At 32.2% G+C, this 60,948-nt stretch overlaps 2 protein-coding genes, 1 long non-coding RNA gene and 1 pseudogene across 3 annotated transcripts; 3 read left to right on the forward strand and 1 right to left on the reverse strand.

The window, feature by feature from the left end:
* Nucleotides 1-5,996: 5,996 nt before the first annotated feature.
* Nucleotides 5,997-28,618, forward strand: LOC143047244 (WW domain-containing oxidoreductase-like). The gene is made up of 8 exons (XM_076220259.1): nt 5,997-6,254; nt 17,565-17,650; nt 20,277-20,484; nt 21,577-21,611; nt 21,969-22,166; nt 22,744-22,894; nt 26,020-26,152; nt 27,492-28,618. Exons 1-8 carry the CDS (start codon nt 6,179-6,181, stop codon nt 27,610-27,612), a joined length of 1,008 nt encoding a protein of 335 aa, XP_076076374.1. The 5' UTR covers nt 5,997-6,178; the 3' UTR covers nt 27,613-28,618.
* A 4,656-nt stretch (nt 28,619-33,274) lies between these two features.
* Nucleotides 33,275-45,944, reverse strand: LOC143047245 (retinol dehydrogenase 12-like). Its single transcript, XM_076220260.1, has 8 exons — nt 45,773-45,944; nt 42,244-42,329; nt 41,572-41,779; nt 38,995-39,029; nt 37,054-37,257; nt 35,860-36,010; nt 34,240-34,366; nt 33,275-33,639 (listed from the first exon to the last, which is right to left on the reverse strand). The coding sequence occupies exons 1-8, from the start codon at nt 45,846-45,848 to the stop codon at nt 33,534-33,536; spliced, it is 993 nt and encodes a 330-aa protein (XP_076076375.1). The 5' UTR covers nt 45,849-45,944; the 3' UTR covers nt 33,275-33,533.
* Nucleotides 45,945-45,957: 13 nt separating this feature from the next.
* On the forward strand, nt 45,958-57,823 carry LOC143047246 (uncharacterized). Its single transcript, XR_012969463.1, has 3 exons — nt 45,958-46,092; nt 57,079-57,192; nt 57,628-57,823. It is a non-coding gene; the product is annotated as an uncharacterized LOC143047246 (long non-coding RNA).
* On the forward strand, nt 54,112-57,005 carry LOC143049055 (uncharacterized; annotated as a pseudogene).
* Nucleotides 57,824-60,948: the final 3,125 nt, after the last annotated feature.

Here is a 60,948-nt window from a genome sequence, read left to right on the forward strand (position 1 = left end):
TAAAATATATATTTTGATCTAAACTGTATTCAAAAACCTTGTCATTCTGGATTTAGAGGTAGAACTTTGTTCTTTAATCGATGATTGTTTAATTTTCATAGCCAACGACCATGGGAACACAAAAGTTTTTCACTTTTAATACTGGTATCAGTGCTTTGTCCGATTTGAAAAATTTACAAATCCCGATCTCCAAAAACTGTTGAAAATAGTTTTCACTTATAATCATTTAGTCCTGGTATCTATGATGAGTTTATTATTCAACTAATTTGTACCTTATAAATGTCTACACCTTGGTATTGCATTGTCTTAATGTAAGTTAAATGAAACACAACAAAAATCGAAATCCTAAAATACTGGAAAGTTGTGTTAAATGCGGCTAGGGCTATCGATGATTGAAAAACATTAAAATCGTATTATATGTTTGATGTAACAGCATTTAGGAAACAGTAAATTGACATAAAATGAATATCCACACATAAACTTATCGATCCTTCGAATCAGTTTATTCTAAAAGTTTATACACTTATATAATATGTTTTACAATTGGTTTTGTAGCTTAGGTAGATTAGTTTTTATTGGGCTTGGCGTGTTTAGGTTCGTTCTTGTAAACCATATTGTTTTTCATTTGCTGTTTGAACACAGGTTCTAGCTGTTTATTTTCTTGTCGGAAGTGATTTGTGTATTTTTTTCATTGTTTTTTGTTTTTTGTGTGTAGATAATTATGTGGTTCTGCTTGTTGATGAAGGCCGTCGGACGATAAATAGTTCCTTACATCTGCATCGTTAAGTCTCAGGTGGATAGTTGTCTCATTTGCCATCATACCACATATTTATATTGATATGCATCAATGCTATCACTGATTATTTGTTTTGTGGAAACCTCGATAATTTATAGTCTATTACCAATGCTGTGGAACTAGTTGTTGTAAAAACTTATTAAATAATCATAAATATTGTTTCCACTATGGAAAATTGTTTTTTAAAAACATAAAACCAACTAATTTGGAAAAACGTAAAACGTCCTTTACTCCAAAGCCGTCTCAAACACAGTTACTAAATCTTGAATACATAGTTCAATATTAATTTTCATTTTTTTTTTTTTTTTTTTTTTGAAAAGCAATTACTAGTAGGACAAATGGAACACAATTCTGAATTCTTTTTCAAAATACATTTTTCTAAATTATATTAATCAATTTATCCTATATGATAGCCGGGTGTCATTGCTATTGTGAAACTATATATTCTAAGGACTGCGTGAATAATGTATGGATACTCTGAAATTCGAAAGACCTGTTAGAGTAAATACAATCAAAGTCTCTTTCCTCATGCAATATTATAAACTTAGTTTACTTTTCTACCCTTTACACAAGTATCCCCCATTCAAAACTAAAATACAAATAAAAAAGAATTTGTGACTATGTTGAACGTACTTGAAATAAAGGATATAACAGATGAACAGATACAGTTACGTCTGCCTTATTTATTGACTAAAATCTGTTAATAGACAATGTGAATCGATTGAGAACAAAATTTCACGAAAAAAGAGATGATTTCTGCTTCCCAATTGTGAACTTTCCTTTTTATGTAGCAACAGTCCAACAGTACCTTATATTGCTTATATATATTGAAACGATTTAAGAACTTGCATTTCCTATCATGATTTTCAAGATAGAAGGTTGATGTTTACCATATATCAATGGAATCATGGGTTGAAAGTGGGAGAGTTGAAAACATCCCTTAGAAAATTTCACAGACGCCACTCCGTGTTGGAATATCTGTTTCACTAATAAAAATAACTATTTTCACGTTGTTGTAACGCCTTTTTTTTTTCTTTTTTTTTTTTTCCAATGTTATCTACCGAATTAGACTTTGCATTGGGTTGTACTTATATGAGTGACCCGACAGGTAAATAATATATATCAGTGGAAATTGATTATTATGATTTTGAATAACAATATAATATGGAAGGTTTCTCTCAACAATAACCACTCCACAAAGAAAAAAGAGAAAAAAATCATTCGTCTGTAAAACACTTGTTGTCAAATAAATTGTACTGTAATTGTATTAACATTTAAAAAAAAAAAAGGATGTCTGAAAAACTACTGTCAGATTATCAGTCATAGTGAGCTGCTATGATCACTGTTGAAAATTCATGGTAACAATTTCAATTTTGGTTCACCATATAAACACGACGGATAAATATGTTTTCACGTACTAGTAACTAAATCACACATTAGGTGTATGACGTACTAGAGAGTTTTTAAGGGGAAGTTGATTTGTAAACGATTATCAACGAACGACGTCAGTCACACGTTGACTCTTGCTTCCAAATCACTATATTTTATAAAGTTTCATACTTCAACAACCGTGGAGATGTGATTTGATGGTAAACAACTTGCTCGCTTTGAGTGTGTTTTCTGCATTTATTACAATCGTTCATCATGGTATGTCATATAATCATATCAAAAGATTTAATGTCTGACGAATGTGATCCATTGTTTTGTTGCTCATTTACCTACTTCAAATTTTAATTGAATTTGTTATCTACTTTGCATATTTCTCACTAGATATGAAAAAGATCGATCTGCAAATTTAATGCATGATAGCTTATAGTTGTCTCATTGGAAATTATACCACATCTCTTTATTTTCATATTAATAAATATTCATATAATCTTAATTATTGATCTAATAAGTACATACACTATTCATACATAGATTCAATCAAATAAAACGAAGATTTCGTTATTCATGTTCTTCCTAAAGAACATGTTTTAACACAAGCGAATGCTGCATTCGAATAGAAACTGATCTATTCATTCTCAGAAATTTTGCAATCTTTTGACACAGAAATCACCCTTTTCTATTTAAAATAGATTTACATTATAAGGTGTCGACAGTTAGTTTGTAACGGAACTTATATAACTTTAAAAAAGTTTAATATGTTTTCTGCCTTAAACAAAAGGTTGCCACATATGTAATATGATGGACACACCAACCGTTAATGACAGGCCCCTTCTAGGTTGCCCTATCCTTGAAAATCTTTAATATCTTCGCATTACCTCTTGCTTTCCGTTAAATAGCTTCAAAATTCAAAAATATCGGTCTGCTTTAAAAATTCATCTATTCTTCTTGTTATTTAAACTGATTAAACTTTTAAGGTTTAGCTTTTTCATGTCCAGCGGCACATATATTATAGTATTATCCGAATGCATCGTTATACGATGCGGGAACATTGCTATTTTCAAATTCAATTTCAAATAAATAGATTTGTGTTTAACAAAACAATTATCTGTGTAGGGAAACGTCTAAGATATACAATGATTGATGTATTTATTGTTTGTCTTTAACGCCACTTTTATCAGTATTTGCTTTTTCATGGCGCAACCTTGATTTGTGTGTACAAAGCTGGGACGCTTATTTCTTTCTTTTCGGGCGGAGACTCCAAGCAGACAAACATGCATGTAACGGCACTGTAGATTTTCTAATTAAATAAAGAAAGTTACCGGTCCGTTACATGAATAGACTTGTTAGAAAGCAAGGTTTTGATTTTGATAAGATTGGAGAGCTTAATTTGAGGGTTTAGTATATACGCCAAGACGAGCATTAGATTTTCAACTTTTGTTTCATTTTGTAGACTGTGTATCTCAATTTTTTTAAATAAAAAAATGTCTTCACTGGGATTGCTCGAGCTGAAACCTACACCTTCAAGTTAGCAGGGGGCAATACTCTGTTTTAATGTTTGTCATTTTTGCGCATGGGATCGTTAAAGACACTGACAGAGTGGTTCAAATCATTGCTTGTCAAAGACATGTTTACTTAAGTTGTTTAAAACAAGGAGAAATTAACATGTTATTCAGATTTTATTTTTTTTTACTTCATAGCTTGTTGCATTAGCATTCATAGATTTTTACCGTCTGCATTTAACATAAAATTCTTTAAACTTTTCTTTTCTGATGCTGCGCTTCCTCCGTGGTTATTATGTGTGACGTCATGACATCCTAAGAGTTTTTCTCAAATCTTGTCGTTCGTCGTCTGTCTTCCGTCGTCCGTCGTTCGTAAACTTTTATAAAAATACAAATCTCTGAAACTACTGGGTCAATCTAACCATACTTAGCAACAATCATCATTATTGTTGTAAAACGTGTCCGATATCCCGACTACCAACCAACATGGCCACCAAGATTTAAAAGAGTAAAATGCTAGCTTTGTCTATCATCTTGAAAACTACTATAGATAGAAACAAAAATGTGTCCATAGTACACGGATGCCCAACTCGCAATATCATTTTCTATGTTAAGTGGACCGTGAAAGTGGGGTCACAGCTCTTATTTTCATTAAAATCTGAAAGATCATTTTATATGGAACATGTGTACAAAGTGTCAAGTTTATTGAACCTTCAACTTCATCAAAAACTTCCTCGACTTAAGCGGGACGAACGAACGAACGGACGGACGGACGGACGCACAGTCCGAAAAACATAATGCCCCTAGGTTGGGCATAAAAATCTGACAGTCAGAAATGTTCACAAGGTTGAGATCTACCTACGGTCTTATACGTCAAAACAGTCACTACTTCTTATAGGAATTATTGTCCTTAAATAACGAATTTTATTTTGTTTTCATTAAAAAAAAGATAAAAAGAAACTTGTAAAGCAAAAGTGATAAGCAAGATAAGAGCTATAAATGATTCAAACAGCTGAAATTGCATCTCGATTCTGTATTGGATGTATTGCCCTTTAAATTGCTTTGATAAATAAAAGATCGTTTGCAATATTTAGCAATTTTGCATAATATTAAGTAAATACGAAAGAAAATGAAAGGCAAAAAAGGTCAGCAAGACAATTTTTATAATTCAGTTTAATATTGGAAATCGTCAATTAACTCCTAATTTGACTGTTTGCTTTTTAATGAAGATGTAATTAAAACGTTGAGTTGATTTTACAGAGTTATCTCCCTGTAGTGTTAGGTACCACCTTAAGTTCTTTCTTTTTAATGAAAATTTTACTATTATTTTTACGTGTTGCCTAATAGTATTTTTATTTTCGAAACAAGATATTATAAGATTATGTGCCAAAACCTGTAATTTTATTCTTAAACGACGCCGAGAAGTTTTATATTGTAAATAATAATTAAATACTTTTGTTTTTTAATTTTACCATTTAGGTTTAACATTTATTATGTACATATACATATTCTTTTAAGTGATTGTCGTTTCTCATAAACCTGTACAGATTGGCCTATGTATACAAAATGTATCTTTTATAAATGTATTGTGTAATTTTATACATAAGGTGAGACGTAAATAAAATATTGAATTGAATTCAATTCAATTGCCTATTATCTTGAAAAATTTCAAGGATAGTTAAATATAGGAATTGGATAAACGCTAGGTCTATATAAATCTTTACCTATACAATAAATGTTTCATACTAATTCACTAGTGAAGTTGTACATCATTCAAGTTGTATGTCACAGTGGTTCAAGGGAGGCAATCATAGCCACTCTAATCTATCAGGATGAGTAGATTGTTTTTGATAATAGGACCCTTAGCCGATACAACAATACATTGAATGCTATGAATAGAATGTTAACTTCCTTAGACATGTTAGAGTAAAAGGTTTCAATCTTATAGACACCTATAATTTAATTCCGTTGAAAAGGTGTATCGGCGTAGTTTCCGTTTAAACGTTACACCCCCAGACAGTATTGAATTCTGTTAACTAAGACATCATAGTTTTAGCTTCATACTATATACTACACCTAATAGATTATAAAAGACATTCTGTGAAATATTCGTAATACGGAAACAATACATAATCAATATAACATATTAATTAAAATCTCAAAGATATTTATCAGAATCTGTCCAGCATGTCAGTCAAACTTGCTCGAACAACAGTCAAAGGAATTTAAAATCTATATACATACTTGTAATCATATTTGCTATTGAAAATAGGCATTCAGGCGGTTAGCTATTTAAAGCTAATTATAGCATTTTTATTCTGGTGTTCAGATCGATTGTGATGTTTAGACAGAATGTTTTTCTCTTAATGAAGTGATAGGTTTATTCGGAATTGTTTATAGAACTTGGAAACTTGTAGTAATATCGAATGGATTAAAATCAAGTGCACTTAGTTTATTTTATTAATGTTGTTGTGAGACTAAATTATCTTCTAATATGGGAACATCGAAGAGTATTCCAATGGTTAGCCAACCACGCGACAAAATTGTTGTCGTCACAGGTGCAAATACAGGTAAGTTCTAATGCGATGTAGATAAAAGTTAAGGAAACTAATATATTTCCATTGTTTTGAGAAATAGGTCGAAATATTTATTCAATGCTTAAAATTATATATTCTATGAATATCTGCTTTCATTCAACTTTAGTCAAATGCATAAATATATACCCCATGGCATACTTAGAATATCAAGCCGTTAAAATTTCTTTGAAGTGGCGTAATTGTAGGATTTTCTTTCTAAAGATACGGAGGTCAACATAAATAATTACCTGTACACATGAAAACTTAAAACACGAAACTATAACTACGATGAGAGATCGAATATCAAAATGTTCATCTTTAATATGCATTTATTTCATATAAACATGTTTCCGTCTCTTCGTCAGAGATTTAATTTTACTAGTATACCACGCTTATTTAAAAGTTTTGAATTTTAAAGTAACTATTGACATAAATAACTCTATTGAGACCACAGTCTGAAATATTAAACAAGCTATGAAACAATTTAAATAAGACTCTCAAACTCTATATAAACACGCACACACATTAGCATATATATTTATCAATTAAAAAATGTACTGTACTTATTCCTATTATTACTAAGCCTTTTGTGTTATTAGAAAAGGTACATCATATATGTACCTGCTTTAATTCGTGTTTTGTCGTTTGGTTACTACCTGACTGGAGAAAAACCAACATCTTATTTTCATCATAACAATTATAATAATACTTACACTTTGTAATAGTAAACCTTCATGCAACGTATTCTTGAATTACGGCGGTGCTTTACTTGAGATTCACACTTTGTAACAGTAAAACTTCATGCAACGTAATTTCATGAATTACGGTGGTGCTTTACTTGGGATTCACACTTTGTAACAGAAGAACTTCATGTAACGTATTTATGAATTACGGTGGTCATTACTTGGGATTCACATTATGTAACAGAAACACTTCATGCAACGTATTCATGAATTACGGCGGTGCTTTACTTGGTATTTAGGGGTCATATATTCAAGTCTATGAAGCTTGGAGTCCGAATAAGTTGTCCGTATAGATGAGTGATAGAACTAAAAAAACATTGTTTTATATTCATTTTTAGTACTTTTAACTGATTATAAGTCAATTTAATGTGTGACTTTTTTAACTTTAAAGTTTATATTTATGACACTAATCATTCTCAGTGGTAAATGTTAACGATTAGATTCCATGATTTTGCAAAATCTTTTATTAGAGTTGACAATAAGTGTGATAATACATTATCTAATTGGAAAAGGAATTTAATCTTATTTTAAGTGATCGAAGATTATCGGATTTTAACACAAATTAAAACTAACCACCACGATATTTCAAAGAGTCATCATTGTGGCGTTTAACACCAACAATCAAATATTAAAAATAAAGCAGCACATACGCATTTTATATAAAAAAGCAGAACTAAGTAGAATTAACTCAAGGGGACATAAAAAAAAACCTTGCCGCGATTGTTTACCTCCATACGTCAACACTAGGTGTTGAGTTGACCTTGTTGTAAAGTCAACTCCTTAGTTGATCGTTGAAGATGAAAGATTGCATAGCGAAAGATACAAAACGTATAATCAATCTCATACGTCACGGCAAAAATATTCGAATTCAATTGCAAAAAAACGAAAAACAACTAAAACACAAACAATTGTAATTATTCAAAACACGATATAGAAAACTAAAGACTGAGTAACACAAATTTCACCCATAAACAGGGGATCTCAGATGCTTCGGAAGGGTTAACAGATCCTGTACTACATGTAGAAATGAACAATTCATCCTTTTGATGTCTTCTTTTGCTTGGTATAGTTAAGACAAGACAAGAACTTTATCATTTGTGATATTGTTGTTTTGTGTAACGTACACAAATTCAACACACTTGTTTCCTATTCTCAATGAAATTTAAGACTATAGGTTTTGTTTGTCTTATCTTGTTATTGAAGATTTTAACGAGATGACAGCAGCATGTTTTTCCCCTGAAAAAAATGCCACAAAATGTATATAGTAGTGAGTAATGAATCATCTTCAAGATTTTTTTTGAATTTTTTTTTTTGCCATTATTTTTTTTTAATTCTAATACATTTACATAGACTTCTTCATTTATTCTTCGAACTTGACTAAGCTAAATCATCGATGGTTAAACACAAAAATATAGTAACGCAGTTCTAAAATCTGAAAATTGTTGAGTTTGCTTTCTGAAAAGCTTATTATCCTAGATTGATATAAAATATATAGTGTACTTAGAATTATACTTTCTAATGTTGACGCTAGTTTACTCTACACGGTATGCATATTTGATATCAATCTCAGACAAAAGACTCCCGTGTTTGAAGTCTGTTTAGAGCAAGTAACGTTGAAAGACCATTGCTGAATCGATGAAATAGGAATTTTTATAGCGTTGTAACGAAGATTATTCATAAATATTATTACTTCAAAATCGGATAAAATATATATTGAAGAAATCGAAAATGTCTTTTATACTTATATTGAAAAGGTACATTACAAAGTCACGTATTGGTACAATATTAAAGTTACAGCAAACACAAATCAATCTATCTTCCGTTTATAAATATTATATTATTCTAATATGACGATTTTTTAGCCTAGTAAACAGAGCCAAGTTTAATTGCAATAGTAATTTTGGTACACGCAAATTTTCGTTCCATTTAAAAATTGAAACATCAGTTGTATTTAAATGATACGGGAAATCATATCAGTGATGGGGTGGGTGTCGTTTGTTGCTCAATAGTTTCAATAATACCTTTTAAAAAAGTTAAACTTCGGCTTCTTCGAATTAAATTAACTACCTTTCAAAAGTGTCTTAAAGAGCTTCCACGAAAGCGTTTTATAGAGCCGTTTCGAAAGCACATGCCTAGGCTACTACGAAAGTGTTATAAAGGGCCACTTCGAATGTGTCTTAGAAGAACGCGTCTTATAGGGTCGCTATGAATTTGCCTTATATGACCACATCAAAAGAAGAACTTTTAAATTTTTACTATTAGAAACGAAAAAAAATATTGTATTATACATGTATACCGACTAATGTCAAAATGTATAGCATAACATGAAAGGATTAGTTCTTTATTGTATACACAAATATATATTTAAAACTTTTGAATGCTTTATACAATGATACTTCTTTTTCCAAATTAAATTAGATATATGAAAAACTTGTCACTTGTGATGTTTCCTTTAACTGACCAGATTCTCCTAAATTTATAAATTCAATAGGTTCAGATTCAGTAGTTATCAAAGTCTCGTTTATACAACAAGATACGCAGATTTACAGCAATCACATATGAAATATGTAAAATATTTGTATGTGCCATTCTTAAAAGAATTACGAAAGAGTCACTATGAGTACACATTTAAAAATAAAGAGATGTGGTACTATTGCCAAATGGACAACTATCCACCTGAGTTCAAATGAATGTATATTGGAAAACTTACGACCTTCAACAATAAGAATATATATCAATCATAAGACATATAAAACATGACAATGAGCAATTTATGGTATGCAATACTGTTTCTTCTTATTAAAATAGTCTGGCAGGTTTCGGCAACAATATTATAAATATTGCTATGCTTAAAACATATAAATTTTTCACTGGACAAGGTTGTTTATTTTCTGCTCTTTGCTCGGGTTGTTGTCTCTTTCCAATTTCCATTCTCAATTTTAAGCTTAAAACTGATCATTAAAATACAATATATCAATAAATATGGCATGCCTTAGATCTTCATACGTCTTAGTGTCTTACGCGTTAAAACCCTTCAAGTAGGATTGAATGGATTTTGTTAATCTTCGTTTCTTATATTGACTTCAAAATACCAATCAAAGATTTCAACTACATATATTGGGTTAGCAACTAGATCATTGTCCGACTAAAGCATACAATGTTAATGACGTCACACATTTTTAAATATTTTTTCTTTACTTATAGGATTAATTTATTCAACAGATATTGATCTATAGTATATTTTTAAGATGGCTATCAAATAAATCGTACATGATTATTTATAATTAAGATCAGAGATAGCCGCGACTAATTAAAAACCAGAACTCCAGAACATTATTGCAGTAAAAACAACAAAAAAAAACAAAAAATAATATCGCATCTAAATTTTTTGCAGGAATTTAAAATAAAGTCAAATATATTAGCCATCAATACAATTAATCAAATGACAAAAAGCTTATGTTTATTTCGAGAAACACAAGAAAGTTGAATTAATGCTTTTATTAGCCATGTACGTGTGCTTGTGAAGGTTTCTATAAGAGGATCGACACTAAGCATCTTAGGAATTTAAACGATTGTATATCCTATTAAAATAATTATTTAATGCCCCTCAACCTTTGAAATTAATACAGTAGACTACTAGCATTAGTCTTAGCATGTTTGTCTTGTGTGCACGCCGAATTCTCTATTCAAGCGCCAGTGGTGATGCATTTGTACACGGAACTCGCATTAGACGAATTTCACACTTGCGGTCTCTGGTTCGGTGTCATTGTTGTTTGATTGTTTTACCCAACTCGAGAGCATCTCCCTTCTAGTAGGAAGTGTTTCAGCAATGTGATGTTTTGATTGTTTTACCAAACTCGAGAGCATCTCCCTTCTAGTAGGATGTGTTTCAGTAATGTGATGTTTTGATTGTTTTACCCAACTCGAGAGCATCTCCCTTCTAGTAGGAAGTGTTTCAGTAATGTGATGTTTTGATTGTTTTACCCAACTCGAGAGCATCTCCCTACTAGTAGGATGCGTTTCAGTAATGTGATGTTTTGATTGTTTTACCCAACTCGAGAGCATCTCACTTCTAGTAGGAAGTGTTTCAGTAGTGTGATGTTTTGATTGTTTTACCCAACTCGAGAGCATCTCCCTTCGAGTAGGATGTGTTTCAGTAATGTGATGTTTTGATTGTTTTACCCAACTCGAGAGCATCTCCCTTCGAGTAGGATGTGTTTCAGTAATGTGATGTTTTGATTGTTTTACCCAACTCGAGAGCATCTCCCTCCTAGTAGGAAGTGTTTCAGTAATGTGATGTTTTGCTTGTATTACCCAACTCGAGAGCATCTCCCTTCAAGTAGGATGTGTTTCAGAAATGTGATGTTTTGATTGTTTTACCCAACTCGAGAGCATCTCCCTTCTAGTCGGAAGTGTTTCAGTAATGTGATGTTTTGATTGTTTTACCCAACTCGCGAGCATCTCCCTTCGAGTAGGATGTGTTTCAGTAATGTGATGTTTTGATTGTTTTACCCAACTCGAGAGCATCTCCCTTCTAGTAGAAAGTGTTTCAGTAATGTGATGTTTTGATTGTTTAACCCAACTCGAGAGCATCTCCCTTCTAGTAGGAAGTGTTTCAGTAATGTGATGTTTTGATTGTTTTACCCAACTCGAGAGCATCTCCCTTCTAGTAGGAAGTGTTTCAGTAATGTGATGTTTTGGTTGTTTTACCCAACTCGCGAGCATCTCCCTTCTAGTAGGATGTGTTTCAGTAATGTGATGTTTTGATTGTTTTACCCAACTCGAGAGCATCTCCCTTCTAGTAGGAAGTGTTTCAGTAATGTGATGTTTTGATTGTTTTACCCAACTCGAGAGCATCTCCCTTCTAGTAGGAAGTGTTTCAGTGATGTGATGTTTTGATTGTTTTACCCAACTCTAGAGCATCTCCCTTCTAGTAGGATGTGTTTCAGTAATATATTGTTTTGATTGTTTTACCCAACTCGAGAGCATCTCCCTTCTAGTAGGATGTGTTTCAGCAATGTGATGTTTTGATTGTTTTACCCAACTCGAGGGCATCTCCCCTTTAGTAGGAAGTGTTTCAGTAATGTGATGTTTTGATTGTTGTACCCAACTCGAGAGCATCTCCCTTCTAGTAGGAAGTTTTTCAGTAATGTGATGTTTTGATTGTTTTACCCAACTCGAGAGCATCTCCCTTCTAGTAGGATGTGTTTCAGTAGTGTGATGTTTTGATTGTTTTACCCAACTCGAGAGCATCTCCCTTCTAGTAGGAAGTGTTTCAGTAATGTGATGTTTTGATTGTTTTACCCAACTCGAGAGCATCTCCCTCCTAGTAGGAAGTGTTTCAGTAATGTGATGTTTTGCTTGTATTACCCAACTCGAGAGCATCTCCCTTCAAGTAGGATGTGTTTCAGAAATGTGATGTTTTGATTGTTTTACCCAAATCGAGAGCATCTCCCTTCTAGTAGGAAGTGTTTTAGTGATGCGATGTTTTGATTGTTTTACCCAACTCGCGAGCATCTCCCTTCGAGTAGGATGTGTTTCAGTAATGTGATGTTTTGATTGTTTTACCCAACTCGAGAGCATCTCCCTTCTAGTAGGAAGTGTTTCAGTAGTGTGATGTTTTGATTGTTTTACCCAACTCGAGAGCATCTCCCTTCTAGTAGGAAGTGTTTCAGTAATGTGATGATTTGATTGTTTTACCCAACTCGAGGGCATCTCCTTTCTAGTAGGAAGTGTTTCAGTAATATATTGTTTTGATTGTTTTACCCAAATCGAGAGCATCTCCCTTCTAGTAGGAAGTGTTTCAGTGATGTGATGTTTTGATTGTAAATTTTCTTATCATCAAAAATTTAATTGCGTTTAAACTAAGCTTGAAACTTTCGCTTTTAGACATAGGTGTCGATTTCATATTCTGTCTTAGCATTTTTTGGTTTGATTGTATTTAACGTGGTAGCTCCCTCAAATGAGTTGTCCATTAACACTAATAAATCTATTTTAAATATGTAATCGGTATCATAAACGCTTGGTTTGCTGTTGCTGGCGAACTGTCTGTATCGGATTGTTCAAACTTAGGACTTTGATATATTTTCTAACTGTATACATAATACATAGGAGAGGCAGAAAATACGGCAAAACAAAAAACACCTTATAGAAGCAAAACGAAACTTATCAAAAACCAGAGAATGAACAAAACTATAATTTTTCATTTAAGGAACTGTGCAACTGTAATATAGAAAATAGATAATGTATGATTGCCAATGGGACAACTCTCCACCAGAGACCAAATGAAAAAGAAGATGAAAACTATAACAATTATTATATATACATCTATTGAAAAGTTTAAGTGACTCGTTTGTTTTCCTCGTAAAAAGGGGTCGAAAATGCCAAGGAGTATTCATTACTCATAAGTCGGAAAAAACTGAAAACATCATTGCAAACAATGAAAAACGAGGAAAAGATAACACATTCCCAAAACATTACAATATGACTTTGGAAAACTATAGATTTAGCCCCACAAACCCCACCAAGAGCATATTGTAGATTCGTTTATTGTATTCAGTTGACTTCTTTTGTACCGAGTTTTATATATATACATGCGATTGAATTACGTCTTTCTACTATCAAATCAGATTTAAAGTTGAATGAAAGTTATATCCATCTAAAAATATTTTGTTTATACAAATAAAATGGTAGTTAACCTTTACGTCAATGTAGACATTTAAAAATCTTTCAATTATTCATCCCACTTTTGAACCTGTAATAGTATAAATATTAAAATGTTTTAACTACTGATTGTTAACGACGGATCACAGAAGGGTCATTAAAGATCACACCAATAATAGAATTGAATTTGGTTCAACGTATTGGAGGTGTTACAATGTACATAAACCCAAGGCCCTTGGCAATGGTTCATTTTCTGGAAAAAGTTCTAATGGAATTCTTTTTCATTCTCAAAAGTTCCGAAAGAACCTTTTTCTTTTTATTATATGACCTATCTTCTTAGTATATTATTATTGTTAATTTGTTCTCGTCCTGAACATACATAAAATATTTGCCACTGGACGTTAAGCATTCACCAACCAATCAATATCATGTTTTGCATGATACTAGGGTTCTATACTATCCATTACGATGAGAAGTTTCAGTGGCTATAAAATATTTAATTATCACTCATAAATGTAATGAATGCTAAATCCATAACAGTTGTTAAGTTTGCTTCTGGATTTTAAATACTAAATAATGGTAATTAAATATCTTGTAGATAAGAAATCTCATATTAACATTAAAAAGTACACGACTCTGACCTATTTTTCTGACCTATTTTCTCTTGGTCTAATGACAAAAAGAAAACAAGACATAAAAATACATTTTAAATAGAGTTTTACAGTTTTTTCTTATGATGTGCTGTTACATGTATATTTCTGTCCCAGATTTGATATATCATGTCTATATACATGTAGTTTCTATATTCTATAACCAAAAAAGTAATCTGCTTGCAGTATTAATTCATTGGTCCAGTCTAACATATCTGATCACTCTTAATGTGTTATAATAATTACCAGCCTTTGTTTTTACTTTTCCACTCTTATGATTGATCGTCTTACCTACAATAAGATGTTTCGTAATAGGTTGTGCTTATATTGTAATACGTACAAATCAGTTCCTTCTCAACTGGTATTATGTAAAAAGTAACTTCATTTCTCCATTGATGAGGATGTGGATGGGGATATCGATAAGATATGATGCAAGGTAAAGAGTAGGGGGAAATGGGCACAAAGTAACAAATTACAGAATAATGGGGTACTAAAATATAATGAATAGAGGGTTTGCGAGCATTGCCATAAAGTAGATAATAGACAAAAATGGCTTTAGTGTCTGAGGTAAGTGAAGTTACAACATTTAAACCCTCTGCATTGTTTGTGTACCTGTTTTAAGGGCATACGATACAGTTTTGAACCTGTATTTACAAGTTGATGAAAATTTGCATATAGGCTATTTTTTACCTGATTAAATCAAATATGTCATAAAAAATATACCTTTATGTGCTACTTTTTGAGTAAAATGAGGTCGAAATTTTGTATATTTGCTCAAAATTCAGATTTGTGTCCGTATTTTCTTTTTCGAAAGAACGACGTAACTTTTTTGCTTTAAAAGATAAACGCAAATTGTTTTTTGTTAAATAATCGGTAATTTCTGTATTTTATAAGTATCATTAAAAATTATGCAATTTTTATTCCGAAATAACTCTATATTTATCAAATGTTCATGAATAGAGGGAAAAACGTCATTTTTTGCTGCATGTTTATTAAAATTAAAAAAATTGCGCTATTTACAGTTTTATAAAATTTGGGTCACATAATCTCCTTGCAAAATTAAACAAATTGCTGTTTTAAAAAATAGGGGTCCATGCACTCGTTTTCAAATTAAATCAGTTTGAATGATAAAAATCAGTCGAAAAATGCATCTTTTCCCGATATGTCATAGTTTGACGTCGCGAAAATAACATTCTAATGCAATTATTTTGTAACAATTGTTCTGATTGGATGACAGCGAGCGTAAAATTCTCTATCTCCTTGTCTGTAACTAAGGAAGCCGACATTTTGAATTTCGGAATGTGTTGACATGTTATTTCTACAATAATAAACAAAAAACTCACTTGTTGCGCCTAAAAATCTTCTTTTTATCAAATTTTATTACATTTTGAAGCGGCACAGAAGCCAGAAAACGCCCGGTGTTTATGTTTGACGCCGGAAGCATACCTATGACGTCACCTAGAGTAGGGACCAAAGAAGATAACATCTTTTCGCGGAATTTTCTTTAATGAAGATTTTACACTGAAATAATGATTGAAATTTAATTATGAACTTGTTTTACATTAGAATAGAGATAACTGTATTGTATTTGAAGCTTTGCGGACGTCCATCGGTAGTTTTACTGTCGCAAATACCCGTTTACCTGTCTCCGCTCCGCGTCGCCAGGTAAACTAAATTTGCGACAGTAAAACTACCGATGGACGTCCTTAAAGCTTCAAATACAATACAGTTATCTCTTAATTTTACGTTAGCAACGTCATTACCTTCCCTGTAACTGTATCGTATGCCCTTAAGGGCATACGATACAGTTACTTAAGGGCATACGATACAGTTACAGGGAAGGTACTGACGTTGCTAACGTAAAATGTTATTTTCGCGACGTCAAACTGTGACATATCGGGAAAAGATGCATTTTTCGACTGATTTTTATCATTCAAACTGATTTAATTTGAAAACTAGTTCATGGACCCCTATTTTTTAAAACAGCAATTTGTTTCATTTTGCAAGGAGATTATGTGACCCAAATTTTATAAAACTGTAAATAGCGCATTTTTTTCAATTTTGATAAACATGCAGCAAAAAATGACGTTTTTTCCTCTATCCATGAACATTTGATAAATATAGAGTTATTTCGGAATAAAAATTGCATAATTTTTAATGATACTTATAAAATACAGAAATTACCGATTATTTAACAAAAACCATTTTGTGTTTATCTTTTAAAACAAAAAAGTTATGTCTTTCTTTCGAAAAAGAAAATACGGACACAAATCTTAATTTTGAGCAAATATACAAAATTTCAAACTCATTTTACTCAAAAAGTAGCTCATGAAGGTATATTTTTTATTACATATTTGATTTAAGGAGGTAAAAAATAGCCTATATGCAAATTTTCATTTGTTGGTGTAGTTCATAAAGTGTCTTTTGTTTGTTTTCTTTTTAGCTTAGACCGTTGGTATTTCTGTTTGATTAGTTAAAACTCGCCATTTTGGGGCCCTTTATAGCTTGCTGTTCGTTGTGATGCAAAGCTCTGTAATGGAGGCCTTACTTTGACCTATAATTTTTAACTTTTTATACATTGTGTCTTGGATAGAGAGTTATCTTATTGGCACTCATACTACGAGTATTCATCTTATTAATATATACAATTTTAAAAACACCGGAGTGAAATCCTTTCTTTAAGACCCTCCTGTATCGATATGCTTTCTCTGTGTCAACTTAACATATAACACTATTGATATCCATTCGGTTTTTATTGATCCTTCATTGTTTTATAAGGATTTCCCGGTTCTTATGCATTTCATGTTGATAAGATACATACCTGAAACGAATTCATTATAGATTAAGGTAATTGTAAATTCTTGTTAAATCAATTATCCGTTTGCTAATTTTCTCGAAGTTCAGCAAAGGTCTATTTCATTTTTTAGTACTCCGGCTGAGTTTATTTGAAAATCTGGGATAAAAAATATCAAATTCTTGGGAAAAAAAACTTTTTAAAATATTGATTGATTGGTTGTCGGTGTTTGATCCCACTTTCATCTCGCTATTTAATGCTTGGGTTTTTGATTAAATTTTGAAGCAAACATGTGCCTGCTCTATTTCAAACTTTCGAGTTGATAGTTTGTGCTGTTGATAACTGTTTTGTTCGTCTATAATTCTTTCCTCTCATTTATGTAGGCTCCATCTACATAAATTATTTTTGTGCACGTATTGTATTTTTCAAAATACATTGTCATTTTTAATTTTAGGTGTTGGATATGAAACTGCCAAATTTATAGCAATGATGGGAGCACATGTTGTCCTAGCATGTAGATCAGAAGAAAAGGCCAGAGATGTAAGTGCATATTAGGCTTGGTTCAAATCGATATTATTCCGCCTAAACAATAATGAGATAACCTACATAAAAAAATAGTACTAATTTTTTTCAGTTTAAAGTTTGACACAGATTTAAACGTCAAGCGTTAAAAAAGAAAGGCGAAAGATACCAAAGGGACATTCACACTCATAAGTCGAAAATAAACTGACCACACAATGGCTAAAACAGAGAAAAAGTCAAACAGATAATAAATAGTACACAAAACACACATAGACAACTAAAGACCGAGCAACATGAACCCCACCAAAAACTGGGGATGATCTCAGATGCTCAAAAATTGTAAGCAGATCCTGCTCTACATGTGGCACCCGTCGTGTTGCTCATGTTAGAACAAACCCGTTAACCCATGAAGGAGATAAACCTAATTGTTTGAAAAAGTATGTTGAGCATGGATGTGAGTAGGAAGGCAAACAAAGCCCTATCGAATCGACCGTTATTTTCATGTAGGTAACCCCATTCCAATCTGCTCATAACAAACTTTAACTTTATCAGTAAAATAGTAAAAAAATCAATCCCAGACTTTCTGAATGTTAAATCAATGCAGAAAAGTAAGTCCATCTATCAGTACATTCTAACAAATGAAAGAAATATATCAGTCATTATCTCTTATTCATTAAACAGCGTCTACCCAAGTTTCATAAAATACTATGAAGGATTGACAAAATTATTGATATCTTGAAAACTTAACCCCAGACTTTACCTACTTATTAACTGGAAATACTGAGGCCTTTTATCAGTAAAATACGGAAAGAAATGAAGAATTATTTTCTTCTCTCTTTTTTAATATCGCCGGTTCGGTATATAGCCTACCTTATTTTTAACATTTTTTTATTTCCCATTTAGCTGAAACTGGCAGTGAAAACCAAGATTGCAAATTATTTATTCATCACTGCGGAGACGATTGATGCGTACATTAACATCAGTGCATAAAGGAACAAAATTAAAACTCGTAAATAATCATTCAATTTGATTCGAAAATTTAATTAAGATAAAAGGTTATCGGTCATAACACAGCGGGTAATAAAACACAAAGCATTATTCCATATTTGATGTTAATGTCAATCTACAGTCTTTGAGGATAAGATCTAATTGCAATGGTTACGAACCTGACGCAATATCAGATCTCAAAAATATTTGTTTAATTTGCTATTTTAAAATACGTCATGATAATTTCACACGTCTAGTACTATTCGTAATCTTTATTATTATTAAAAGATTGAATAGATTTAGATTTATTTAAAAGGAACACGCGAGCAGAAGATTTATAAACCTATTTTATTTACTGAATTGGCCTCCATTACTAATTAACAAAACAATGTAGTTAGTAGTATGTCTTTGTACCGGCTTGTACAGTTGTACAAAGATCGACAATAAATAGCATGGTTTAAAAATTGTAGTATCAACTTTAAGAAAAGGTCACTGTTTGTTTTATAATAGCAAACAAAAAAGATCACACGCAGTGGCGGATCCAGAAATTTTCATAAGTGGGAGCCCACTGACTGACTTAAGAGGGGGCCCGCTCCAGTCACGCTTCAGTGATTCCCTTTACCTATAAGCAACCAATTTTTTTTCCCAAAAACGGGGGGGGCGGCGCCACCCCCCCTCCCCCACACACACACACACTAAATCCGCCTCTGACACGAATATAACTGATACTTGTAATGTAATCACAGAACATACATTTTCTGCTATATGTACTGTTCTAATTTAGGTACTTGCATTTATTAATTATTTACGGATATTGACGGTTCCAAAAAGAGCGTGTCAAAGGCTCATGATTGTTCTAATTTACTAATATGGTTTTTCATTTAGTCTTTTATTCATTTTCTTTTGGAGATCTGAAGGAAGAAATGTCTGAAATCAAATGCATAAATAGAAAACGTTTTCGAAGCCGCAAAAATGTATTACAGTGAGCATGAGCTTGCATTAAAAGATTTACCAAATTGCATTTTTAAAAGTAAATTACATGAATTCGAAGTTATGTGAACATTTTGAGAAATATTTGTATCCTAGTACTGTAAGACAATTTTAAAAAATATTTTTGTATAAGTAATTCCAAATCAAATACCCCTCTCAATCTTAAACACCCCCTTAATGACGTACAATTGTATATGTGTATGCAAACTAGTGAGATGTTACATGATTGTAAATAGACAACGATGTACCATAGAAACAGCCTCATGTTTTTTTTCTGTTAGGTTTTCGACACCCGTATTGTTATACTGTATTGCAGTTTCATTGATATTAAGCCGCATCTTTATTCATATAAATAAACAGTCACTCTGTTTGGATGAGAGAGAAAAACCTCTTGAAAGATTGCTAACAAACAGCAAATCCTTAGAACTACGAATTAAGGTGGTATAAGCTCCAATTAAACCAGATATTGTTTCATCAACGTATTGCGCACTGAAAAGGCTGAACTGTAATTGGTACATCTCGTGGAGGGTATATTATGCGACTTCTACAACAAAACATGTTGGCGAAAGATTTTGCTTATCTTGTGTGCTAAATTAACGTGAACATTTTATTTAAAGTATACTTATATTTGAGTTTATTGTACAAATTTATCTTTTTTTCACATCAGGCAATGAGAAGAATGAATGAAGAATTTCAAACAGAAAAACAATTACGGGCAGACAATGTAATACCGGATGATGAGTTAGATATAGAATTTATGAAACTTGATTTAGCATCTCTGAAGTCAACCAAAGCATTTATAGACAATTTCAAAGCAAAACATAAAAAGTTGAATTTGTTGATATGTAATGCAGGAATTTACTCTTCACATCAAGGTGCGTATATCAATACGATATAAGATAAAAAAAAAAAAAAAAAACATTCGTCACAAGTTACCTATTTTATAAACAGCAATATAAGGATAATGTGATCTATAAATGAGAGGCTATGTATAAAAAAAAAATAAAAAAAATGAAGGCATGTAAAACGTTTATAAAAAAACTCAGATCAACTAATCGGTACATCTCAAACTACAAGCGAGAGACCGTTGCCTTCTTCCGGACATTGCAACACTTTAAAAGTTATATAGTCTAACTAATGAGTTGGTCAACTATAAAAATGAAAATAAATTTTATATTTTTTTCCTAATTCGAAGCACTTTTCTGTAGTTACCTTCATCAGGGACGCTCAAAGCAGAATATTTTAAAGCCAAGGATATATGAGAACCGAAATAGTTGATGAGCTTTATAATATAATACCTGGTCTTCAACATTACTCCTGAATTTGAGTTTGAAATTATAAGACAAATAATGTATATGTATCACGCCAAACTTTCGCGACACAAAGTTAACGTACTTTTATTATTTCTTTTAGAAAGTTGTGCGTATCCCATTGACTCACTCATAATCTGGTCTATATGTTCAATGATTAATCAATATTCCTTGTATATTTGTTTTTAACATGCACATGAACTATAAATCAGTATTACTTGTACATTTGTTTTTAACATGCACATGAAGTATAATTCAGTATTACTTGTACATTTGTTTTTAACATGAACATGAACTATAATAGTTCAGTATTACTTGTACATTTGTTTTTAACATGCACATGAACTATAGTTCAGTATTACTTGTACATTTGTTTTTAACATGCACATGAACTATAAATCAGTATTACTTGTACATTTGTTTTTAACATGCACATGAACTATAATTTAGTATTACTTGTACATTTGTTTTTAACATGCACATGAACTATAATAGTTCAGTATTACTTGTACATTTGTTTTTAATATGCACATGAACTATAGTTCAGTATTACTTGTACATTTGTTTTTAACATGCACATGAACTATAATTCAGTATTACTTGTACATTTATTTTTAACATGCACATGAACTATAATTCGAATATCTTTATTTCCAGTCACAACCGAAGACAATTTTGATTTAACTTATCAGGTAAAGTATTCCAAATTTAATTTCATTTAAAATATCAAAAACAAACATGCATGGATAAGGAGTTTTTACAAACGGTTACGTAGAACAGCATTTTCCTTTCTTTGACTAATTTCTAAAGATCCTTTATTGTGAGATGCAATAGAATATAGAGAAGATACTAAAGGACTGTGAAATACTGTTGATCATTCACTATTAGGGTCTATAAAAACAAAAGTGTCAACGCCAATAATATTAATTGTAGACATTAGATGAAAAATTTACTAAATTTAGCACTGAAACTGAATGTCATGAAATATTATACACTTGGCCCATTTTTAGACATCATTACATATATTATTAATTTTCTATAATTTTTAGGTGAACTATTTATCTCATTTCCTTATTGTTGCACATCTTCTTCCTACTATGAAAGTCTCGGGAAACGACTGTCGTATCATACTTGTATCTGGTGAGGCTCATAAAAAAGCTAAAGGCTTCGATCCTGACTATGCGGCTGGCAAAATTCCTCATAATTACGATGGTTACAGAATGTTTGCAAAAACAAAATTATATCAAGTAAGTATTCAGATAACAATAAAAATGATACTTTGCATGCATAGATATTTCATTTTTTTTTTACAAAATGGAGTGTTAAAGTAAAATTTAGCGATTGAACGACAGAAATGTAGAGTGACCTGATTATTCAAGGCTGGGATTTTTTCTCATGCTCGTATCAGATCACATGCATCCAAAATTACTTCAGGTAGAAAATCATACCATACTTGACCTTTTTGTACGTTTTTAACCAGTAACCTTGATATGATATTATATATTCATTTATACAATAAGAATAAATATATTCAAGGATTCATATCCTTGGTATGATGACATTGCACAAATGTTAACAAACATAATATGTTAACTAATGATTGTTCTATATGCCTTTTTATCTATTAACGGTTATTTTCCACCTATGCTATGGTGACAGTTTAAGATTGTATAAATCAGAAACAACAAAAATATAAAACAAAATGTATGACAACCATTTAACTTAAACTGTGATAGTGTTTGTCATTTTTAACAGATTTATTTTCAGTTCAATTTACTAAAGGTCGTTTATTGAAACTGTTTCTTCTACTTATTTTTGTTATAGATTATGCAAATGTATTCTATAGACAAAGTGATAGAGAAGACATCAATTGAAATCTGTTGCGTTCATCCGGGTTCTTTGGTAAATACTAAATTCTGGGAAGAAGATGATAGTTGTTCTTTTTGTTGTTGGAAATGCTGCCGTACCTGCTTGTGTAAGTTGCATAAATAAATGTAAAAAAAAATGAAATTTACCAAAATTTGTTTTTTGAGAATTAATATTATAGTCACAAATATCTATTTATACTTAATGCCCAACGTTTCAATGCATGACTAGCTTTATATTAAAATAACATTTATGAACAAGTCTATCATTATTTTTTTAAACACCCGTTTCCATAGGAGCCAAGACATAATCTGCGCTCCTCTGAAGGCTGTTACAAATGGTGGGACGAACCTGGTTGCATGACTAACCAAACATCCCTGTTTTCTTGGCAATGTTATGAAAACCGTTAAAATGACAACATTACGTAACTGGAATACAGTACAAATAAATGCATGAACACGCAGGACAAAAAAATTTATTATAACAAATACTGCAAAGTGGATACATATGTATATCCAGACATCCAGCAATTCAACACTTAAATTTGTTTTGCTACTGTTTGTTGTATAAAAAGTTCACCTCAATTAACTATTTTTATATATGTGACAGAGATAAGTCAAATGAAACACTGTGACTGTATCTGAATGTTAATGCAGATATGTATCACACTATTAATGAGTGTCATTAATGTTACTATAGTTTTGATAAAAAAAAATGACAATTTGTACAAATGCATTACTTTGACAATTAAATGGGTTTGGTTTTTTTGTACTTTGATAAGTGTTCTACTTGTTACATTTGTTCTTATTCGTATACATTGTATATCTGTTTGGAAACAATTGTTTTATCCAATCTTCATTTGAAGAAAGAATTTGATACAGATCATAATGCATGGTTCATAAGAAAAACCTGGAACCCTCCCTCCCCCTATATTTTTTTATTATGATATCGACGAGGAAGAGGATTTAAAAACCATAATTTGTTAGTTGCTTACTGTAAGAAGAATCGTAAAGATCGATTTTAAGAATGAGATATATTATATGTCATTCAGATCTCAGACAGGGTATAATTTACTGTGACATTCCAGTGTTACAATTTATTAATGGCCGACACTAAGCCGGTCCATCATTATCGACTTAAGAATTGAACGATGGACAGTCAGTGCGTGAATTTTTCTTGCTACCTATATGGGTTTGAGATTGTTACATGAGTCTCTGTGGATCTATATTTTTATTTTCTGCGGTATATGAAAATTAAAAGATTTTAGGTAATTGAAATAAATACATTTTTTAGCAATTTTTACATAAAAAGAAAATGCAAAATTTTTATAACAATGAATGTTCATTGTTTTATTATGCACATAATGCGTGACCAGTATTTGGGGATTTCCCAAACAGGATATTTTTAGAAATGTAAAAACATCTCGTCGTCACGGAACATGGGAAATGATGTTTATTTTATATTCTATTTTGATTATTATATATATATATATATATATATATATATATATATATATATATATATATATATATATATATATATATATATATATATATATATTTCATCCTTTAGAAAAATAAGCATAATAAACAATAAAGATATCTTTACATTCAACGTAAACGATCTCGAGAGTTTTTATAAGTAACATGTTTCAGTAACTGGAAGTGATTTTCAAACCTCTCAAATATCCACTTGGTGTTTGTTACTACTGCCAGTTGTACAAGGCTACATTCCTGTTTTTTAAGACTGCTTGTTGATACTTTTGAATTTCACCAAAACCGAATAGAAATGAAAACATTATGTCTAGGATTTCTCAACTTTACCATGTTTACTGAGAGGAATATTTGGACATTTGTTTGCTTTAAGATTTATATATGTTTTGTCAAACGAAGTTGGGAAAGGGATATGTAGTGTTTCATTTGTCCTTCACAAAATTTATGTCCATCTATCTGTGGAAGTATAAGTCATAGTTTTTGAGATTTTGTTCAAAGAAAAATTAGATGCGTCTCGAATAACCAAGAGATCCTGATAAAAACAAGGTAATCTTGAACTACATTTCACATATGCGTGACTGATTAAAGTTTTCGTTAGAGTCTATATCGTAGATACAACTCGTGGAGAATTTTTTTTTTTAGGCAGTATTGTAGATGCGTCTGTAATGGTCAGAATCGAGGGTCCTAAAATATATGTCATCTTGACATTAAATTCATGGATCAGCACATGGGGTGAAAGGATGCGTTTAAGTCCATATCTGAGATGAGGAATACAAATATCAGAGAATTTTTTTTGGGCAGTATTGTAGATGCGTCTGTAATGGTCAGAATCGAGGGTCCTAAAATATATGTCATCTTGACATTAAATTCATGGATCAGCACATGAGGTGAAAGGATGCGTTTAGGTCCATATCTGAGATGAGGAATACAAATATCAGGAATACAAATGTCAGTAGATGCAACTTTTATAGTCACGAGTTTCAAAATCAAGTCTTCAAAATGAATTAGATGATATTCTATTATTTCATCAACTGCACTTAAAAGATATTCGATTTCATCAACTGCACAATTAGGTTATTCTATAGCATTATCATAACGAATTGGATCGGACCAGTTCTGGCAATTGAGGATAAAATTCATCTCAATTACAGATTGTTTATATAATACTTTGAACTTTTTTTTACACCAAAAACCTCTATATTTCCGGCCAAACATATTTCCGGCCAAAAAATTTGGTACATGCACCAATTAACCCATCTTGTATCATCTGAGCTGCGATTATACCCTGTCTGAGACCTGAATGACATGTTATATTACGCTGAGATTTATAAGATATAAGACGACGTGGTATGAATGCTAATGAGACAACTCTTCATCCAAGTCACAATTTGCAAAAATAAACCATTATAATTGCTAAAGTAAGGCATTCAACATGAAGCTCTGACTCAAACCTAACAGCTAGTTACAAAGTCCCCCCCCCCTATAAAAAAAACCTTGTTTAAAACCATTCAAACAGGAAAACAAATGGTATAATCTTTATAAAAAAAACGATAAACATTTATGAACTACATCAACAAATGACAACCACTGAACACTAAAATCCTGGTGCAAACAAATGAAGCGGGTTTAATTGTTTCAATAGGCACCAACCTTCACCAAACCTGAAACAATAGTGTAACATCACAGCATAGAAAGATACACTATAAAATATCAATTACAGTTGCTCATTTATAAATTATAGGTCAAGTGAAGGCACCTCACGCTGGGGCCGCAACCTCTATTTATGCTGCAATTACTCCGGATTTAGAAGGTATAAGTAGAGCATATTATACACAGTCAAAATCAGCTCCAAGATGGCCAAGTTCTGATTCCAGGTACGTATACTTTTCAATAAATATAAATTAATAAATCATTAACCTAAAAGAGACAGGAAATAAGACTTTTCAATAAATGTTTGCCCTGGCCGTTAATCCCATAATCGGATTGAATGACTTCTAAGCCAAAAAATTGGGAGAATAATTTCCAAGTAAAATTATGTATACAACATTTACATCGAATAGTGCAAACTAACTAACCTTAATTAACGCTATTTATTGTATAAAGTTTATTGCTTCTTTATATTTAACATTAATAAAACAAATAAAACGTTAAGTGTTGTTAACCAACAATAGCACAATGTGTATGTATTGACCCATATAAGTTGTAAGGATGTTAAATAAATAATTACATAATTAAAATTAATAATAACAAATGCTCAATAAAAAATTGAAGAAGGGTTAAACAATTTTAAAATTACGGCTTTGGACAATCTTCAGATATTGCTAACTAAGTCATCTGTTTAGAAATAAGCCGGATTATAAGTACTTGTTTGATACTGTGAATTTAAGTCAATATAGAAATACATTTTGAAAATGTCCCTTGAGTGAAATAAATTCAGGGGGAATCGACCCTGAATTAGAACGATTAATAGCTGATAAAGCAGAAAACACCCAAACGTAATGACAAACTATGACAAAGAAAATCAGAACTGCAATGACAACTCAGAGCATTTGAGTACAGTCTGAACAACAGGCCGTACGTAGAAGGATGTTTGTGACTGTAACATTCATTTATCGACCCGTCACAATACACGAATGATGTTTCTGCAATTGCATATTCATTGTTATAATATTAAAATAAGAAGAAGTGGAATTGTTGCGAATGAGACCAACTATAGTTCATCGTACAGTCTTCAACAATGCTCAACACCCACGCCGCTTAGAAACCTATAAAGGACCCCGGAATGATAAATGAAAAACATTTCAATCGAAAAAAAATAACGGCATGATGTATGTACAAAAATATAAACGAAAAGCAAATATGATATACAGCAACAAATAACAAGAACTGAATTACAGGGTTACTGAAATTGGACCGTCACATACAAAGTTGTGGCGGTGTTAAACATATTTTGGCCAAACCACGGGATAGTGGTGTAACACATAAGAACAAACTGTTGGAATCAGTTAAAAAGGGATTAATTCATTAGATTAATAAGTCAGCCACAGAGTTCAGACTCACAGCTACCAACAGCTAGTTCAAAGCCAATAGCAACTAATAAAAAATTATATATCTATGAACAAAATAGCAATCAGTATACATATCCAGCAATAAACATTTGTAGTATGATGATGATATTGATTATGTTCAATTTATTTTATTTATTTATTTCAGGAGCGAAGATATGCAAACTTACTTGTTTGAATCAACGAAAGAACTTTTAAAATCTTATCTCACATCAGAAATATTGCGAGAACTAGAACTTACGCCAAAAATTACAAAAACAGAACATTAGAATAAATAGTTATCAACCTCCTAACATAAAAGGTTCATATCATATTTACTATAAGAAACCGGAATTTTCTTTGTTTACCCTTCAATTACTTCGCACTGAATATTGCTCTCTGTTGTTTTTTTTTACAAATCAATTAAACGAGACAATAGACTAGCAAAAAACTACAAAGAAACAAAAACAAATCCACTTTATGTTACGTTGTTACAACAAGTCTGCATATCCTATTTCTGTTTTTTTCCCTAGCAGTGTAGAAAACATATCATAATGACTGATAGAAAAAAAAGTATCATTGCATTTGGGCTATTAGTCATCTATAGTATCTTTCGCCAAGTCGACAGTGGGGTGTTAGTCACCGATAGTATCATCAGCCTGGTCGAAAGTGCGCTTGTCACCGATGGTATCATCCACCCAGTCGACAGTGGACCATCAGTCACCGATAGTATCATCAGCCAGGTCGATAGTGCGCTGGTCATCAATAGTATCATCCGCCCAGTCGACAGTGGACCGTCAGCCACCGAGAGTATCTTCCGGCTAGTCGACAGTGGACCGCAAGTCACCGATAGTATTATCAGCCCGGTCGATAGTGCGCTGGTCCCCGATATTATCTTCCGCCCAGTCAACAGTGGGCTTTCCGTCACCGGTAGAATCCACCGCCCACTCGACAATGCTTCGGTGATTTCATGATTTAAGTGATAAAGGTAGTCAGAAAATTTTCAGCTTATAAAATGTATGGTATTGTGTAAAGTTAAAATTGCAGCCTACTAGGGAAAAGTGACATTATAAAAGTACGGAGTTGTGGTACACTTGCAAATGAAACAACTACCAAAAAGAGTCAAAATGGCATGAATGTCAGGAACTAGATGTTATATGACATTGTACGGCATATTGATAATGAGCAATATTCGTACCATATTGTTGGCTATAAAAGTCGTCGGCATGACAAAATACGATGTTCTAAAATCTATACCTGATGAATATTTTTCGAGAAATACAGTTTGTGCGCACATTCAGATTTTATTTGTCAAATGACACAGAAACTAACAACTGTAGGTCCCCGTACGGGCTTTAACAATGAGCAAAACCCATACCGCATAGTCAGCTATAGAAGGCCCCGACATTAATGATGTATACAATGTCTAATGTCAAACGATATAAACTAACGGCTTTATCATGTACAAAAAAGAAACGAAAAACAAATATTTAGCACAACAACTACTGAATTTCTGACAGGCAAATACATGTTGCGGTGTTAAACCTGTTCGTGGAGTCCCAACCCTTCCCTAATCTGGGACAGTACAACATAAGAACGAACTATTAAAATTAATTGAAAAAACTCATCAGTTAGATATATATAGAAAAACATCTAACAAAAAAAGACTGAATGTGATCGGGTACTTGTACAAACAAAGTCACTAAGTACAGATCTGAGCTCCAGAGTACTCACAGTTACTGAAAGCTAGTTCAAAGCCAATAACAACTAATGAAAACAATCATGCATTTAAGATTAAGCATTTCCACGGTGGGTATGGTTGTCCTGCGAGAGAACGCTCTGTGCTGGTGATTTGGTCCTGTCAGGTGCTGGTGGGTCCTGATTCTGTGCTTGGTGGGTTTGTTTACATTGTATCAGAACGGCAATAAAACCACTGTTTTGTTGCTTATTTTTTCTCTGATGCGTCATAAGTACCATGCAAAGTATATTACAACAATATTATATAACGGAATTGTCCTGACGCTGTAATGGTGATAAGAAAAACGGTCCTGGTTCTGTGCTCCTATGTCCTGGTTCTGTGCCTTTATATTTTAGTTAAAAGTGGCATATATTCAAGATCATTGATGCTGTACTGTTATTGACTAATTAACTGTTGTCAGCTTTCTTGAAATTGACATTGTTGTGAATCTGTTTACTGTTATTACTAGAGAAAAAAATACCCCTATTTTTTATTTTTTTTAAATTAACTGTAATTTTATTTATTTGCCTGTTAATGGAACCCTTCTTGCCCACTTTTAAGATAAGAAAATATGTTTACGATTTTCGGGATTACGATCATTTTGCAAGATCACCAAAATACGTTGTAATTTATACAATACTTATATAAAGTAGATGATGTGGTATGTTTGTTGTCAATGGACAATTTCCATAAGAAACCAAAGGAAGTATGTGTTTACAACCATACGTCATCGTACGACTTTCAACAATAACCCATAAAATAAAAATGTAAAAGGTTTTGCATAAAAATGGAGAGCAAAAATATAGAACAAAGGACTTTCTGAGCGTTTGAATCATATGTCTTTAGCAGCTTAAAACACATTTGTTTGTGAACAATTAAGTGCAACAAGAGGGCGCCTTTTGTGTTGACTTACCATTCAAAATTTGACAACTTATCTCACCTAATCCGCGAAAATTGGAAAGAGATCGAAAAACATCCTTAACTATCCAAGATCTTTCCCGAGCCACCTGTACTGGCTTTCCGTAGGCCCAAAAGCCTTAAAGACTTGCTGGTGAGAGCTGACTTATCCTCTCAAGCAGGCTCTTCATCTGGGTGCTCTTGCAAGGGTTGCGGAAATAAACTATGTCTGACTTGCAAGCAAATACTGGATACCCCGACTTTTAACAGTCACTCCACTGGTACAGAATACACCATATTTTGCAATGTTAATTGCAAGACTTCAAATACTGTGTATCTCTTACAGTGTAAATGTGGTAAACAGTATGTTGGCGAGTCAGAACAGCCGTTTCACAAACGAATGAACGGCCATCGTAGCGACTACCAATGCAAGCCAGACCTCCCTCTCAGTCGACATTTGAGATCCCCTGGCCACACTAAGGCAGATTTCAATCGACTGACCATTAAAATCATTGACCACAACTCTGTTTGGTCTAAGGAGGAAAGGTTTTGGATAAGGAAATTAACAACTTTGGCACCAAATGGGATAAATGAAAAGATGTAGTTCGACTCCATGTAGCGCTTCACATTTAGGTTATATTACTCATTATTACAGTTTCTGCTCCTATTTTTTAACCTTTCACATCCATTAAATAAACTTCTTGTAGATACCCATTTAAATTGCTTAATTTTTTTAGGGATGTATAAGTACCAAGCCACGTTCTTCTAGTTATACCTATTCAAAACTTATTATTACGTTTTAACAGCTGTTTGTTCGCGATGTTTAAATACTCAGAGCCTGTTGCAGCTACTTTACTCTGTCAATTCAAAATATTTATAAATTTAGATCGTTCAGTGCTGTCTATTTGGTAATTTTATTGACATAATCATTCTTGTACCATCATAATTGTCGTTCCCGTTAAAGTTTTAGAATTGTGCTAGTTCATATTATACATTGTTATTTGTATTTAAAGCATATATTTGAACTCTCTGTTGTAATAAGCCATATGACCTATTTCATGTTTAGTATTTTTTTAGAATGGTGCAAGCGTCTTAACTGATGTTCGGTTTGACTTGTTTATTGTATAAATTTCAAGATTGTAACAGTTTAATCTAATAAGACTTTAAGATGATTCATTTAACATCAGAATCTCACTGAGGAAGGATATCTGTTATCTGAAATATTTATAAATAATTACATTTATAGTTACCTTTTTTGTATTTGGAGTTGTTGTGTACACTCTTTTAGGCGTTTATATATCTATCTATATATATATAGATATACGAGTCTAAATTGAAAACTACGTTCAAACCTATGATTGCGTTGGATAAAAACCGCAATTTTTATACGTGTGCATGTAAAACAAATTTTGTTGTAGAAGGGTCTAAAAACAGCACAAACAACATTTAAGACCAGAAAAGTGTAAAAGTATATTTAAACAAAACGTATTTGATTAACAGGTCGAACAACTGATGTTCTTTAACCCTGCTGACTGCCATTGGCGATTGCCAAATAAAATTGATCACAAGATGTAACAAAATGGATCTTAACATATAAAATTTAATACTAAACAGAAAATTTTTTTTAACTTGTGGCCACGATGTTATGACACAAACATACGGTGTCAATATTTTTTTAGTACACCAGATCCGGATTTCGACAATTAATGTCTCTTCAGTGATTTTAGGGATCGAAACGGCATTTGAAAGGCCATATAAAAAGTACCCTCATTTTAAGATAGACTCTTGAATTTTAAGAGTCAATATAGGATGAATGGATCATATAAACCGGAGGAAAAATATGATACAAGTCCAAATGAAAAAATATAAACGAGTCTAAATTGAAAACTACGTTCAAACCTATGATTGCGTTGGATAAAAACCGCAATTTTTATACGTGTGCATGTAAAACAAATTTCGTCGTAGAAGGGTCTAAAAACAGCACAAACAACATTTTCCAAAAGACCAAAAAAGTGAAAAAGTATATTTAAACAAAATGCATTTGACTAACAGGTCGAACAACTGATGTTCTTTAACCCTGCTGACTGCCATTGGCGATTGCCAAATAAAATTGATCACAAGATGTAACAAAATGGATCTTAATATAAATTTAATACTAAACAGAAAAAAAATTTTAACTTGTGGCCACGATGTTATATATATATCTCAGTAGCATGGGTTCGAATCCTGGTGAGGGAAGAACAAAAAATTTGCGAAAGCAAATTTACAGATCTAACATTGTTGGGTTGATGGTTAGACGAGTTGTATATACATAATGTACACAGCCATGTATCACCATCATTGCTGGTGATCTGATGGATAAATCTGTTGTAGAGTTGTCACTGACTCAGACGTACTTATATATATATATATATATATATATCTTTGACAGGTTTATTTTGTTAATATAAAATGTTGAATTATTCGAAACACTTAATATAAAAAAATAAAGATGTTGTATGATTGCCAATGAGACAACTCTCTACAAGAGACTAAAATGACACAGAAATTAACAACTATAGGTCACCGTACGGCCTTCAACAATCAGCCCATACCGCATAGTCAGCTAAAAAAGACTACGAAATGACAATGTAAAACAATTCAACAAGAAAACTAAAGGCCTTATTATGTCCATTTATTATGTTTGTTTATAGTTGTACGAATTTCAAGATTATATATACGACACACAAATGCGTCACTGTTTATGATGTCCTGTGCTGTCGTTAATGGGAGATTTCCGTTGTAATTCTGCGGTTTAAATGTTGTAATGTACTAATAAATTATTGGTTTTTGCTTTTCATCCGTGCTTAGTGTTCTTTTATTTATTTTGTAATGTAATTTTGGCTATAATTTAAACAACCAGTGGTTTTTCTTAAACTGTCCTGTACTAAGTCAGGAATACGGCAGTTGTTATCAAATAATGTAATTGCATTTGTTTTTGCAGCAGTTCAGTGTTTCGGTTGTTTCATTGTTTACCGATGATAGTTGATGTGTTTCCCTCGGTAACCCAAACTTGTTTTCTCTTTATCGATATCGAGTTATAACTTTTGAACAGCGGTATACTACTGTTGCCTTAACTTGGTACAACTTTAAGGAGTTCTCAGATTTAAAAGCTCTACATCTTCCTATTTGATTTTGCTTTTGCAACTGATTGTTTTGTGCGGCACTCACGAGTCTGATATAGGCAATAGTTATCAAAGGTACCAGGATTATAATTTAATACGCCAAACGCGCGTTTCGTCAAAATACGCGTCTTGTGTACATATGTAAGCCTGGTATCTCTTATGAGTTTTAATATCACAAGAATAACACAAACATTAAATAGAAACAGGTATCAAAAGTATACATAACTAAATATAAATATATAAAATATCATAAATATTTTAAATTTGTTACAATAGTTAATTATAAATACAAATTAAAATGATCACAAAGGAAAGAAAGAAAATTAAATGTCGTGTTCATAGTAATATGAAACGTGTATCTTGACTAAAATATATACATTGCACCATTGTATTTATACGTGTTACTTCATACTCAAAGCTGAATTTCTGGCATCCAATCTTTTGCTATATCTTCTGTTATATAATCTTTTAAAAGTTCAAGTGAAAACTTCAACAATGTCTCCTGGTTAACCATATTCCTATTTAAATATAATGTATAAATATTGGTTTTACTATATCATTAAATTGTTAATCTACTCTTGGTCAATATGTCATCATGTATGTAAATATATATTGTATGTCAAATAGAGAATTTAAAAAAAAATGAAAATCTCTCAACTAAAAACTTTCAATTTATTATAAGTAAAAACGATACAATATTTCATAATGGTTTGAAAGACAATAACAAATTTTAACGTTTGCTAATCCCTGGGACTGTGATAGATGTTTAACTTTCCGTTAATGTTAAACCAAATATCCAGGGGAAAACATGTTCCATGTGATTTGATATGAATATGAACTCTGCTTTGATCTAGACAGCCACAGAAAGTCTTGATATTAACGCGCTAGTTCAAAAGTAACAGTTACTCCGACTGGTTTTTCTAATCCCATTTGTAAAATAATTATGCCAAATAAATATTTATTTATGCAATGGACAACCAACTCGAAGTTTGATTTTATGTAAGATTTGTCCTTTCTTGCTTAGTATGCTTGTGTTGTCTTGTGCAATGTTGACTTCAATTGTCTGTTTTCTTTGAATTAAAGTTGTTTTATTTGCTTAAAAATTTGGTATATTTTACCTTGCAGTTGAATTTGTTGATGATGGTTTACAATTTTGAAAATAAACATCTCTTGTTCCTTTGAGATCTGGGTTGATTGCTGCATTGATTGACGACTCCGCCCCCTCTATCGGTTTTTTTGTAACACCTGTAAATAACAACAATAGAACAGGTCACGACAAATACGTTATATTTTTAAGAGATTCTGACTTCTATTGTAAGTCAAACATAACATGTAAAATATTGTAGCATGTAAACAAAACAAACATTCTAATTTTTTTTTTTTTTGAAATATAGGTGTAATACCACCAAATCATGGTACGTCACATCCGGTTAAAAGACGAAAACAGGTCGAAAAAAATATTCCCTTGAATTTGACAGTTGTAGGTAATTTATCCTACATTTTATTGCAGTAAAACATTTCTGTGTCATAAAGATATGTCTTGGGTATTTGAAAGTACCATTATCTTTTTATTTGAGGTTTCTATAGAATATTAGGTAAACTTGACGTTACATGGTTACTAAATCCTTAACACATGTTAAATAAGGGGATATATTTGATTGAGTAACTTCCAGTGATGGTTATTTTCTTATATGCAATGAAATGTTATGTGAATTTTTTTTATAGTACTGGACAAGATACTGGACTTTATTCATGCCAAGTATTTCTTTATTTGAAACAAAGATAAATTCTGCACATTTTTCTTTTTTTTTTTTTTGAAAAGTGCCAATTCAACAAATCAATGATGGTATTACACCTATAGCAAGTCGAAATTGTGGCATCTTTCCAACAAATCACCATCTCCCTAACTTCATCTTGGCTAACCAAACCTGCCGGTTCAATTGTAGAAATTATAAACTTGTTCTTGTCCTGCAAACGCATGATCATTAAATTTGCCATTTGACTTTAAGGAAACATCAGGCAACAAAGAATAAATTTTCATTACTGAAGACAGCTGTTGAGATTACTTATAAATCGTTATATGAAAATTAAAATTAATAATATTTGAGGAAAAAATAAAGAACATTAGTTAGTGCGCTCACATACCCCACGTTCTGACATTGTCACTGGACCCAAAAAGTAACTCTAGGAAAAAATATGAATCATAACTTCCCATTATGCACATCTACATAGTAAGTCCTTATTATCTAAAAGGTTTCATGAAATTCTGTTGAGTGGTTTCAGAGAAGTTTTGATTTCAAACTGTTGCAGTAGTATATTGAGGCAAATAAGTTCAAAGGGGGGTAACTCCTAGAAAAAAAACCTGAATCACAATTTCCCGTCTATATGCATATCTATATAGTATGTCCTTATTATCTTCAAAGTTTCATGAAATTCTGTTGTGTGGTTTCAGAGGAGTTGCGATGACAAACTGTTGCCTTAGTATATTGAAGCAAATAAGTTCAATGGGGCATAACTCCTAGAAAAAATTGAATCATAATTTCCTGTCGTTATGCACATCTACATAGTATGTCCTTATTATCTAAAAAGGTTTTATGAAATTCTGTTGTGTGATTTCAGAGGAGTTGAGATGACAAGAACAGGACTGAGGGACGGACAGGTCAAAAACATTATACCCATCGCAAAAAAAGGGTATAATAATTAATCACAAAGGACACATAAAAAACCTTCAAACTTACCAAACAGTTTAGTCACTCTAAAGAAAAACTTCCATCGCCCAAGATCTTGAAAACTCCTATTAATTTCAGTTTCTACAATGCCAGGATGTAAACTCAAAACTGAAACATTTGAGTCTTTTAATCTTCGATTCATATAATACATCTGCATTATCTGCAACGATATAGCAATACAAAACATCTATATATGAAGTCAAATGAAAACATGTTCACTGTGTAAATACTTATTTTATTTGAACTCTTGCTAAATTTGCAAGTTCAAATTCATCCAAGTTTCAATGACAATAGGTTGAAATTCTTATATCCAAGTCCGTCAAAGATATAAAAGATGATTTCCGATCCCTGTGCAGTTTATTATCTGATCAAGCTTTTGATAGTGACAACTTTTTTGACAGTTGTCAATATAAAAATCCGTCAACAACGTTGACTAAGGAACTACGTCCACTTGTATTTTTGTCCATCTGATGATTCAACTGATTTTTATAGTTCGTTCTTATGTTGTACTGTTATACCACTGTCCCAGGTTAGGGGAGGGTTGGGATCCTGCTAACATGTTTAACCCCGCCACATTATTTATGTATGTGCCTGTCCCAAGTCAGGAGCCTGTAGTTCAGTCGTTGTCGTTTGTTTATGTGTTACATATTTGTTTTTCGTTCATTTTTTTACATAAATAAGGCCGTTAGTTTTCTCGTTTGAATTGTTTTACATTGTCTTATCGGGGCCTTTCATAGCTGACTATGCGGTATGGGCTTTGCTCATTGTTGAAGGCCGTACCGTGACCTATAGTTGTTAATGTCTGTTTTATTTTGGTCTTTTGTGGATAGTTGTCTCATTGGCAATCATACCACATCTTCTTTTTTATATATTGTACAAGAACATTTTTCTAGAGACTATGTGACTTACAGGTGTCGAGTTATCCAAAAAAAAAAAGGTTAGACCATCGGAACTGTGGTTTTTCTAACCTTCCAAATTTGCATTTGATTGCCGTTAAAGAGTCAATGATATAAAATTATTTCAACCAATTCTGCTAAACTATCAGTAAATTAATATAAATTTATTGAAAGTAACTCAGTCTATTTTTGTAATTGCTTTCCTCAAGCTTATTTATGAAAAGGGTCAGGTGTGTTGGTTTCGGTCTTGCTAGTGAATTTTGCAGGGGGAATGCCCTTTGAAGGAATTTGATGAACTTTGACGTACCTGGTAAAGTTTGGAATTGCCATAGTATTTAAGTCTGTCAAACTTGTCTTTAGACAAATGATTTCCCTGAATTTTGGTTACATCAAAAGACGCCATTAAGTGGGCTGCACTGGATACCATAACTATTCGACAATCGTCACTTCCGCTCTCTTTCATTACTGGTATCAAATGTAAAGCTATAAGAAGATGACTTAAGTAGTTTACCTACAACAAATTAAAATGAAATTCCATTGAGCTCATTGTATTTTGTGCTATATTAACTATGGTTGACTATTTCCGATTTTATAACTACTATCAAAGCGGATACACACATTTTTATACAAATTGAAGGGTAATAATCAAAGACGAATATTATTCGATAATCAAAATGCTTGTAAACTCTAAAGGATAACGATTGCTTTAATTGACGATTGGGAAGTCAAATTGTATGTAAGGATTGGTTGTAGTTGATTAAACTACAATTCTGGACAAAGGACGATGACTCCAATATTACTTTGACATCATTGTTTTTTAGAACGGATATTAGATAACTGCAAGTAATGAAGTTTTCCTGTCCAGTGTAACACCATTTTGTAACTTGAATAACTGAATATATATTTGATAGATAAGTTTCTGGAAATTTTTGTGGCTAGGATGTTTAGAAATGTATAATTAAGTATCAAAGGTAATAGCATGCTCATGTACAATGTTTTTGTATTTAAAAGGTAATGAAAAAAAACTTGAAAGATTTGGGTATCAATTCAGTACCATACATTGTAGGGTTTTGATTGCATTTCATGCAATCTTCACCCCAAAAAATCTAAATACCGACCACTAGTTGTTTGAATCATAAATCTCTCATTGTCAATTTCTAGATGTTAGTCAAGATATGAGGCAGATTTAACTGTATCTGTTGTATCATTGTCTCTATCTCTAGTTCGATGGGATAGATGAGTTCAACATAGTCACCAAATTTTGAATTATTTCATGAGAAAACATCATCTATATAGCGGAAAGTAAAGTTAAAGGATACTGCTAACTTCTTTTCTTTCTTTCTCAGAAAGTAACCCTCTAGCAATAAAATCATGATACTTGTATCTAAGTTGGCCATTCATTTTTAAGAAACAACACAGAAGGCCTTATTATTTCAATTGATATTTTAGTTTGGAATGGGGATTACTTGTGTAAATGGTAAATAGTCTTAGATTTTATGTACTGTAACAAATCTTATCCCAGGCATAGATTACCTTAGCCGTATTCGGCACAACGTTTTGGAATTTTGGATCCTCAATGCTCTTCAACTTTGTACTTGTTTGGTTTTATAAATGATTTGATATGAGAGTCGCTGATGAGTCTTATGTAGACGAAACGCGCGTTTGGCGTACTAAATTATAACCCTGGTACTTTTGATAACTATTTGGAATTGTTTAGTATCCACATTATTAATCTCGGAATATATCTTGCTCTTGCAACATTATGATTCTTTGTCCGGATGTTGATATTCTCTGGGTTTTATCATCTCTTCAACGGTTGCACCATTTTAATTTTCACATATTTTGGCCGAAAGTTTCAATGAAGAGAAATTAGATGTGGAAATTGTTATCTGATAAAGTAAATTGCGTACCGTTAATGTTGTAACAGAAATAATTGTAAAATGTTTAAAACCAAAAATACATTATAGTCAAATAGTTTGTCTTTAATGCAGAAGTCAACTATGATATTACAACTTTGTTTAAACTTCTATGTCTCAACATGTCGTGTTGCGTTTGCCTGGGTTTTATATGTGCAATATTTCTTCTGTTGTTTTTTTTCTGACTACCTAGGTTTCATTGTATTGTTGTCTTTGCCTAGTCAAAGTTGTTTATTGTCCAAGGTGTTGATTTGTCTTTTTCGACTTGCAGTTTTTGTTTTCCCTTGTATCTTCTCCCCTTTTTGTATAAATTATGTGCAATGAAATATTACCTGGAACATAAGTTCATTTTCATCTTCTGTATAAGCTGTAACGATAAAAATATTCTTTTCAAACCATATATGTAAGATGATTATAAATCCAAATTGCAGTCTTGCGTTAATGTTTTTTTCTAATTGACTACAAATGTTAGTTTTCAGACCAAAGGTCGGTGGTTCTCTCCAGCCACTCCGGTTTCCTCCACCAATAAAAATTATTTAGCCAAGTAGCTGTACAATATAAAATTGAGAAAGGAAATGGTGAATATGTCAAAGCGACAACCACCCGACCATAGAGCAAACAACAGCCGAAGGCAACCAATGGGTCTTCAATGTAGCGAGAATTCCCGCACCCGTAGGTGTCCTTCAGCTGGCCCCTAAAATATGCATAATAGTACAGTGATAATGGACGTCATACTAAACTCCGAATTATACACAAGAAACTAAAATTTAAAATCATACAAGACTAACAAAGGCCAGAGGCTCCTGACTTGGGACAGGCGCAAAATTGCGGCGGGGTTAAACATGTTTATGAGATCTCAACCCTCCCCCTATACCTCTAGCCAATGTAGAAAAGTAAAACAATAACAATACGCACATTAAAATTCAGTTCAATATACCAACAAGCAATCAATCAATCCAAATAAATCAACAATGGTTTTTGAGCAGATCAATTGACAAACAAGCAACATTACATCATGCGCAACGAAATGAAGTAGCAAACTGTTATACCTTTCTCCACTTACAGTTAAAACAGGTATGAACGATTAACTGAAGGTAGCCTAATGCCATGTGACACATATTCTGTAAACTACCAATAGTCCATTCAGGACTTCATTAGAAACAGACAATTACCACTTTTATTAACTTGAATGGTTGTTGGAACTATTAACCGGCAGACTGTCATTAGAAAACAATGATGTAAGTTGCGATCAGAAAATCATCCTTACAACTGTTTTCCTACCAACAAGCCCAAAAACATTTGCAAATAATAGTCTGTCCATAGTACACAGATGTTCAGTGAACTGTGAAATTGGGATCAAGAGTCTTATTTGGCATTAAAATTAGTAAAATCATATCATAGGGACCATTTGTACCAAGTTTTAAATTGATTGGATTTCACAAAAACTACCTTGACCAAAAACGGTAACCTAAAAACTTTAACCTGAACCGGGACAGACGAACAGACACACTTTATAATATTTTTTTTATATCCTAAATAAGAGTGCTCTGAGATTTTGGCGGGAGAAAACGCTGATGCTTGTAAATATCATCACAGTTACTTTTCATGACTACCTAATAAAACTTTTCTTTTGTGGAAAAATAGTTTTATTTGTACATCCGTCTAACTGTTAGTGCTGTTTGTTGTCTTTTTTTATTTCCACATGTTTCTGTCTTGTTGTGTTATCTTCACGGTTTCCGATATTCCGTTTCCCTCAGACTACAAACGCTGGCTACAACCTTACACCCGGTAACCCTTCATTCTATGCAACAATGTTTGTAATGTTCATTTTGATTGGATAATGTCATTAATTTTCATGGCATCACTCGGCGCCAGTAAACTTAATTTGCGACCCAATTAATGCCGTCAGAGCTTAAAATACAATACAGGTATCTCCTAAATAGGCAACTCTGACAAATCGACATTTGAAGCCTATAATTCAGAAACAATTAATGATACTATAGTCAACGAGTTTCGATTGCTTACTTGGGCCTTTATTAAAACGTTTTAAGTTATCTCTGCACAACGTATTTTTGAATCAACCTTTATTGGCAAAACTGAATTTGCATGGCACGTGTTGCGTGCATAGTATATACCCCGGAGTTATAAGCTTTATATCTTTGTCGGTTTGATCCTGTCAAACAGCCCTGTCTCGCTACGTGTGAATTTCGTGTGGCTCATATTTTTATAATGATTAGTATATTCAAAATGGCTTGTCAAGATATGGACATCGGGAAATGACTGTTGATTAATTTCTACCATTTTTATTCAGTCACTTTGATGATACCACAGATATTACTTTCTTTGACCCAAACTCGGTTTTCTGTAACTTTTGTGAAGGTTCTTTTTGTTTGTCATAAAACTCTTGGTAGCACGGTAGGATTTGCATTCCGGAATTTAGGTTGCTCTTTTGTGTACCCTTCTTAAGTCAATGAATCTGAACAGTGTGATTGGAAAGAAAATACAGTATCAACTGAACATACTTTCCCAAACTGCGGAATGAATCAGGTGTAGAAATTTAAGAAACAATTTAGCATACAGGTCAAAAGAATTTTTGAAAATATTTTTAAATTGTGTATTCACTGCATGATAAAAGACATTAAAGCACTAGTGGCCTAAAGTTTTTAAAGATAGCCAAAAAAGTAAACGGCCATAATACATATTCAAATTCTTTTGTGAATATCATAATGAAAGTACTTCAGTTAACTGTGTATGTGGAATTTTGAGCAGTCTTAGAAAGTGGTGAAAATTCTAAAATGGCTATCATTATCTCTATGGGCAAGGAAATACTTCCGTGCTACCTCTTCAGTAAAATATACCATAGTTATTTGTTTGTTTTCGAAGTCATTTCTTAGGCTACTTATCCATACCTTGCTCATGCATAGCTATACCGGCATTACAGATGAGAGTGTGAAGTTTTCTCCCTGATGACTTGTATTCGTCAATGAAACGTTTGGTCGACTTTAATGAACTAAGGTCTAGCTGCATACATTCTATATTTAGATCCCTATCTTGGATTATTCCTTCGGTTCCTCTGTCTTTCTCTGCTTGATATTCTGCTTTGATTTTGTTAATGGCCTAGAAATCAGAGTAGCAAAAGGTCATTGAAACAGTGTTCCTTTTTTTTACCCTAGGACTAAACTATCTCAAACTGTTACGTATTTTAACCATTCGGAACTTTGGTACGTTTTTGACTCACGTGTCAGTGACGAGTAATTGTAGACGAAACGCGCGTCTAACGTACACAATTTTAATATATTTTTCTATGATGAGGTTATTTATATAATGTTTTGTGCAAATAAATATGTTTCACAATCACAAAGTAATGACACTTTAAATTATAATGTAATAAGTACTAATTACTATGGTTTCATACTTCAACAGAAACAAAACAACGAACAGTTTTATATTGGGTATCCTTTTATCAGTTTGATACTGAATTTAGGACCTGTTACTTGAAATAAAACCTGACCAGTAATATGAACTGCATAGCAAATTCGTAATCATGTATCACTATGAAAACTATTTTATATTATGTCTACCTCATTTGCTCTTTCTTCAGAACGACAAGCAACGACAACTTTGGCACCAAGGAAAGCTATCCATTTGGCTGTTTCATATCCAATACCTGTAATTATAAATAAACAATTAATAGATGACCCTTTCCCTTATGACAAACATGAATTATCTAGACGATTCACGTTTGTGCCAAATGAGGTGACCTTGGGTGTGTAAGTGTGTCTTTTTTGTTCTCCAAACTTCTTATGAATTAACAAATGTATACAATGCAGGGTTCCATGTGTTTGGTTTTGTGCGATCGTAGTGAATTGAAATCCGAACAACGCTTCAGACAAACAAAATTTAGAAAGTGTTGTTTTTAGTTACCACTTAGATTATTCAGCATAACTCTATGTCTTGCAGATAGCACAAATGAAATCATTTGTTATCCTCATTTTAATTTATTAAAATGGATCATAGGATAAACAATTATTTCCGAATTTCCTTCTTGTAAATATTTTCAATTCCCATGTCAGCACTTAGTCATCAATAATATCACAAAAACTTCAACATAACCAAGCAAGAACATATCACAACGTTCTTAAATTTAACAATATTGGTCCAAAAGACAAACAAAAATTTGCTTTTAAAACGCACCAAATATCGAGGATAGAAATAGAAGAGGTCTTTGACTAGCAAAATTCAGTTCATATCAAATGAAAAACAGCAATTAAACTTGACAAAAAGATATTCACTTCATTCTTTTAACATAAACAATAATTCCGTACTCTTCATCCATTCAGAATGACTTCATATTCCAAATCAAGTGACTTCTGATATTTGAGAAATATGACATATTACCTTTAGAAAATTCATGTTATATATTTGTTTATACATTATAAATCTAAAACGGGTTCACAAATAATACACGATGGCCTTGAAGTATAGACTATTAGTACTAACGTTCTTTATCATCTTAAGAATGTGTTATAATATTCTTTTATTTGTCTTTATGAATATTAATTTTACTGTTTATTCTGGGTTTTTTTGTGGTATTCATTTGACGAAGCTCTGTATTTTTACATCCCGTCATTGTGTTATTGCTTTATGATAATTTTTGGTATTTTAGTCTTTCATTTCTGCTTTGTCTATATGCCTTTAATGTTTCGTTGTTACAATGACGTGGCTTTGTACTTATACATCCCGTCATTGTTCTTTGTTAATATTTGTATTCTTATCTTTCATTTTTGCTTATATGCTTTTCTATATGTCTTTTGTGATTCTTTGTTACATATAATGGGCTCTGTACTTGTACATCCTCTCATTGTGTTATTGTGCCACGGTAAATGGTGTTTATATATTTGTTTGTTTTTATAGTGATTAAGATAATAACATAATGATGACTGCTGTATCCCTATTTTTGACATTTGTATTTTGTTCACACATCGTAGTCAATATAATGGAATTATATGCGACTGTCATACAAGTGATAGCTTTAGCTAGCTATAAAACCAGGTTTACTCCACCATTTTCTACATTAAAAAATGCCTGTTTCAAGTAAGGAATATGACAGTTGTTATCCATTCGTGCTTTTGATTTTGCCATTTAATTAGGGATTTTCCTTTTTGTGTTTTCCTCGGAGTTCATTACTTTTGTGATTTTGATACACAGTGATATTGTAATTTATCAGAATAGTGTGCAAATGAAGTTGCATTTACCAGCTGCAGCTTCATCTTGTTAATTATTAAAATTGTGTTTTGCCAGGATAGGGACTTTTATGTCCTGTATAATGATCTAAAAGATTTTACATTATAAGTTCTATGGACCGTCGAACAGAGTCGGTCTGTTAGATTCATATGAATAAAAAAAAAATAATTGTGTACACATTTTTTCTGATATGTTTCTTTTGTCGTTGATAAAAATGTCAACATCGTTACTTCTTTAGTACCTTATAACCGATTTCCACTATTTTCAACCACATCTGTTTATAATTTGCAAATGTTTATATTTTGTTATACCCTCACAATATGCAGCTTATATTGCCTTTATGAACTTTTTGTTCACCATTTCATATGGAGTTTTTTGTATGGATTTTTTTGTGCTAAATCAAAGTAATCATTGTAATGACAGATGTTAAACATTACGATGATCGATTCAAAAACCTATATTCATTTTTGATCCTTGATAAAACCTCAAATTTCATTAGCAAATGCAAAAGCTATCGTTGCATACTCTAGCAGACCATTTAAACGGTTTTAACGGTTGACCGTGATGGAATAACCGTTTCACAGATGATATCGCTTATGTTCCTTATGTCATCACTACAATACCCTTTCCCTTTTCATGAATGTGACCTACCGAATAAGACTATTTATCTTATTTGTAATAACATAAGCAACAGGACGGGTGCCACATGTGGAGCATGATCTGCTTACCCTTCCGGATTACCTGAGATCACCCCAAGTTTTTGGTGGGGTTCGTGTTGCTTAGTCTTTAGTTTTCTATGTTGTGTCTTCTGCACTATTATTTGTCTGTTAGTCTTTTTATTTTTAGCCATGGCGTTGTCAGTTTATTTTCTATTTATGAGTTTGACTCTCCCTCTTGTATCTTTCGTCCCTCTTTCAAAGTAAACGTTTCTTGAAAATGTTTTTTTTTATTATTAAACCATATATTAATACAAACACTTGCTTAAACGTCTGGAGGTGTAAAAAAACACAGAAATAATACCCTAAAATTAAAAAAAAAGAATAAAAGAGAAATAGTCAAGTTGGCTTTTTAGTAGCATCTTACTTTACACAGGAAGAAAAATGGAAGAGCATAAAAATAAAATCTCATCGAAGTTGAGTAAGCAATACTTCAGTAAAGTTGTGCATCGAAAATTTGCAAATAAGTAATGAAAATTATTGAAGAAGGCCATAAAGTTGGTTTGACAGAAACGATATTACGAAAATTAAGTTAAAGTGTATTTCTACTTATCATTGCAAAAGAATGCATGCACGAGATTAAAAGACACACAGAGGGATACAGAGAAACGATTGCATATATTCCTGGTAATATATCAAGGTCAGGTCACTCTGGGGGTGGGTGGAATGGGATGAAAAATGTTGGTTTTTTTTAGTTGTAATCTCTGTCCTGTCTTTTTTGTCTTTTTTCTACTCTATTCGGTCCTTGAGTTTCTTTTTTTATTAGTTTATACCTTTTTTACATAAATTGTTGTTTGTATAGCGAGTTTAAAAAAACTAAAATGTATATATAATTCAATAAAAAAATACTTCATTATTGTTATTTAATATATTGTTATTAACATAGGCGGATCCAAGGGGGAGGGGGGCTGGGCCCCCCTTTCGTGGGAAAAATTTGGTTGATTATATAGGGAATCACTGTCTGATGCATGACTGGAGTGCCCCCTCCTTATGTCAGTCAGAGCGCCCCCCCCCCCCCTTTATGAAAAGTTCTGGATCCGCCACTGATTAATTATTGATATGTCGATGAAAAAACCCAGGCTATTGTCTTCCATTGATCTCTGAACTGTTAACATTTGTTCTAAATAATGACCTTTTGACTTGTGCTTACCTGTATTACCACCGGTCACCACAACTGTTTTGTCCCTGTCAAGGTTTATCCTGGGAAAAGATACTTTTCCTCCCATGGCAATAAACAGCTTTACCACTGTTTGTTTACATCTCTATCTTAAATAAAAGGGAGATAATAATTATCTTGTGACTTACGCAAAGAAGGATGTCATAATGTATTATATACGGTTTAATCCATTTCAGTATTTATTTTGGCAAATCCTCATTGATGGTTGTTTGTATTAGGACTAAAGTTTACACACATAATATAAAAAGAATCAATTAGTTATGGATCGAACACCATATCATTTTATATGACAGGTTTGTACGAGGAAGTTTTTCTTGTTTTTATTTTGCGTATTTTAGTTATCTCCCTTTACCTATAAGTTTCTTCAATTATATCTGCACCGATTATTTTTTTAATTTGAATATCGTTTATTAACAGACAAATATGACGAAAGAATAAACACTTTTAAAAAACGTATCTAACCAGGAAACCATCGGCGACCCAATATATATTTAGGAACACATTAAAATTTTACATAAAAATAAATGAACAAAATAATAAAATGAGACAGTATCATTTATATCGTTATTATTTCTTACGCACATTTGTTATTCTTCAGTTCGAAATTATATAGTGGTACTGATGAGATGGGCTGATTAGACCTATAATAAATATAAAAAAAAGTCGTTGCTCCATCACATGTTATGAAAACGTGGAATGTGTCAAAGAGACAACAAACCGACCAAAGAGCAGAAAACAGCTTTAGACTAGCGATGGTCTACATGGTCTAGTATAACCCAGCGAAAAAATCCAGCACTCTATATGCGTTGTACATATATAACGTCAAACAGCTATATCAATCACATTTTTCTATTGTCTTGAGCTGCGAATACCTTGAAGCTCTTTGTCAGAATTGTTCTAGTGCACACAATCGGTTGAAACCAACTCTGACGCATAAAACCGTGCCTAAAGAAGAACAAAACCATGCAAGTTTTAGTTTGCTTCAAGGAACCGAGGAGTATTGCTCTATTCATGAGACTGAGCGTTTGGAAGTGTATTGTTTTGATAATTCAAAACCTTGCTGCGTATTATGTCTTAATTAAGATCACAAAAAATGTGAAAACATGCAAAATATTGACGACATTGGGGATTTAAAGACACAAAATATCGAAAATTTACAATCGGAATTTCTTAATTTGAGCAATTAACTGAGGAAAATACGGAAAACAAAAGGGACAGTAAACAAAAGTTGTTATCTTCGTTTGAAGCAATCCAAGAGGAAGCAGATTAGGTTTTGACCAGGTCTAAGAAAAGAATTGACGATTTACACCAAGGATTTGTCAAAAATTCAAAACTGATGCAAAGCGATAAGTTGCAAGAGATCAATACCACCATCAAACAAATACACGAAGAATCGGAAGCCATTGCTAAATGGCGGGAACATTTACAGTTAATGAAAAACTTTGGTTCTAAGCAACAAACTTTCTTAGCGATTCAGAATATTAAAACAACGCTGACGAGATTTTAAAACGTATTGAATCTTTTTTGGATGAAGCTTCAGATGTTAAATTACAAGCTGGATTTGAAAAACTTGCAGATAACTTTCTCAGGTGGATGGTTTCGGCACGGGGGGTCTCTTCCTATATAAAGGTATATACATATGTGCCGCTGGAATGGGTCCCTTTTTTGATCCGTCAAATATATCAATGGGGTGCAATTTTACCGAGGAAATATATCAATAGGTAGTAATTGACCGATTGTGATATTTCAATGGGTGATAAATATATGAATGGGTTATGATTTCGCTGTGAAATATATGTATAGGTAGGGATTTCACAATTATTCAATATATGAATGGGGGGTGTTTTTAAAATCCCAGCTGCACACCTGTACCCAAAATCCCATGTTGAGACCCCCCCCGTGGGTTTCGGGAGAATTGCGATATCCCGACAGGGAAAACATTCCGTCTGCTTTAGAGCTTTGACAAAAACCTTTAAACAAAAACATGATTTTGAGTCAATTAATTAATAACAAATAAGATTCTTTCTTGTAAAGAATAGAAATGTGGAGAAATAAGTCCAGAGTTGACGAGAACCGATGCGCAATGCAAGTCAAGGGAAGATTTGGATTTTTCAATATCATCAGCGGAATAACACTAGCATATGTTGACATACAAAATTATACGAAGAGGGTATGTTTGATATCATCTACGAGCACATTTTTTATAACATGTGATTCAAACATTGGATATACTTGCAATCTTCATAATGACGCAATGAAAAATGTTCAACGTCATACTTTTCCAAATATGGTTTGTGGTATTGATAACAGTGATGACGCAATATATATTGCAACGACCGGGGGCATTCTTCGATCAGAAACATTTAAGGAATGACTGTAATATTTTTTCTGTATATGAAGAAATAACAAAAAAATGTGGTGCACACTGAATCACCCGCGTAGCGGGTTATTATTTAGTGTGCACCACATTTTTTGTGTTATTTTGAATAGACAGAAAAAATATATTAGTCATTTGTTATAATTTAATTCTAAATTATATTTTAAACCGGCGTAAATCATGAAAAAAAGTTGGTGACGTCACGGTCACATGGCAGAATTATGTCTATGAGATGATAAACAAAACGACGTCAGCCAATCAGAAGACGCGTTACATCCAACATTAAATTATTTGCAAATCACAGCCTGTTTATCTCAAATCTAATGATAAGATGACATTGCCGTTCATACGAAATCTACTCGGTTTGCAATAACAAACAGCCAAAGTAAGCAACTTAATTTTATGACATTGCAGGAAGCGAAACCTCGAACATTCACTGAAAACGATAATATATTGAAACCTAGAAGTATATAACCTTTGGTATTTCAGGGGTGCTATTCGCCGCGGTGAAGTCTGTTATACATGTTATCTCAAAAGATGAGGAGAGATTTCGAACCATTCTTTCTAAGTTTAAAAAGATTCAAGACATTGACTTTTTTGTTGGTGGTAACGGATACATAGAAATTTATGATATTAATTGAATAAACCAGTTGGCACATTTTTATGTCCGTTTTTGTATTTATTAATCTTTAATACTAAATGAACATGCTGTATCTATAGATAAAAGCGGGTGGCTCAAACTAAATAGAGATAATACATGTATAACAATAAGATATGGTATGATTGCCAATGAGACAACTGTGACTAGGAGAAAAGTCGCTTCTTGACCATTTACCTTATTAATAATGTATGTTCTTAATTATCATAATCAGATTATGTCATGAGAGTACTCACAAACTTAAACCTAGTTCGAAGCCAATAACAACAGATTCAAACAAAACAATATATTTTGCAGGTTGCTCTAACGTGCATTTCCGGCCTCTTCTTTGCTACACTTGGACTAACACATGATATGATATGGTGTGATGTTTATGTTGTGTATCTATACTATTAAGTGAGAAGACATCATTTTGTGTGTCGCTTCTCTTCCTTCCACAACAAATTCATCATTATGACTCTGTGTTCTATAAGTACTATGCATAATCGCATTTGTCATCCTTGCTTATGCTTTTGCAGTTTGTGTTATTTTGGGAGGAAAACGAAAACGAAATTTTATGACGTCAGGTTATTGTTTCCGTCAACGGACTGACTTTTAAGACTTCCGTTTAGGGCTGTTTTTAAATTTTCTTAGTACTTGGGGACAGGACAATTATTTTAACGTTTTTCTGAAACTTTGATCATACTTATACAATGAAGAAAATCTATTTGCAATTCGAAGTTTATCCATGGCGGACAATATATATATATAGTGTATAATTATTATAGAGAGTTTCTCTTTATAATATATCAGTGACTTCCGTGGACAGTAAGTCAACATGGAATGGGTAGTAAACAGCTAATACACTTTATCTTTAGTATATGTATGTTGATAGTATACAGAAAAACAGAAAACCGAAAAATTAAAAAAAAAAAAAGTGTCCTGTCACCACAGTACCCGCAGGCTTAGACTTCAGATACCTTGTCTAAATTTTCTCCAGTCATAAAATCTTTTTGGAAAAATCATTCTACAATTTATATACTTATCACGCACTAAATGCCCGCAATTTCGCGGGTGTGTTCTAGTTATATTAAAAATAAAAAGATGTGGTATGATTGCCAACGAGATCGCCAATGAGACAGCTCTACAAGAGATCAAATGATACAGAAATAAACCACTTAAGGGCGCCATACGGCCTTCAAAACTGAGCAAAGCCCATGCTTCACAGTCAGCTTTGAAACAAAAGGCCCCAATATGAAAACAAACAATTCAAACGAGAAAAAATAACGACCTAATGTATGTACAATATAAATATGTTACACAGCATCAAAGGCACCAACTTCCCCAAGAACCTGGACATTGTTGTAACAGTACAACATAGAATAAACTATAAAAATCAGACGAAATTATTATCATGTGTGCTTCAGTGGTATACCTTCTACGGCGTATGACAAAATGTGCTGGTTGATGACTTCGACTTTCTGCTCTTTGGTCGGGTTGTTGTCTCTTTAACTTTATACCGACTTGAATTTTCATTTTGAATACTGAGCTAATAGTCTGGCTATAATTGCAAAAAATTAGACAGCTAGGGTTACAATCGCAATGATTTAAACTCGCATTTTGAATTTTTTATACGAATTAAACATAGTTTTGTCAATATTGCAAAAAATATCAAAGAACTAATCATCCATGCAGAGTTATCATTCCTTGAGATTGCAAACGATCTTGAGATATTCTTCCGTATGCGCGTGCATAGATATTAATGATTTTTTACTTATATGGGTCATTATCAACAAAAGTGCAAATTTCGACGAGGTAATATTTTGAAAATGATGTCATTGTTTAAAACATTTAAATATGTCCCTCTATTCTATAGTATGGTAGCAACGATAGGCAGAAATATGCAATGGGAAAAATGAAGAATTCCTTCATTTTTACAAATTTAGGTCATCCTTTGGATTCTAGTGGCTCCTATTCATGGTTCACTTTTGCAAAAGATATTCTTTCTGAATGTAACATTGATATAGATAGACTAAAAACATGTAATAATTTAAAACAATTAAAAAATATTAAATGCTATATTAAACCCCAAATAAACTCATACTACAACAACCTGTTGATGGATAAGTTGAAATCTATTGATGATAAAAGTAAATTAAATTTTTATAAAGGACTTGAGCCAAATCTATTGATCAAACCTTACCTCTCTAACCCAAACTTTGAATTTAGAAAATTAATTACAAAACTTAGAATCAGTGACCATTCATTATTAATTGAAAAAGGAAGGCATTTTAAAATTCCTCGCGAAGAGAGACTTTGCAAAAAATGCAAAGTACTAGATGATGAGAAACATTTCTTAATAAATTGTTCTCATAATTCAAATATTAGATTAACATATTTTAATTGCATTAACAGAGAAAGTAATTCATTTGCTAATCTCACTGACAATGACAAAGTTATATGATTTATATATATACTTAACCCATCAACACCAACACAAGTGAATAAACTAGGATCCTTTATAAAAAAAAAGTCAATGGAACTGCATGAGGACAGGGGACCCTTTAATATTTACCTGAATTTGTATATATATATTGAGTTACTTAGTTATTGTCTTTATTTGTTTTTGTTGTTGTTATATGTCATAAACTGTAAAGTTTATATGGCAATAAAACTTTGAATTGAATTGAAAATTTGATAGAATCGTGTCAATAGTGTTACCAATTTAAAACATACATTTAGGTACTAAATATTATTGTTAAACATCAAACAACTGTTCCAATTTGTTGTTTAGGTTTAAGTTACGACTTATTGACATTATTCAAATAGCTGTGCATTCTATTCAAACATAAATTTCAGAATACATTGTCGTAAAAAAGTTGGCTGTCCTAATTATGGCTGCTGTAAATACTAAAAAATACACTTAAACTAAATATATGTAAAATGTACAAGATTAAATGATAATAGTATACTTAATCCTTCGTATACCACCTAAAAGCACTTTAATTTATGAATAAAAATTTTAAAAATGTCTCATTTTTATATAGTAACACCACTGACTCTTCTGTAACTCCAATGACACAACAGTATCACCATTGACATCATATTTCAAATTTTACTATTATTAAGTACTGAACACAAAGACAAGAACACCGAGCAAAAGAAAAAGATGAAAAAATACTTCTTAGGCTAAAAAATCTCAAATTATATAACAAAACATCCATTACTAAAAATGTCAATCGTGTTACTAATTAGTGTCATTGGTGTCAGTGGCGGATCCAGCCATTTCAAAAAAAGGGGGGGTCCCAACCCAGAGTAAAGGGGGGGTTCCAACTATATGCTCCCATTCAAATGCATTGATCGGCCAAAAAAAAGGGGGGTTCCAACCCCCGGAACCCCCCCCCCCCCTGGATCCGCCACTGGGTGTTACCAGCATACATCAGTTTGTAAAAAGTTTATATATGTACTAAATGATATTGTTCAAACATTGTTAAATAAGTATTGTTTTTCATAAATAATATGATGTTTCGCTTGTTAAACATGAAACAAACACAAAACAATGCTGATTGTCATGATATATTCAGTGGTGTTACTAATCTGGTCAATGGTGTTATTTTATCAAAATGGTCTCACCATTGACAGTAACACCAATGATTTAAGGTGTATTTTAAGATTCAGTTTCGAAATGGGTGTTCCATTCCCCTATTCTATATGTTGTTACTGGTCCATGTTTCTATAATCAATATATTTCATAATTCAAAGTGCAGGAAATGTTTTCAAAAAATGTTAAATTTTATAAGGGTACACCATGGACACTGTTTTCATTTATGATATAGCTTTTACTTACTTTTAAGATTTTTTCACTAAATTTTCAACATAAATGTTTTTTTTCTTTTCATAACATGCTTACAGGTAACATTGCTAAGGGAGAAACTATTGCAACTGCTGAAATCTTGAGAAACCAATTTGTCTTTTGACTTAAAAATGAGACTTTTCCATTTGGTGAAATTTTTTATTATTAAACCAACATACACCTCCCAAAATCACTAAAAAATGTTTGTATGTATTAAAATGCAATAAAAAGTGACAACTCCTAATAACAAATGATATGAATAATTGTACTATTACAGGTCTGAAAGGATTAATAGTACAAAATAACAGTTGATTTTGGCTATATCCAAGGGTTTAAGAAAACATAAGGATGCTTTTATAACCTTTCATACTGTAAACTGTATATAGTGTATCACAAAACATTCATATCTAACATATGCAAAAGTTATTTTGATACATTTTGATATATTTTCATGTCTTTTGACTTATCCAAACCAAATAAAATAGTTTTGCATGTTTTTTTTTAATGACCCATATGTTTATATATATCACAAAAATGTTTTAATATTATTAATTTATTTTCTTGAAAAAGTATTTGATGAGTATTCATTGAAGAAATGAATTTATAACAAGCGATAAGGAATGTTAGTATTCATCGTGTTTATAGATCGGTTAAAACCCCAAAACGAATATTACGTAATGGAAATCTAGGCGATAGTAATACACAAGAATCATCCGCTGTAAAAATAGCATTTAGTCTAAAATGACGAAATCGCCGCAATAATAAATGCACGTAATAATGTCTGAATTTACGTATATGGTATTATTTTTTCTCGTTGATTCAGGTCGGAAGGTGGCTTACACCCACTTATTTGAACTATGGTGGATAGTTGTCTCATTGGCAATCATACCACATCCCATAATCTTTATGTATGAAATCAAATAAAATGACCAGTTTTTCAATAACTATTATGTTTATTTCATTGAGAAACTATGTTTTAAAAGAATTCATAAAATCAAAATTCAAATTGTTGACAGTAACCTCTTTAGAAAAAAGTGAAGACCGGTCATAGTTTTAGATAACTATATAAGCCACTTCCATATTTGAAATACAAAATAAAGTTTACTTTAATTTCATCAGTAGCAAAACGGTCATTAGAGTTATCTGCACTAGTAGACGCGTGTCTTCCATTTTCTTACTGTAAACTGCAAACACGTTTGAATCGTGTTGCGTTTTACTACGGAATGTCACTCAAACAAACAAACCACGCCCCACCGGTCATTATCATGTAAAAGTCTGTTAACGACTGGTTTTCCAGTCCGTTTTGTTCTGTTAATGACCGATGGAACTTATTACTGAAGAATAAAGAATGTCATGTGGCCTTTTTTTATCCAATAAGATAAGCTTATTCTTAACCGATATGAAATAAATAGCGTTAACTGCACTATGCAAAAACAGTATGTCTAGCTGTTGCAATAGACTATTGATTTTAACGTCAATCATTGTTTGATTTCACGCGAGAAGGTGGAGCTTAGTCGCATTGACAGACAAGTGGACTGGACTTATTAGCCTGATCATATGTGAGCTTAAAATAACGATGTTATAAACCACTAATTAAAGTCGCTTAATGACTATACTGTCGTCTGCAAAAAAACAAAACAAGCAAGATGTCGCGGTTTGGTCAAGACGACCCTACAACATTTAGAAAAGAGAACTTTAAGTCCAAGAAAACTGGTCAACAAACACATTTTGCTATTAAAGTTTTGTCAGATTTCATTGTTGAAAGAGGTATGGAAATTGACATTTTGGAAGCCACAATTCAAAAGATGAAATCGCAAATTTATTGCAAGATTTTTATGCCAACATCCGAAATAAAAGTCAAGAATATTACAAGAAAAATACTCTTCTAGCAATACAACAGAGCATTAATAGATATCTGAAGGAGAACGACAGGTTTTTTGACATCATAACCGACCCCGAATTTACCCGAGCGAACGACAACTTTACTTCCCTACTCAGGAAAACGAGAGAAGAGGGAAAAGGAACTGTCACCCACCATGAGGCTATCTCACTGGAGGATTTGAGAATGCTTTATGAACACCCACTAGTTTTTAACACGTCAACTCCTCAGGGCCTCCTAAATAAAACTATATTCGAGACGATCTTATATTTCTGCAGAAGGGGTCAAGAAAATCTCTCACAATTGAACTTGAAGGTTGATGAATTTAAAGTTGACTCGGATCAAAAAGGGCAGATGTATGTCCGTAAACTTACAACAGAACTAACAAAAAACCACCAAGGTACTACAAATGAGACAGAGGGTTCAGGGGGAATGATGTATGCTACTGGCACAGATAGATGTCCTGTTAAGTCTTTTGTTAAATATCTAAAGAAACACAATAATGCAAGCAATAGATTATTCTTGCATCCAAAGAATTCATTCAGTGAACAAGATGATATGTGGTTCAGAAATGAACCAATTGGACAAAACACCATAAAAGTGTTTATGAAGAATTTGTCGAAGTCAGCAAAATTATCAAGAGAATACACCAACCACTGTATCCGGTCAACATGCATAACCTTGCTGGACTATAGTGGCTTCCAATCCCGTCACATCAAGACTATCAGTGGACACAGAAATGAGGCATCTTTATCAAGCTATTGTTATGATACTTCAGGTAAATGCTACACAAATATTTAATATTCATTGTGCAATTGCTAAAATTTTAATACAGTTATTAAAGGAATGACTGTAATATTTTTTCTGTCTATGAAGAAATAACATAAAAAATGTGGTGCACACTGAATAACGCGCGTAGCAGGTTATTTAACAGTGTGCACCACATTTTTTATGTTATTTCGAATAGACAGAAAAAATATTACAGTCATTTCTTATAATTTAATTCTAAATTTCATTTCAAACCGTAGAAAACCATGAAAAAAAGGTTGATGACGTCACGGTCACATGACTAAATTATGTCTATGGGCTGATAACAAAATAACGTCAGCCAATCAGAAGACGCGTTACATCCAAAATTAAATTATATCTATATATCTTATGCAGTACATCATTTGTACATATAATAACAAAAATATACATTGAATTACAACAATATTGTAAGATTATTTCTGCTTTTAATATCATAATTGAGTTTATCCAAAATTTTTATGTAAAATCTCAAAAGGTATTGGGTTTAATGTGTGAAATGACTGAGTACAATATTTATATATTCTTTATTCTAATGACTATACTTGTACATTTCTTTATTTTATTGTGCATGTTTATAAATTAATTTTACTGTCTGTCAATCATTTTCTGAACTCATATAAATGCTTTCATTGTTTTTTTATAAATACATTTCAGATAAACAGAAAAAGAGTATGTCTGATGCATTAAGTAAATGTACCTATGGAACATTACAACAGACAGAAAGTAGGAGTGCAACTCAGTGGCGGATCCAGAAATTTTCATAAGTGGGGGCCCACTGACTGACCTAAGAGGGGGCCCGCTCCAGTCACGCTTCAATGATTCCCTATATAAGCAACCAAAATTTTTCCAAAAAAGGGGGGGCCCGGGCCCCTTGGTCCCCCCTCTAAATCCGCCTCTGTAACTAGTAAGTATAATCATGTAAACTATCAAATTAAACAAAATAATCAAAGAAATGCAAAGAAAAATAACCTAGGAGAAATGCATGTATTTATTTGTTTTGTTGGTACTATGACCGGATGCAATGAAATTAGTTTTTAAACAACAGTTTAGTATTTCAATTGTTTTAATGTATATTTAGGTTTTGCATTTATTTTATTATTCTAGACTTTGTCGTAAATTTAGGCATAAGTGTTTTACACGGATTATGTGTCATAATCTTGGACAAAGGTCTTAAATGCATTTACTCTATTTATTTCATTATTTATTCTCTGTGACAGTTTGGACTATAATTTACAAATACGTGTCGGACACTAATTACTCTTTTAATCTATTGTTATTTCTAATTTCTAATTTGTCATCTCTTAATCTTCTTAATCCTTTAATTGTTTGTGCTTATATATATTGTTATTGTTTGTATGTTACTTTACACTTAGTTTGGAGTTTGTTGTTCGGTCTCGCCGGACTGCTGAAATAAAAGTTTTAGGAGCGAAATATTCCTTCTTAATTTACATTTAGTCGGAACGCCATTTCACCCGGCTATAGTACCATGAAATATAGCACACTACATTGTAGCGTTGATTCCCCTCAAATATTATAGCACAATAAAATCACATCGATAATTGTATTCTAATATTTGCCATTAAACTTGGGTTGTACTGTTTAAAGATACTGATAAGACAACTGTTCATATGGCTCCTTTTGTACATATAGTCTATATAATATATAAATAGTTCTCCTTACATGCAAGATAGTGTAAAAACAAACTGAATTATTTTTATTACAGTTAGCTTGTCCCAGGAAAAGACTGTTTCTACCTTTACGTCGGATGAGAATGAACAGCCAATACCTCTACCAGTAATAGAGACTGTTTCTGCTGTTAGAAATAGTAAGAGACAAGGTATTTTTTCTTTTTGTATTCAGGTACTATTGAAATAGTATTAACTATTCAACATATATTTTGGGTCAACAACATGAAATAAATGACAAAAGGTTTGTCACATAGTCTTCAACAATGAGATCTTCCTTAAAGTCACTGTCCTACATGTCCCGTTACATATAATGGAGTTCATGAACAAAATGGCATTCAGGTGAATTAATTGCATATTTAACACATGTAAATACATTTATGTCTCAACATTCTTCAATACATTTTAAAAATGAAAGTACGTTTTTACTTGTTTTTGATAGTACAAATGATGTACCGCTATATGTGTAAATATGGCCAAGAACTATTTGTGCAACTTTTTTTTATGTTCAACTAGAATAATTTGTTACCTAATAGTATTGGTACTTTGTTCACACTCAAAAGCTGACTTTATTTAAATTATTTCAGTTGAAACTGCACCATATGATCCAGATATCATTGACTTTTTGGGACTACCTGATGATGTTTTGGTGGACTATTGCCAATCAGTCGAGAATTCTGACCACCAAATAAGTGCCCCAAAGCAAATGAAGATGATGCCATTGATGAATATTTCAAATTGTACTGTTAATATCAACTATTACAATAATTAAATTTGAACAATAATGGAAAATACATTGTAGTAGATATTATTTGAATTAGAAGGACATTTAAGACATTTATTTTATATTTGTTAACATGTTCACTGCTATTGAAACCAAAATAGTCATTTGTTACAGATAAATTGTAATAAATGACATTTACTGTTAATATTACTTGTTTTTTTTAAGTTATAGAGTACTGTGGAGAAGGTTAATAAATGAAATGGAAGAGGTTTAGAGTACACCTTCTTGTGAAAAATCCAAAATAATACAGAGACAAATCTAGGACATAATGCTTTAATTGTACTTCTTCATCTTGAAGTGAACATGAGTTTAAGCTTTCAACAATGAGCAAACCGCTGGAACCTTATATCAAGTTTAACACAACTTCTAGCACCAGGCCAACCAGTATTCTATTGTATGTCAGTAATGATTTATATTCAGATACAGAGTTAAAATCAATCATTTCACCTCAAAACATACTATTGAATCAATCCCTTTGATAATCTTTCTTGCAGCTATAAAGACAAAGTCAAAGTCTTTTTAAGAGAGCAAATATATGTTGATAAGATTACATAAAAGGCATTTTTTTTACATTGAAATACACTATTGTCACTATTCAAAATAGTAAACAGTCAGTATAATAATGATATTAATGTTGTGTTTAACATTGACTGGAAAATAGTAGCCAGGGTTTGAGACAATAGTGCACTCCCCTTCGGGTCGTGCACTATATATATATTGTCTCTCACCCTGGCTACTATTTTCGCATAGTCAATGTTAAACACAACATTATTATATAAATATTATTATGCACGGATCGTCATTAACAAAAATATACATTGGCGCAAGCGGTAATATTCTTTAAGTTTATTTAGATAGTTCATTTTCAAAGAGATAGGGACAACATGACCAGTATTTTGCCTTAAATTAAGTGATCTTAAATTTATCTCAAACGACAAAAATTAAAAAACAAAATTTGCATTTGACGTGATTCTATTTTGATTGTATCCATATTTGATTTTTTTGGTTAAATATAATTTTTTTCGAATATTTTTAATAGAAGTGTGTGGACACCAAAGAAGCTACTGAATTTATGTTTGGTGAGATTAAATAAATTGTTATATTAAAATAGATTCTATGGGATTATTCTGTTGTTAATTAATTGGCTGTGTGTGTGTGATGTTTCGTCAAAGGTTATTTTTTTAGATGGAAAACTCAATCGAAATAGCATTGATCTAGACATAAGGGGATTTAGAACGTCATAACATTAAAAAAAAAAAGACTTAGACACTTCTTATCTGAGAAACACGCACATTATGTCAGTATGTACACATGCAGGTAAGAGAACAAATAAACAGCGATGTTATAATTTGCAGTTCTTCATTTAATAAGTCACAGTGGGGTTCAACAACTCACTGTACGTAAGCACGGGTTGACAGGAATTCTGTACAAACTGACGACCACACACACTGTGAGTTGACGGCCAACAATATGGAGTTATATCAAAAATAGAATAAATCCAAATCAGGCAAAGAAATCAAACAGGAAGTTTCATAATTTAGGCCGACAATCCAACTAAAGAACGTTTTAAAACTTTAAACATATACAAGCAAAACAAGCGACAAATTGTAAAGAGTTTTTGAATAGACCACTTTGTTTATTGTCGAGCCTTCGACTTTAGCGAGACATAACAATCCTACATTCCGTCATCGTCGTCGTCGTCGGCGGCGGCGTCCACAAATATTCACTCTGTGGTTAAAGTTTTTGAAATTTTAATAACTTTCTTGAACTATCCTGGATTTCTATCAAACTTGGACAGAAGCTTGTTTATGTTTATAAGATAGTATCCAGAAGTAAATTTTGTAAAAATTAAATTCCATTTTTTCCGTATTTCACTTATAAATGAACTTAGTTTTTCTGCCAGGAAGTCCGAACCATTACATTTACTCTGTGGTTAAAGTTTTTAAAATTTTAATAACTTTCTTAAACTATCCTGGAATAGTACCAAACTTGGACAGAAGCTTGTTTATGATCAGAAGATAGTATCCAGAAGTAAATTTTGTAAAAATAAATTTCAAATTGTTCTGTATTTTATTTATAAATGGACTTAGTTTTTCTGTCAGGAAACATATCCATTCACTTTGAAGTTTTTACAATTTAAATAATTTTCTTAAACTATCCTGGAATTGTACCAAACTTGGACAGAAGCTTGTTTATGATCAGAAGATTGTATCAAGAGTAAATTTTGAAGAAAAAAATCCATTTTTCCTTTATTTTACTTATAAATGGACTTTTTCTACCAGTTAAAATTACATAGTCTGCAGTGAAAGTTTTTAAAACATTTTTAAGATTCTTAAACTATCCTGGATTTTACCAAACTTGGACAGAAGCTTCTGACAATCAAAAGATAGTATCGAGAGAAATATTTTTATTGATTTTTTCATCATTTTTGTTGGGTGTTTGATTAACAGCAAAAGTAGACGAGACACTGGGTTCCGCGGAACCCTGTCAATTTATTTTTTTAGATACCAATTACACAAGTTGGTCAATCAAGTTATAACAAAGCTATTGCTGCGATTTAATTGCTTATTAACTTAATAATATCATACTCTTTGAGAAGACATATATATATTCTAAGCGTTTTATTTAGTAAGCAGGCATGCATTAGGCTTTAAACGTGTTTAAATTAACTTAAACGAGCACTAGCTACGAGATGCATAAAAAAAAATATATTAGGATTTTTTTTTTAGTTCAATCATTAATGAAAGTCAAATAGTGAAATGACTGTTTTGCTTTCTTTGTTGTGTTAACTGTACTATTGTTTGTCTGTTTGTCCTTTATTTTAGCCATTTGGCATTGTCAGTTTATTTTCAACTTATGAGTTTGAATGTCCCTCTAGTATCTTTCGCCCCTCTTTTAGTGGCACTTGAATTAAAAAAAGTTGGAAGGTCAAATACAGTACGAAGTTGAAGAGCATTAAGAGCCAACATTTTCGAAAGGTTATGCCAAATACAGCTTAGGTTCTTTATCCTGGGTTAGAAAATCCTCATTATATGAACACTTCAAAATGTATTATTTTAAGTATATGACAATACCAATTATTGGTAGTAGCTTGTACTCAATGGTCCCCATTAGAGTTATCATG

The sequence above is a fragment of the Mytilus galloprovincialis genome, chromosome 10 (genome assembly GCF_965363235.1).
Source record: "Mytilus galloprovincialis chromosome 10, xbMytGall1.hap1.1, whole genome shotgun sequence".
NCBI lineage: Eukaryota > Metazoa > Mollusca > Bivalvia > Mytilida > Mytilidae > Mytilus > Mytilus galloprovincialis.

Excerpts from the sequence above, each read along its gene's own strand:
- LOC143047245 (XM_076220260.1), bottom strand. The coding sequence starts at position 45,848 with ATGGGAGGAAAAGTATCTTTTCCCAGGATAAACCTTGACAGGGACAAA. Across the intron at positions 42,330-45,772 it reads GGTGACCGGTGGTAATACAG|GTATTGGATATGAAACAGCC; the intron begins GTAAGCACAAGT and ends TTATAATTACAG. Across the intron at positions 36,011-37,053 it reads GCAATTCCAAACTTTACCAG|ATAATGCAGATGTATTATAT; the intron begins GTACGTCAAAGT and ends ATATCGTTGCAG.
- LOC143047244 (XM_076220259.1), top strand. The coding sequence starts at position 6,179 with ATGGGAACATCGAAGAGTATTCCAATGGTTAGCCAACCACGCGACAAA. Across the intron at positions 6,255-17,564 it reads CGTCACAGGTGCAAATACAG|GTGTTGGATATGAAACTGCC; the intron begins GTAAGTTCTAAT and ends TTTTAATTTTAG. Across the intron at positions 20,485-21,576 it reads AATTTACTCTTCACATCAAG|TCACAACCGAAGACAATTTT; the intron begins GTGCGTATATCA and ends CTTTATTTCCAG.